The sequence below is a fragment of the Physella acuta genome, unplaced genomic scaffold (genome assembly GCF_028476545.2).
Source record: "Physella acuta isolate Inbredline_101_S28 unplaced genomic scaffold, ASM2847654v3 ptg001065l, whole genome shotgun sequence".
In the NCBI taxonomy this organism is placed as follows: domain Eukaryota; kingdom Metazoa; phylum Mollusca; class Gastropoda; family Physidae; genus Physella; species Physella acuta.
In genome coordinates, this window is record NW_026732582.1 from 204,752 (window position 1) to 276,840 (window position 72,089).

At 39.0% G+C, this 72,089-nt stretch overlaps 2 protein-coding genes across 2 annotated transcripts; both read left to right on the forward strand.

Moving 5' to 3' along the window:
- The first annotated feature begins 22,823 nt into the window (after positions 1-22,823).
- LOC131955398 (protein lin-25-like) lies at positions 22,824-23,438 on the forward strand. The gene has a single exon (XM_059319524.1). The coding sequence runs from the start codon at positions 22,824-22,826 to the stop codon at positions 23,436-23,438; it is 615 nt and encodes a 204-aa protein (XP_059175507.1).
- A 140-nt stretch (positions 23,439-23,578) lies between these two features.
- LOC131955399 (myb-like protein X) lies at positions 23,579-24,640 on the forward strand. The gene has a single exon (XM_059319525.1). The coding sequence runs from the start codon at positions 23,579-23,581 to the stop codon at positions 24,638-24,640; it is 1,062 nt and encodes a 353-aa protein (XP_059175508.1).
- Positions 24,641-72,089: the final 47,449 nt, after the last annotated feature.

The following is a 72,089-nucleotide window of genomic DNA, read 5'->3' on the forward strand; positions in this document are numbered from 1 at the left end:
CTTTAACTAATTAGGGCGGCGTTGAATTTAAAAAGTATCCGTGTATCAAAATAAGCAGTTTCATATTATATTTAAAGGTGGGAGGGGGGCGTAGAAAGCTACCTAACATAACTCACGTTGAATAAAATAGCCAATCAAAGTGGCTTAGCGAAGTGAAACAAAAGAGTAAAATGTTGAATTCATGTAATTATAAATACAGTTATAAATGAAATTATATGTAGCCTTAAAAGCAAGCATATTATCTAGATCTCTACCTAAAAAATTCTATAACATAATTTCTAACATATACAACTTCTTAATTATACTAAGCATGATTAAAGTTTTTTTTAATTATTGTTACTGCTACTCTGAAGACTAATTTAACAGAAACACGTTTTTTAGTTCATGTCAACAATATGAACGGGTCTTCTTCTTATATAAGACAAATACCAGCTTTACAGATGTAGATATAAATAAACAATCACTCAATTATCTAATTGAGGAAGGGGTTATCAAACTGACCAAGCAAAAGTATAACAACAATGAAGATAATTCGAGACTATGTGGTTGTAAGGTACAGCGCTTGAAAACATGCTCGAAATCGATTCCAAACTTAAGTAAGGACGTCCCAAAGTCCACCCAGCTGTTTAGGGTACCTGGCTTATGTTTAGAAAGTAAAAGCGAATGAGCGTAGTGCTGACCACTGGGCGGTCAAGAAAATACCTGAGCTCTACTTCAACTGACTCGCAGATCGCCAGTTCTGATAATGTAACTTTTGTGTTCTCTAGCTAATTCAAATGTAAGGAGTTTGTTCTTAGGATATCTTCGTCATACAACATGGAGTTTCTAAATAAATAGATCTACTATAGCAGCTATCCTTAACTTATTATAAAAAAATGCACGCTGCTTTACTTATTCCTTTTATGCATAACAGCGTCCTCAAAACAGAAAAAGTATGTACATACTTATGGGTACACGTAGTCTTATGTTTATATTCAGTAACAAGAGAAGCAATCCTCTTCCTTCAAAGGTTTCTAATTGTTTACAATGTGTATTACGGCCATGTTTATGGTGTCTGGAAAAAAATTGTGTTGATTCATGTTACTACGTCATATCTCTTCTTCATTTGTATTAGAGATTTTTTGTGTGCTTAATATTATATTTTTATTTTATTTTATCTTCTATTTTATTCATTTTAAAATAAAGGTTTTGTACACACGAAAATCATATGAAAAAATTCCATTATGTGTTTGCGTTCGAGAAATAATAGAGCTAGATCAAAAAAAGTAAGAACATAATTGCGAATATCTTGTTTAGATAAGGCCCACTTATTTGTAAATATATGTTCCAACAGTGCTTTTTAACTCAGCGAACTGAAAAAGCGAATTTTATGATTACCTAACATTTTACCTATAATTAATTATCATTTACCTAATGATTCTTTCAGGCTACCCTGGCCAAGATATGGGAGGCTCGCCCATTCATCCGAATGATACTAGATCGTGCATTGCCGTGTATAGAATGATATGATAGCAGCGCTATCTACATCGCGAACTATCGATCGTGTTTAAAGAAAATATTCGAGGGACACAATGTCCAACTGCTTATTGCAAGTATCTTCATGGCATCTTCGAAAAATGTCTACCGTTCACACCATTTCCACACTGACAATTGCGATTATTAATTCGTTATTTCTGGATGGATGGATGGATGTGTGTGTGTCCGCAGCTTTAAGTCGTATCTCCTCCTCAACGAAGCAATATCGAGGACTAGTTCAAAAGCAAATATGTTTAGCAAGTTTCGAGGATGATTGTGGGCCAAAAAAATTCCCGGAATTCCTTCCTGGATTTCCCGGAAAAGCCAAAAAAACTCGAAAAAATGCAGTTTTTGGCCCATATGTCGGCAACCAGACCACTTAGCGACTTGAATTTAGAACAATATTGCCGAAGAAAGTTTTCAAAAATATCCTTTCGTTCGGTCACAAAAAATTAATTAAGGAAATCGCGCTTAAATTGTCACTAGACTTTTTATTTTACTTGTTTTTCTTTAGAGTGTATTCTCCCCCCCCCCCCCCCCCTCCCCATCCCATCTAGAAAGAAGTAGACTGGAAGAAAAACATTGTCGAAGTTTCATTGATTGTTGAGAAAGTGTCTTGTATATTAGGATATTAGGTGATAAAGCAATCACACTTAAATGAATTAATTTAATTAACACTACTTGACAAAAAATAGAAGACACAATTGATCAACTGTTTGAAACTTTAGGAATAAAATTGCCAAATTAAAAAAAAAATAATGATGGTGAAGGACAAACCAACACCTAAACCGTACGATTAGGAATGAACGCGTTAAAACCGTGAACAGCGATGGACCGATTTTATCCACAAAGAGGGACAAGCGTTGACTATCTGACAGCTGATCAAAGGGAAATAACAAGAAAAATACACATTTCTACAGTAAAACTAGGTAGCATCCCTTGTTTCTGTTGAAGACACACAATATTGTTAGACGCTCAGTACACAAACAATACAATAATTTATTTTCATTTAATCTATAATGTCTAACCACCCGTCACACCTTCTCCATCATGTGTTACACGTTTGATTTATATATAGTAAAAAATTATGTTTAATCATTACATTTTACTCTCTAGTCTTCTTGATTTCATAGTAACAATGAACAATTAGCGCTTAGTAAAGTACATGGACCGTTGTGGAATGGTTTTTTTTTTTTTACCTTTTAGATAGCTCCATTGAATAACTCAATAATGACATTGAATTACCTGGCCAATTGCATTTATGTGGCAACAAAAGACATTGACTTGACGATAACAATAACTTTACAGTAACCTGACAATTATAAAAATGTACTTCTCTTGTACCTGGCTGAGACAGTGTACTTGTCTTGTACCTGACTGATACTCTACTTGTGTCTTGTACCTGGCTGAGACAGATTACTTGAGTCTTGTACCTGACTGAGACTCTACTTGTGTCCTGTACATGGCTGAGACTCTACTTGTGTCTTGTACCTGGCTGAGACTCTACTTGTGTCTTGTACCTGGCTGAGACAGAGTACTTGTGTCTTGTACCTGGCTGAGACAGAGTACTTGTCTTATACCTCTCTGAGACACTACTTGTGTCTTGTACCTGGCTGAGACAGAGTACTTGTGTCTTGTACCTGGCTGAGACAGGGTACTTGTGTCTTGTACCTGGCTGAGACAGAGTACTTGTGTCTTGTACCTGGCTGATACTCTACTTGTGTCTTGTACCTGGCTGAGACTCTACTTGTGTCTTGTACCTGGCTGAGACAGAGTACTTGTGTCTTGTACCTGGCTGAGGCTCTACTTGTGTCTTGTACCTGGCTGAGACAGAGTACTTGTGTCTTGTACCAGTCTGAGACAGAGAACTTGTGTCTTGTACCTGACTGAGACTCTACTTTTGTCTTGTACCTGGCTGAGACAGAGTACTTGTGTCTTGTACCTGGCTGAGACTCTACTTGTGTCTTGTACCTGGCTGAGACAGAGTACTTGTGTCTTGTACCTGGCTGAGGCTCTACTTGTGTCTTGTACCTGGCTGAGACAGAGTACTTGTGTCTTGTACCTGGCTGAGACTCTACTTGTCTCTTGTGCCTGGCTGAGACAGAGTACTTGTGTCTTGTACCAGTCTGAGACAGAGTACTTGTGTCTTGTACCTGACTGAGACTCTACTTTTGTCTTGTACCTGGCTGAGACAGAGTACTTGTGTCTTGTACCTGGCTGAGACAGAGTACTTGTGTCTTGTACCTGGCTGAGACAGGGTACTTGTGTCTTGTACCTGGCTGAGACAGAGTACTTGTGTCTTGTACCTGGCTGAGACTCTACTTGTGTATTGTACCTGGCTGAGACAGAGTACTTGTAACTTGTACCTGGCTTAGACAGAGTACTTGTGTCTTGTACCTGGCTGAGACAGAGTACTTGTGTCTTGTACCTGGCTGAGACAGAGTACTTGTGTCTTGTACCTGGCTGAGACAGAGTACTTGTGTCTTGTACCTGGCTGAGACAGAGTACTTGTGTCTTGTACCTGGCTGAGACAGAGTACTTGTGTCTTGTACCTGGCTGAGACAGGGTACTTGTGTCTTGTACCTGGCTGAGACAGCGGATGTCACTGAATGCAGACATTTCTGACGGGTAACTGACGAGAGTGGACAAACAAAAGCGGCTGGTCATTGTGTTGACAACAAATTCTTGTCTGAGAAAACGATGGACTCGATCAAATGGAGGGTCACATAAAAATCTTATTCTGTTTTTTTTTTGTTTTTGTATTTTTTTTTTGGTTGTTTTTGTTTTACGTTTTAATGAGATTGAACATGTCTACATAAAAAAAAAATGTGTATGCATTTATGTTGTAATATTTACTAAATACTTTTATTTATCTTACAACTTATTTTAGTTAATTTACCGTATTTCATTTATTTAGGTCTGCTCCTTTCCACTACATGAGTAACTAAAGTCAAACTTGGGTGTATTTTAATCAGGCCTTTTATTTTGTAGGGTCTACAGTACAAATCCTGTTGAACCTTGTATTTTTTGTCTCTGAAATATTGATTTAGCTGAATCTTCACATGTCTACTTAATAATTCTATTTAATGCGTAACCGTGATAATAGTCTCATATTTTAAACTTTGTTTAGTTAAACAACCATACTTGCTAATACATTTAACAAATAAAATCATTTAAAATATTGAATGTGCACAGAATTGTGAATAATAAAAGGTTTTTAAGTTTTAATTGAAAAACTTTGTGTTATGCCAATTGAATGTTTAGCGTGTGAGTTGTTTTTCTTTTTTTCCCCCACACAGCATCAACGGCGTGGTCTAGCGGTAGATACCTAGACTGCTAAGTAGAATGTTTGGAGTTCAAGTCGGTAGAACGTTCCTGGGTTCACCCAGCTCTGATGGGTACATAACTCACGTTAGGGAAAGTAAATGCGGCTGACCACACTATCCACTCATATGCAGAGGTCACAGAAACACGTTAACTCTACTTCACTTGCCCTATCGACCGTCAGGTTCGAAAATTAAACAGAGGCCGATGCCTTGTCGGACTTTTTTGTAGGTGGTTGGACTGTGCTTTTCTGTTGTTTGCCGTTACTCATCAATGCTTCCATTCTGTTAGTGAATGACAGTACCGCATGTATCACTTCTAACTTGTGGGTAAAGGGGGTTTTGTTCTCACCGCCTACACAACATTTAGCTCATCGGGTGGGTTGTCTTGTGAAAGCAAAAGGTGGGAGTCGACAGTCTATTTATCCCCACTTTTACAGTTTAACTATTAGAGTCGATTCCTCTGTATCATTCACCCTTTTCATGTTTTCAGGCAATATAATTTGACAACGTTTTATGAATCAGTAAATATCTTCTGTCAGGTTTTTCAAATAATACTATGACGTACAAAACTATACAAGATACTTAATAAAAATAATAAAGATAATTTAGCTTCATAATAACAAGTTTATCATAAAAGATAAATAAAACAGAATACAATAACCATTTATTTAATCAATGCCCGGCACACAAGTCCACTCTACTGCCAAACTCCGCAACCAACTGCCGTACACGTACACACGACCCAGTACACGCCAACTGTCAATCTCCACGTGAACACCTATCATTCCATAACACAACACAGTCAAGGGCTACAACTATGTACACATTAGCAGTACCGGTCTTTGGATAACACAATCAGGGGAGGCTACAAGTGAGGGACCCAACTTCCCTCCCCTTCACATTTCTTGTAAGAGATCCACTGTTTACAATTTAATGTGCCACTACCAAACGGATGTTCCTCCTCTCGACTAGCCCGCCCCTTCCCGTAAGCCAGGGCTACCAGTGTGTGACGTCATGTTTCTCGCTGGCCATGCATGAACTAATATTCATCTTTAAAAATCAGATTTTGTATTAGTGTTAAGCTACTGGTGGAAAACAAAACACCCGTTGGTTAAAAAAAAACATAAAACATGATTAGCTGCGAATAGAACAGGATAAAACAAATGAAACAGCAAAGAACATAATAGAAAAATATAGAATATAGTAAAGAATAGATGACAATCTCGGGACGGAGAAAGGGTGTGCAGCGGGCCATCTGTGCCAAATTTATGAATTGGGTCGATATAGAGGAATGGTTTGTCCTGAAAGAAAGTAGATAAATGGGCGGGAAATAAATGAACTGTACAGCATTTAATAAAGAGTCAATCACTCAGACTATTTTTTACCAATCTACATCAGTCCCTCTTTTTTATTTTTTATTTTTAATTTTAAAATCAAAACAAAGTAATTACAAATACTTCAATTTAAAAGAGAAACAAGAAATGGTAAAATAAAAAAATAAAAAAAAAGCAGATACGATTAGTTGTCAGTGAGACACAAATAGAAGGGATGTAATTCTGGCGTCACGGTTTTTGCAGTAATTTTAAGTTTATTTCCCTTTGAGTGTGCTGTAGACTTAAATAAAGCAATTAACATTTGATAGCTATTTATTGGTGTTTTTGGGGATAACAATTCTGAACAATAATTATTTTTAAATTACAAAATAAGATGTGGGGGAAGACGAAAAGTAAATATGATTGATAACAATATGTGACAAAATACATCAAGAGGTAACTCTAATTCCTAATTGGTCCAGTAATTAGAAACTTAATTTGAAAATTACGAAAGCAGGAAAAGTTCAAAAGGCATAAAATATTCTTTTACAGCCATTTCATTATCCCTGCTGGCCCTTGTTGTCGATATGCTTTGTTACAAACTTGTAAATAGTAAACCTCTCTCCTTGTTCTCCCCTCCTCCTCCTAGCACCGAACACTCTCATATTCAGAGTTTGATACTTCTCCTCAGACAGGATTGTCGCGTGCCATACTTTAACTTGGCCGTAGTTATACACTCCCACTATCTCACTCATGGGCAGGCCGGTCATGGCGGAGAATTGCCTCTTGAACGTTTCGAAAGGAATTCCTGCTATGGCCGTTGAGTTCAAGATTGTAACCTCTACACTTCTAGCTGGATGTATTTCCAGCGGAAATCCATCATCTTCCACTACTAGGAATATGCCATCCCTATACATTTTTAGTGAGGGAATGTTTTCTTGGGTCATCTTCACTGCGTAAACTGTCTTAGTGTCTAGTCTAGATTCTGGACCTCTAGTTCTAGTCTAGATCTAGAAATCTAGGTAAAAATAGAAAACAACAAGGTTAAAGGAGGGCGAGAATAGCCTGTCTTCTGTCAACAAATAAAAAATGTAAAACACGAACCTATGAGGACAAGTCCACGGCTTAGAAAATACAATTATTAACTAGAATCTAGTCTAGATCTGTATCTAGATCTAGAATCTAGTCTAGTTCTGGATCCAGATTCTAGATCTAGATTCTAGATTCTATTCTAGATCTATTCTTGATTCTACATCTATCTAAATCTAGAGTCTAGATCTAGATTCTAATTCTAAGTCTAGATGACTCTAGATAAATCCATAGATAGATTTAGCTCTAGATCTATCATCTAGAAAACACAATTATTTAGAATCTTATCTAGATCTAGATTCTAGATCTATTCTTGATTCTAGATCTATCTAACTATCAGTTACTATCTAGAATAAAATCTAGATTCTAGATCTAGATCTTCTAGATCTAGATTCTAATTCTAGATCTAGATTAGATCTAGATCTAGATCTAAGTCTAGTCTAGCTAGATTCTAGATAAATCCATAGATTTAGCTCTAGATCTAGATCTAGATCTATATAAACAAATTGATAAAGATAACCACACATAAAATAATCCATGAAATAAAACATCCTTTAAAAAAAGCACACACAAAAAAAGAAAAGAAAAACACGTCCGAAAAAATAAAATATAAACATTTTATTTTAAATTTTAAAACATACAATCAGCGCGCAAACTTGCTGGTAAGAACAAACAACACATCTAGAATTAGGGTGTTTGGGTGTTCTCCCCTGTTTACTGTGCTTCAATTTCAAGGCCAACTTTGGCAGCGCGTGTTGTGTCACCCATCGCGTCTGTGTCCTAGATGACGTTTATGTGTCGAGTGAATAGTTGTGGAGGGGCGGGTAGGTAAAGAAAGGGGTGGGGATGTTGACGTAACGAGGTGGCTTCAATATCCGGCAAATATTCATCCTATAGTAACTGTGGAAAGGGGGAATAATAATTCATTAGTGTGTTGTTGTTTTTTTAGTGATAGCGCTATTGGGTGGTCTCCCCTTATGTAACACTAACATTCCCGCGCTTTTCTATGTCAGGGTTGCGTCTATCTTGATATGACCCGTTTGAAAGTGTGTTGTGTGTAATGTACTCTTTGACCTTATACATTTGTTTTAGTCTGTCGTCTTTAATGGTGTTAGAAAGGCGATAAATAAAACTTAGATGGACATGTTCATTTCTTTCGGCTAGTCTGGAAATAGTCTGTCCGTCTTGCGTCTATGGTTGCATTTGTCTTATTCAGAGTTTCTTCCACCATTCCGCCCCCCCCCCCCCCACCGAAGAAAGTCTACCGCCCCCTCCCGAACGAAATGGAATTTATATAGAAGACATATACTTTTACTAGCCCCCCCCCCCCGGAAAAAGGAAAACTGGTCCTGTTTTCCTTAGATTTCTCTTCTGGCTGTCGCCTCCAGTGGCGTAGGCAGGGGGGGGGGGGTTAGGGGGTCATAACCCCCGCCATAGACCCCTCGGTATATATATAAAAAGTATGAGGGGGTGCACATCGAAAGTTTGAGGGGGTGGGGGGTGCAAATCGAAAATTTGTCCCCGGGTAAAAATTGGACCCCCCCCCCCCCCTTTTGAGACGATCCTGGCTACGCCACTGGTCGCCTCATGCCCTATAAGGTCGTGTCCTCTGTAAGTTGGTCACTATCGCTCATCCCTCCATAAGTTTAGCTGGGATGGGGTTGAGAATGGTCGCGTCCGAATAAACTGTCCGCGAAATTCTTGCCGGATCGTTAGTCTCCTAGCCTGGTGTGTATATTCGCCGCCTACCCGTGTTGTCTAAGGTTACCATGCGGGGGGAGGAGGAGGGAGTCATGTAAGTTGGGGGAAGGGGAGGGGCCTAATAATAGGCTGTCGTTCGCGAGAATCGTTTCTTTTACTTTTAATTTTTATTGCCGTATCTGTTTAAAACAAGGGGGAATAATCTATAATTATAGACAAGTGTTGTAGAGTGGTCTCCCCTTTCCAGTCGAGACGACAGCTGCTGTCTGGGCGTTGATCATTTTGTCATCGGCCGAGTGTGTCGTGTACTCGCTGACCCTGTTACTCGGTTTGTACCAATGTGCTGTCTAGGAAATTTAAAGGGCCGATTATTTGTGATGCTGAAAAGCATTCCGGCTTTTCCATCTTGCTTCATTATTTCCCGTCTTTGCCTTGGATTAAAGCGTCGCGGCCGTAATCCTACTCTTGTAGAGTTAAGAGGATAAAGTCGGGGGGGGGGGGGGGGGGGGGGCAAAAAATGTACCGCCCCCCCCCCCCCTCCGAACGAAATTTATATAGAAAATATATACTTTTAACAGTGTCCGCCCCCCCCCCCCCCCCCCCGAAGAAAGTCTACCGCCCCCCCTCCCCCCCCGAAAATTTCCAGTACCCCCCCCCCCCCCCCCCCGGAGAAAAAAGTCTGGAAGAAACACTAATAAAGGCGATATACAATGGTACCTCCGGATAGGAGTTTAATTTGTTTTCTAAACTTACTCGTATGTCAAATTGTTCGTATCTCAAAGTCAAAGCTATTGTTTCCATTTAATTAAGTTAATTGAAAAGCCTTTAATCCGTTCGAGCACCCAATTGTTTTTATAAAAGTAAAGTTTCCTTTCAAACCTGACGGTCTATGGGGCAAGTGAAGTAGAGTTCACTTGTTTCTGTGACCTCGGCATATGAAGAGATAGTGTGGTCAGCACTATGCCCAGCTATATACCCCCCCCCCTCCACCTAAAAAAAACGATTTTTAAGCGGAAGGGGATGGGGCAGTGAACGCGGCAATTTTCTAACACAATTCATAGTATCTCATGTTTATTTTTAAATATTTAAAAAAATTGTAGCTAAATCATAGTATTATTTTGTGTGTAAGCCTAAGATGAAGTAGATTTAGTCAATTTTTCTTTCAAGTAAAAAATTAAAATAACCACGTTACAAATATCAGCGCGTGTATAATATGCACGCTTGGTCAGATGTGTAGGACTAACGGTCAGCGCGACCACAAAAAATGGAAAGAGGCGGTTGTTATGGAAACACATGCAGTAGTTGAGTAAGGGGTTGTCCATAAATGACGTCACTCGAAGTGGGAGGGGGTCCGTTATTTTGTGTCGGTGTGTGATGAGGGGGAGGGGGTGTTCAGATGGTGTGACGTCACACTTTACATTTGAAAAAAAGCAATGTTAGAAAACTAATTGTAGCCGTTATTTTGCGTTTTAGAAAACTGCTTTCATAAATTTTAAAAGGAATTGATTAGAACTATGCTGACAGAGTTCAGAAAAGATTTGGGGGGAAATATCGCTGTTTTAAGAAAAATTCAAATACAATTTTGAGGGGGTGGTAGTAGGCTCAGTTGTGACGTCATTTTAGGGGTGTCTGGCTTTTTGTGACGATGTGTGACGGAGGGAGGGGGGAGGTAAAAATCGTCAAAAGAAAACGTTTTAGATGATCCCTTAAAGTAGTATAATGACGTCACGTTGAGTAACCAAATTTAACCGAACCCAAATAGTCGTTGATAGCTAGACAGCCACTAATGACAGTTAAAAGTTCAGTCTACAGCATCTTCAATTTTTAAAAAAATGACTCCCCGCAATCTTTGAAAAATAGTGGGTAAAATAAGTCTTTAAAATTGAGAGGCAGCTTATACAGCGTCCCAGCGCTATCACTCTTTCAATAAAGAACAATTTTAGACAGTTTTAGCACATTCACACGGTTAGTTTATACGCCCTACACTTGCGGACATCTTGGAAAAGTTTAACGCCCAATTTTTATTTAGGCCTAGTAATAGATGTTACCTAAAATATCAAATCACTAAGTAACATTATCAGTTAATGTACACATTGCTTGTAAATGAAAATTAATAAGTGCGTCTTAAGTGGACACGCGTGTGGAGGGGGGGGGGGGGGGTAAAAAATTCCAAATTATTATGGACGTCGTAAATGGATGACCCCAAACTGTCAAACTAAACCTGTCTGATGAGATCCCCCCCCCCCCCCCATCCCCTTTCAGAGTGTTTCAGAATTGAGTTGGGTGTTATTAACTAGATCCGATGTACTAAGTGCTTTTTGTTGACACTTCTTAATGGTGTTTCTTTTCCACGAACAGTTAAATCCGTTAATCCAGCTACTCAATTTTTTTTCTCGTATGTCAGCAATTTGCTTTCATCTAAAACATCTTGTATGTAGATCTAAGTTTATTTGGAAAAAGAACTTAGAGACAATATCAATTACTTTTTTTTCCTGGTGAATCTGAGGCAGCCATTTTCTAATGCCCTTGTGACCTTTTTTGTCAGTGTGGACAGTATCAAACTTTATCCCGATTCTCTCATATGGAGATTTTCGTATGTATCTCGAGATCTTTTAATGAGGTAACTTGTCTTAGCTTCACCATAGTAGTAGTGACCAAAGTTGGCACCCCTGCCATAACAGAGAAGTGTGAAAAAACTGATCAACAAAACATGTGATATGTACAACTAATTGCCGTACAACACGAAACAGTGACAAATTAGTCCACAGCTCATGACACAATTCTTAACAGAGAAATGAAAACATTTATCACAAGAAAAGATAACCAATAAGAGCAAGAGTTGTTTTTCTGCAATACCTTTTACGAAGAAAAAGAAACAACAAAAACAAAAAAAACAGATTTTAACATATGACATGACAAGAAAAAAATCATGAAAAAATCTAAGATAAGAAAATAATTTTTTTAAAGCACTTTATTTTTCATCTCCTACCGCTTCCCCTCTCCAATAAAGGGTTTGGACAGTTGGAGCAGGTGTCATATTTATACATACATGATATACACTTGCATACATAATACATTTTACTTACTTTAATCATAATTATTTCAACAGTTGTAGTTTATTTCATTAAAAGCGAACATATGTAGTTTGATCTCAATTGAGATATACACAAAATCTTTTAAAGAAATTATACAATAAAGGATTTTAAAACAATGGCATTGCTAAAAAAAACATCTATCTTACATTTACATTTATTTTTCTGAATTCTTTACTTTAATAAAAAAAACTAAATGTACCGATGCTAGCTATAGAATAGCTGTCATTCGCTCTGTTCATTTATACCTTCAATCTCCCCGTCCTCATGTTTTAAATACAATTTAAATTAAAACTTCAATTTTAAACTGTAACAATTACAAAACATTCTTTTCATCTACATGGACGTTTTAAAAGCAATGGGTCAAAAGAGAATGTGTAATTAATGTAATTATGTGATAGGGCGACAAAAAAGATAGTTGGAAAATGTGGAGTCCTACTTGCTGCATGAATTATTCGATTATTTCCTTTGATGATGGTGAAATGTGGTTCAAATTAGCAAAAAGGAAATATATTTTGAAATTCAGAAAGGGGGGCAGGGAGCTGACCAATAGATACATTTAAAAATTAAATGAGCTCAAAGTAAAATGCTTCGCTAGTAATGATAGATTCAGTGCATGCCCATGGAGTATGGCGATAGGAAAAGGGAGGGAGTGATAAGGGATTTTTAATTATATTCGCAGGTCGTAGCCCCTTGCTAAGTGGTCATCGGACCTGATTTTTAAAAAATTATATTCGCTTTCTATGGATTATTGTCCAGGGCTTTTGTGTTGCTTCAAGAGAAGACAACTCTCTTGCAGCGTTTGCCCTTTGTTGGATTACTGCTCTGTTGTTTCTTATTCCCCTGCTTAAACTGTTACTAACTCCCCGTTTACATAGCATTCTGTAAATGTTAGATTGTCTTATGCACTTATGTGTACATTTTATGTAAGTTGTTTAGCTATATTTTTCTTATATTTCATTGTGAATTTATCCGGTTTTTTTCTGTGTTGTTTTTAGTATTAAAGTAGTCTCTTTTGAGAATGTTTGTATTTATTGGATTACCTATCTTGGAGGTGATTGTGATTACGGATTATTTTCCGGATTTTTGTGTGGCTTTAAGAGAGACAGCTTTGCAGCTTTGTTTTCTTTGAGCTACCGAAGGGATTATATCATTTATGTGTGCAGTGCGATTATAAAAGGAAATGACAGAGTAAAAAAATCAGCCGCAGTTCCTACAACTCCAAAGCTAAAAGTTTGAGCCGGTCACAACCATCCTACAGATAAAGGGCAGAAGGATGATTAGCCCAATCTGTTTAACGGCAGGTCTATACAACCAGCTGTTCTGCCGCTTTATGGATAGCGTCATAAAGAAAGACGGAAAATTGGAAGTTATTCCAGCCTGGGGAGACGAAGGCAGGAAGAGACAGAAAAGTTGAATTTCGAATAGCAGAAATCGATTATACCTGTGGCACGTGGAAGGTACATTGGTGAAAGAAGAGACACGCCCCTGCGACAGCAAGTACCTCAAGTAGTGAAACGGTAATGCAATCATATGCAAGTAAGGTTAAAGATAGTCTAAAGAAGGATCAAGATGATGAAGATAACAACGCAAGCAAAATTCTTGTGTTATTTAACCTGGATGATTTCTTTGGATGTACTGATTAGATTTCCTGCTTATGTCAGTACTTTATTTTTTATATTAAAATGTTAACCTCGAGTAAAAGGGTTTTTACTTGAAGTCGAGGAGGAAAACCTTTCATGCAAGTACTTTGTTTCCTTTTTGTGCTGTGTGAGCATGTTTACCCCAAAGTACTGTTTTATCTTTATGTAATTACAAAAAACAATGTCGCAAGACTCCCCATTGAAAATGTCCAGAAATGGCATTTTCTTGGAGGTGGAAGACGACGAATTCCCCGTGGGTACCCATGAACCCCGCACGGTTGAAGTGACAATCTTGGACTCTAATTGTTACAACTACGGAGACATCCGCAAGTGGTATGTGTCCATAGCTTCCAACCAAATCTACAACAAGCTCCACATGACGGAGCATAGCACCAGAAGATCTCAAGGTGCTAGAACCGAAAGGTTCACTATTTTTATGATCTCTTGTATTCATGTAGACAAGAAGGGCGAAAAAAGTATTCTTCGTTGGATCCCACCTGGTTATAAGGAGAGTGACTTGGTAGATCTTCTTAAAAAATTGGTTGCCAAACCGGACACTACTCCCTACGTGAGGTTAAGTGATTTGGACAACCCGGCCAAAGTATCTTTTGTGCCAAAGGGTAAGAAGGAAGATATCCCACAACATTTAATAGCTCTTCAAATAGAAGACAGAAGGTCAATATGTTGTAACTGCGGCACCGACAGGCACATGCCACGACAGTGCGAGATTTTGTACTGTAGAGTTGTAGATGGCATAAAATTCAAAAACGGCAAATATGTAGCCATCACAAACTATGAGGAAGAAGATAAACAAAGGATGCGAGAACAAATCATGGACAAAGGTATACCGAGCCCCACATCCAAGAGGTGGACGGAGGCAATGCATACAAATTCTGTTATATTATACATTCAAAATGCCCCCCACTACGTGAACATAAGGAACAACGGCAATGTACACGTTGTTTCTATCCAGCTGGAAGGCAGACGTATCAAGTGCTGCTATTGCGGCACTGATCGTCATATGTCTAAGAGCTGTGAGAACATTTTTGTTAGAGTGGTGGAAGGGATAAAGCTTAGAGATGGAAAATACATGGCTGATGGACGGAAAAGGTAAGGGAGGACAGGAAGGAAATTATAAGAGACTGTAGCATCAGATACTATCAGAACTGGGACAATCTGTTGTTCCAGGAAGAACACGATAAGATCACAAACGAAAGAGCCCGAATTGGTAGAATGAAAAGGTCTAATGAACAAGGAGAGGAAATGGTGTTTATAAAAAGAAAGCGACCACGTGGGGAGAAGCAAAGGAATGATGAAAGACCAGAAATAAATGAAGGGAATATTATAGAAAGGTTTAAGTTCGAGTTCAAGAAACTGACAGTGCCTCTGAATTTTCATAAAACGTGTTGATTTTGATGTATTCATAATTTTTCTTGCTCTTTATTATCTACACACTTTGTATTTTATTTGAGCACTAAGTAACTCACCGAAACATTTCTTTTGTTCTTTCTTTATCAACAGGGGAAACAATCAAGTTAACTGTACGGAGTTTAGGTAGCTGGAGTTGTATACCTTTACATTTGAACTAACAAAACTAATATTAATCTAAACATTTTTGTTTTCAATGACACTAAATTGCAATCCTTGCAAACAATTTCCATGTTTTTTATTTCTACTAAGCTAATAGTTTTCCATAGGCCTTCAAGCCATGGCAAACTTTTTCTTTAAGGTTAAACTGGAGGGTCACAAAGGCCCCCACAATGAAGAACTTAATGCAAATCGAATTGTAGAGATTACTATAATTCATGGGAGATGGCTGACGACGATCAGCAACGCCGAATTCAAGAAACAATTCGCTTCGTTGGCCGGTCTCCAGGAGACTGACATCTCACATGTTTACACAAATGGCGTACCAGGAGTCTGGTACGCTGTTCTAAAGTCTGCCAAACAATACGAACGCCTGGCTGCCACTGAACTGAACTTCCAGGCCACCCTCGGCTCAGAGGCCACCCAGCGCCTTTTCAAGCTGTCGGTGACCCACCTGGACAAGAAAGATCATACAAGGGGGACCCTAAGAGGGGTACCCTACTACTATACTAGGAAAATGGTGGAAAAGGTTTTGGAGCCATTGTGTGACCCGAAACACAAACCCAAAGTTTTTAAAATTGAAAAAGAAAATGGCACTGCTTATAACCTGATATTTAAGCCCAAAGATGGGGTGAAAGGCCTCCCACACTTCTTGGAGATTGAGAACGGGGAGTACGAGCCGGTGGTCGCAATCTTGCAAATAAAGGACAGGCGAATGATTTGCCCCCAATGCCTAACAGACCGTCATTTCCCAGGATTGTGCCACCAGCTGTACTACCGTTATATGGATGGCATTAGAAAGAAAGACAACAAATATGAGGTAATTCAGGACTGGGGAGAGGAAGACAGAGAGACACAGAGGATCAGATTGGAGAAGGACAGGGGAGCGATGGATCGATGGGACGAGGAGGGAAGAGTGGCAAGAAGCACCAGCGAGTCCCGAGGTTTGAAGAGGGGAGTGGAAGGGGAGGCAGCATTGAGGACACACCTCATTATGTTAACATTAATAACAACGGCAAGCATCACCCCGTCTCAGTCCAGCTCGAGGGCAGACGCATCTTGTGCTGATATTGCGGCACTAACTGTCACATGTCCAGAAGCTGTGAAAACATCCTTGTCAGAGTGGTAGATGGCATCAAGATTAGAGAAGGGAAATTTCTGGTGGACAGTCAGTGGACAGTCAGTGGACAGAAAGAACAAGGGAGGACATAAAGGAAACCATTAGGGACTGCGGAAAAAAATATTTCCAAAATTGGGATAACCTGCTTTTCCAAGAAGAAGAGGACCGCATTGCAAGTGAAAGAGCCAGATTAAGTAGAATGAGGAAGTCAGCAGAACAGGGAGAGGAAAGAGTTATAATTAAAAGGAAAAGACCACGAGGAGGGAATAAAGTAATGGAGGACGTTTCAGGTATAGTTGAAAATAAACAATGAGGAAATAAACCCGGAAGATGCCCCTCTACCAGCGGAGGTGGAGGAGGTGGCAGCTCCGACCGACGTCACAGAAGACTCGGAATCGGAAGCAGCGATTACTATTTTGTTAAATAATAAAACAACAGTAAATCATCAGCAGGGGAAACAACCAAGTTAATACTATAACGGTTAGGGAAATGGAGTTGTATACTTTTTATGTTTTTACAGTATTTATATTATTAAAAAAACTGTAAAATACAAAAACAATAATAATAAGTACAAATGTATGCAGGACATTTGCTGGAGGGGTAGGAAGACGTGTTTCCGGTAGACAACTTCTGTCTCTCTTGAAAGGGATAGTGTTTTCTGTGATTTCGTTTTCTTTTACGGATTAATTATTTTCATCGGTGGAATGCATCCCACACATTTTTCAAGTTTACTGTAAGCTTTTTTTATTCTTTTCACTTTTGAGTTTTGATGATGGCCAGGCAGGCCCTAACACCAATCATGGAGGGTTATCTTTCTAGCGGTCGAAAACGAAACTTTCCAGGTAAGAAAGCATTATCCTAGACCCTAACAGGTTATTACAGATGCGACGGTAGTGGCGGGAATGCCACATGAGACATTCGGCAGACCTTTTGTGACATGAACCAGAGTTCCCTTGACAGAGGTCACACGAGTTTTTAACTACGGTGACGTAAAGATATGGTGCGTTACCCTTGCGTCGAACAGTTGGTATCAGAAACTACACATGGTAGAGCATAGCAAACGAAGAACGGAGGGATCGGCCATGTGTAGATTCCACATATTTCTAAAGATTCAAACGATGCATGTAGACACGAAAGGGGTAGGGCATAATCAGATGGGTTCAACCAGGCTATACCGAGGAAGAATTTTAAAACCTGACAGATCAAGGCAATGCAACAAATTTCTCCATGAAGACAGATCGCAAACTTGAAAAATTGCCATACTACCTCTCAATCAAAAACAAAGATGGGGTAATAATAGTGGCTGTTCTATTCGAAGGCAGGTGATCCGCGGCAGTGTGATAATCTGTATTGTAGGGTGGTACACAGACACATGCCTGAACAGAATAGTAGAAATTACTATTGTACAAGGCCGAAGGCTCACAACAATCAGCAATGCTGAGTTTAAAAAACAATTTGCATCCTTGGCCGGTCTACAAGAGACAGACATTGCCCATGTGTATACCAATGGCGTACCAGGGATCTGGTATGCTGTTTTGAAATCGGCTAAGCAGTATGAACGTCTGGCTGCCACAGAGCTAAGTTTCCAGGCTACCCTAGGTTCAGAGGCTACCCAGCGCCTTTTTAAGTTAGCAGTTACACACCTGGACAAAAAGGATCACACAATGGGGACCCTTAGAGGTGTACCTTATTATTACACCAAAGAAATGGTGGAGAACCTACTAGAACCCTTGTGTGACGCCTAACACAAACCAAAGGTGTTCAAGATCGATAAAGAAAACGGAACGGCGTACAATATTATAATTAAGCCTAGGGATGGAGTCAAAAACCTCCCTCACTGTATTGAAATTGAAAATGGGGAATATGAGCCGGTGATAACAATATTGCAGATCAAGGACAGGAGGATGATTTGCCCCCAGTGTCTAACGGACCGACACTTTCCGGGATTGTTTCACCAGCTCTATTACCGTTACATAGACGGAATTAGAAAGAAAGACGGAAGATATGAGGCAATTCAGGACTGGGGGGACGAGTATAAAAGAAAACAGAAAAACAAGCTGGAAAAGGACAGAGGAGCTATGGACCGATGGGAAGAGGAGGGAAGGGGTGCTAGGAGCACAAGTGAATCAAGGGGATTGAAGTGGGGAGTGGAGAAGGAAGCTACAGGTTTCTCTCACCCGTCATTCCAGCCTCGTCTGGAGGAGAAACCCGTATTCATTTTCGGCCCTACGACCATTGTGCCACCACCACCTAAGAAACATGCAATCACCAACCCAACGACCGAACAAGAACACCATCTTATGCAAGCAAAGTAAAAGAACGTTTACTTTACTCATGTGATATTGCAAAACATATGAGTCTTGGAGAGACCAAAGCCATGTACCTAACATGCTTTGGGATTGCTCCATATTTTGCCTCGCTTTTGGAGAAAAAACCCATGACCAGCCATTTGTTTTGCTGTTCGATGAGTCGTTAAACAAAGAAATTCAGAGGAAACAGCTCGACCTTCATATTAGATTGTGGGATTTAAACAAGGTTACTACTAGGTATTTTACTTCGGATTTTCTTGGATATTCTTGTTCACCTGATGGTTTTGAGACATTCACTGCAAAAGTGAATGGAAAAATTGGATTAAAAAACTTAGTGCAACTTGCAATGGATGGTGCCAATGCCAACTGGGCAATCTTCAAGCGCTTACAAGATAAGGTTGCAAATGATTTTGGTACTAAAATGACTGACATTGGTTCATGTGGCCTGCACACGTTGCACAACAATTTTAGAGCTGCCATTCACAGCACCGGTTGGGGGTTGTCACAGAAACTGTCAGGGTTACACTAATTGTTTAAAGACACGCCAGTACGAAGAGAGGACTACGAAAGAGTAACTGGCCAGACAGTCTATTCTTTGCTTTCTTGTGGCCATAGGTGGTTAGCAAATATTGCTGCTCTTGAGATTTATGACAGCATTAAGTGTTACATAGCCAAAGTGGAGAAAAAGGAAGTCAAGAACCATGCCACCAAGTCATACGATACTGTAAAGGGGTGGGTGAGAGACCCATTTGGCAGGGCAAAAATGTCATTCGTTGTTAGTGTGGCAAAACCAGTTGAAACTTGCTTTGAAAAATATCAGGTAGACAAGCCAATGTTGCCCTACATTTCTCAAGATCTGGAGAGGCTGGTGAGGAGTCTTATGTGTAGGTACATTAAGAAGGATATTTTAGACAGTGCAGCATCCATAGAAAAGCTGCTGCTTCTGGATAGGAAAATAGATTCAAATCTAAAATTGTACTCAAAAATTGATTTAGGTTTTGCCACAGAAGAAGAGCTGAAGAAGTTGAAAAAAACTGCAACACAACCATCTTCGCTAGGGCAGCACTCATTAATAGGTATATATATTACCCAAAATCTTTGTAGCCACGAGGGGAGAACAAAAGAAATGAAGAAATAAGCCCAGAAGATGTCCCTCTACCGGTGGAGGAGGAGGCATCTCTGACCATTAACAGAGATGACTGAATAAAGGGTATTCACTACCCAAAAACGGTGGAAGTTGAAATAACTGATGCCACCATAATAGCCGGAATGCCGGCAGAGTTATTTAAAAGACAGTTCATAGCTCTAACCAAGATACCTCACACTGAGGTGACCAAAGTGTACAATTATGGAGACATCCGTAAATGGTAAGTCTCCATTGAATCAAACCAAGTGTATAACAAGCTTCATACGACGGAGCATGGCACCCGCAGGTCATACGGTGCAAGAACCGACAGGTTCATCATTTTCATGCTGTCATGCATCCATGTCGACAAGAAAGGAGAGAAGGGCATTGTACGTTGGATCCCACCAGGATATAAGGAAGGGGACTCGGTGGATCTACTCAAAAAGGTGGCAAAACCAGACACCACTCCTTATGTCAGGATGAGTGAATTGGGTAATTCAGGGAAAAAGGGAAGACATCCCTCATTATTTCACCCTGACAAACAGGGAACCTTAACACCTGATAGCTCTACAAATTGAAGATATATGAAAACATAGTATTTTACGCCACACAGAAGAACACGCAACTGGCAATCCTTAGTATAGACCAGCAGAAAGCTTTCGATGGAGTAGATCAGACTTGGTTAATGCAAACAATAGATGCATACAACTTAGGGCCCTATTTTAAATCATGGATCAACATCATATACACCTTTTGATCAACAATGCAGTCACCTAAGCTATACAAATACAAGTCAGACAAGGCTGTCCGCTATCCCCACTAGTAAATATCCTTAGCATAGAACCCATGTTAGAAAGTTTCATTTCAATTTCAAGAGAGACAACTCTGTCTCTCTTGAATTGCGTTTGTTTTTTTGGATTATCTTGCTTTGGTTCGTATTGATGTATTTAAGTTACTGTTTCGTTTTCCCCTTTTTGTGATTTCTGTTGTATGTGCCGGTCTTTTTCCTTGTACAACATGCGCTCTTGGAGGGAATGAACGGAATTTATTTCGATGTACAGGAGGCTGTGTTCGAGGTAGGAACACATCCTCCCCAAACCTTGGAAGAAAACATACATGTTACCATTGTGGCTGGAATGCCCCATGCAATTTTCCGAAGGAAGTTTTCCCGTTTGGCCAATGTGCCCGAAACTGTGATTGTTAAAGTATACAACTACGGTGACGTAAAAAAATGGTTTGTAACCTTGAGATCAATTGGATTCTACAGAAAAATGAATATGATGGAGTACGGCAACCTCTAAAACTAACGACCTCAGCCTAAGTGTAGAAATGAGTGACAGCGCACAATCAAAAAGGAAAGAGGAAGACAGCCCCACAGACACAAAACAAACAGTAAAAATTCTAAAAACTACAAAACCAACATTCAACGAAAGAAATTGCAGATTTTGCACCCAGGAATTCAATGGTTGGGAAGAAACGAAGAACCACGAGGAGGAAGTGCATGCGAAACTCTTAAAGTGTTACAAGTGCAAGTATTCGTTCTACGACATACACAGTCACTTTATAAAAAACCATCCGGCAGAGACAATATACTCCTGCCACTACTGTAGCCTGCGCCTCCCTTTGGAGGGTATACAGGTACACACGGAGTGCCACCATCCGTCACCCAAATAACAGGGTGCACCATTTTGATCTGTTATCTGAGCAGCAGAAAGAAGATGTACGAAACATAAGAAATCATCATCAATAACACGTTTCAGGAGGGAAATAAAACGACAAGCAAGGTTAAAATAACACATTATAGACGTTTTGTATAAGACACATAACAACTTGTATTATATGTATATACTCTTATGCAAAAAAAAAAGTTGTGTAAGCATTCTGCTTACAAATATTAAAAAACAACGAAAAACTTGTTCAGGAAAAATCACAAAACATCTACTAAAAGTGAGTGCAAAAACTCTCAACCCCATTATTAAAAAAAAGAAAGAAAAAAAGTTTTCAAGTTTTGTTTTCTATTGGATATATATATGTTCTAAAAGCACTTTTCAGCGCTATATTGTTTATTCTATTCTCATCGTGAGGATTCTGTGGTTTGTTTATTTTTTTTCAAGAGAGACAACTCGTCTCTTTTGAATTGTGAAAGTTTTTCCTGGATTAACTCGCTTGATTTTTTTTGGATTCGTTTTTGACTTTGTTTTTCTTTGTTGGATTTTGTTTCGATCTCTCCATGGTCAATATGCACTCATGGATGGATTAAACGGAATGTGCAGGAGGATGTGTTCCAGGTAGGAACACATCCTCCAAACACACTAGAAGTGAATATTATCGATGCCACAATCGTGGTTGGTATGCCGCACGACATGTTTCGCAGGCAGCTTGCTATGCTAACAAGAGTACACGCGGCGGAAATCGCTAAAGTTTACAATTATGGTGACATTAAGCAGTGGTATGTCACCCTGCAATCTACCACATTGTACAAAAACATGAACATGAAGGATTACGGAAGTCGTCGCCTAGAAAGTTCATCATCGGCAAGATTTCAGATATTTCAAATCCAAACACTGCATGCAGATAAGAAAGGGAAGAAGGGGATCATTAGATGGATCCCAGCAGGATACAAGGAGGAGGATCTGATGACTGCCCTGAAGAAACTGTGCAAGCCCGGGACGGAGCCGTGTGTGCAGATGATAGATGAGGGCAACTCAGCTAAATTCATGCTAACACCAAAAGGCACCATCGATGAATTCCCTCACTATCTCAGGCTATGGAAAGAGGAGGCTCCGTACAACTTGAGGGAAGGAGGTCTCTGTGTTGCAACACAGACAGACATATGCCTAAGCAGTGTGTGAACCTGTACTGCCGAATCGTGGATGGGGTGCAATTGAAAGAGGGGAAATACAAAGCTTTAGAACCATGGACAGAGCATGACAGAGAGGATATGCTGAGAAACATACAGGAGAGAGGCATACGCTACTACCTGGGGGTGGGACGATAAATGGATGCTTCAGCATGAGGAGGATGAAGAAGAAAGTGAAAAACTGCAGGAAAGAAACAGGGCTAGGGAAGAAATGGAAGATGAGGGAGGAAGACGTTCGAGAAAAAGGCCAAGGAAAGAGGATGCAAACAGGCAGGAAGAAACCCCGACTCCAACTCCAGAGCAAATACCTTTGCGGGAGGAACGTTCAAACTCAAAGGCTATTGGAACGGAAAGGGACCCCCTTCCCCCAGTTGGGGAAGAAAGTAAGGAAAGCAATCCAGAAACCGACAAGTTAGATGGGAGGGAAACCGTGGAGGGGGAGGAAGACACAGAAAATGGAGGCAGGCAGGACAAGCCAGAAGAGGGGGAAATGGACACCCTGTCCCCCATGCTGAATGAGGACACAATAAGCGACATGGATGATACATCAGAAGAGGGGGAGATATCGGACTCGGATTGCACTGTAACAGCCATAGAGGATGCTTCTACAGTCAACCAAGTGCCGCACCCATACGTGACGCCAACCCGGGGTGAACCCCCAAAATTAGTAAAAAAAAAAAGAAGAAAAGCCCGGAATACAATCCCAGAACCCCGTCACCTCCAGCCCCAAAATGGAAACTATAAATGGGAAGGTTGATCATTACAACACTAAACATCAAAGGAGCGGGGGGAAAGACAGTCCCAAACTCTACACGCGGGTCAAAAAGGAAAAAAAGGTATAATCAGATGGGTACCAGCTGGTTATAAAGAAGAAGATTTGTTAACACCTTAAAGAAGATGAGTAAACCCGGGACGGAACCAAGCCTGCAATTGATAGATGAAGGGAATGCAGCTAGATTTATGATAACACCTAAGGGTACTACTGAGGAATTCCCTCATTACCTTCGATTATGGAAGGGAGAGGAGACCCACCTTTGCTACATACAGCTCGATGGAAGAAAGGCCCGATGCTGCTACTGCAACACAGATAGGCACACGCCTAAACAATGTGTAAACCTCTACTGCAGAATAGTAGACGGTATACAGTTGAGAGAGGGGGTTTATAAAGCCGTGGAACCTTGCGATGAACGGGATAGAGAGGAAATGAGAGGGGAAATACAGCAAAAAGGCATTCGTCATTTCCTGAACTGGGATGACAAATGGCTGTTCCATCCTGATGAGGAGGAAGATGAATGTGGGAAACAACAGGAAACGAACATGGCTAGGGAAGAGAGGGAGGAGGAGGATGAGGAAGGAAGGCGCTCAAGAAAAAGGCCAAGAAAAGATGGGGGAAGTAGGGGAGAAGAAACCCCGGACGTAATCCTACAACAAACACCTGTGACTGAGGAAAGGGAACCCCGGGCCCCAGTGGCGGAGGAGAATAGGCAAAACAAGGGGAAGGATGGGGAAGAAAAGGAGGGGAAAAGCACGGAAAAGGAAGTTAAACAGGCCGCTGAGAGGGAGATAGGGAACACAGAGAGGGGTGCCGAGATGGAGGAAATTCCCCCCAACTCAGTGGCAGAAGAAAGTGAAACGGAAAAACGGACAGAGGACAGGACAAATGTGGAAGAAGCTATGAGTGAGGAAAACGATTTAATTATAGATGAGATGCAAAGCGAAACAGAAGAAAGTGGTACGGGCTCCCTCTCTCAATCAAATACGAACATTTTAAGTGACCATGAAAATACTACGGACGAAGACTCAGACTGCACGGTAACGGGCATTGGGGTAGAGGCACAGGCCCCCCAAACCAACCCGAAACCGAAACCAAGCAGGGAAAAAAGGAAAAAAAAAACGCCTGAGTGCAACCCCAGAACACCGTCACCTCCACTGCCCCCACTGCCAAGCTGGAAATTTTAAATAGGAAGGCTTAACATGACAACACTAAATATTAAAGGTGCAGGGGGAAAGACAGTCCCCCTGCTACACACACTAGAATTATACAAAACTGACATATTATTACTACAAGAAACGAACTTTGCAAACACTCAACAAGCACAAGCATTTTGCAAAACATTAGACATTAATAATGCAGTACACAGTCTAGGACAAAATTGCAGAGGAACCAGCATATTAAACATCTCAAATAAATATACCCTACAAGACATGAAATCAGACGACGGAAGACTAACCAGTGCTACAATAACAGACAACATATCAACGACAACGATAATTAACATCTACGCTCCGACACGCAAACAAGAACAAAAAACTTTTTATAGAAACCTACATAGGAAAATAAACACAGACTTCAAGGACAAAGACATTATACTATCAGGCGACTTTAACATGGTTTTAGAACAAAAAGACATGACGGGACCCTCACGGACAACGAAACGAAGAATCACGGCAGACAGAGTACAGATAGAGACATTGACAGACATTATTGGCACGAAACGACTAAAAGACGCCTATACACTGACAATATACAGAGACAATGAAGTATCACACCATAATACTACACACTACAGCGCAGCTAGACTTGACAGAATCTACGTACGCGACAACATCAAAGTAGCCAATATTAAACACATTGTGCAAACACTAACGTATACAGACCACAAAGGAAATACCATGTACATCGCTGTTTATTCTCTAAATCAAAATTGATTGTATTATATTAGAATTAGTCTATATGCTAATTAGTGTAAGGATAGTGTGCAGGAGTGACAGTAGAGTGACTGTTTTCTCCGCTTATTCTCCCCCCTCCCCATTTTTTAACACCCCGCCCCGCCTTGTGATAAATGAACACAAGATTATGGGGGACAATCCATCTCATTCCTAGGAGGAAGAATTACCCTTCCCCCCCCCCCCCCTCATGTAAAATCTCCTTTGATAACAATGGCCACACCCCCGTTCTAAGGAAATATTATGTAAATTGCTGTTTATTTTCTAAATCAAATTTGATTGTAATACATTATAGTAAGGCTATATGCTAAATAGTGCAAGGACAGCGTGCAGGTGAGGAGTAAAACGACCGATTTTACGCATAATCCCCCCCCCTCTCACAACTCGCTCCACCTTGTGACAGACACAAGAACATGGGAGATAATCCACCTCATCCCTATTAAGAAGAATTGCATCCACCCCCCATGTCAAACCCTCCTTGTGAAAACAATGTTTATAATGCCCCCTTTTTTTTGGGCATATCTCGCTTATGGCGAACATTTTCTGTATTAAGTTTTTTGGTTTAGGGAATATCATGTAAAATGCTGTCATTTTATTTTCTAATTTAAAACCTGATGGTATTACATTGTAACAAGTCTACACATCAAGTGTATATATGTGTAAAAGTATTACACGGTACATTTTACTTTATTTTACTATTTATGGCTTTGACTGTTGTAAAAATGCCAATAAAGTCTTGTATAAACACACCAAGCTGAAAACAACGGAGACAAATGGTAAGAAAGGACAAACGAAGGACACAGCACAGAAGACGTGACAAAACTCGACTTTAGGCTAGACACACCTGTGAAAAGGTGAACGACAGTGACCGACATGTACTAAAGACTTACAGAGGACACGGCCTTAGAAACCATGTGGCGACCGACAGAAGACTGGTCAAAGGGAGACAACAAATAAAATACACACATTAATTAAACACTAGGAAAAGTTACATCCCTTGACGTTCAGGCAGGTAAAACATCGGAGTAGACACAACACTTCACCCAGCCCAACACTCTAAGCAAAGCAAATGAACTTTCCCCCCCCCCCCCCCCTCCGACCTTTGTTATTATTTTCATCCGTGATATTAAGCTACAGTACAAGTATAGAAATACTACGGAAGCTACATTTATGATTACCCTTTTTGTTTAAATATATATTATACATTATGTTCCTTTGGTTTGACAACCACACTTTTTTTGTTTGTTTCAAATGTAAACAAAGCTTTTAACAACCTCAAAACTTGCAGGAAATTTTGTACAATGAACTCATGTCATATTATGAAAAATTGTGTATATATATTATGTAAAATATGTTGCTGTCATTGTACTTGTTATAAAGTGGCAATAAAGACTTTAAAAAAAAAAGTATCTGTTATGGATCTACATGGATCTTAGCCTTTTGGTTGGTCAGTCCTTTTTAGGGCTGGCTGCCGGGGTCGAGAGGCGGTCAATCTACCTACTCAAACTCATCAAGCAATCAATTGCAACTCTCGCCAACAATCGCTGTGGGGTTGCGCCCACACATCCTGTCTCTCTTGAAATTTTCGGAGTATTTTCTGTGTTATTTCCCTTTTTTGTGGTACGTTTTATTTATTTTTCTTCTCGACTTACTTTATGCTCTTATGAGCAAAGATTTTCTCCCATGGCGAGTCCCTTTTACAAGGTGACTGTAACTGGCACAAAGGCCCTCACAATCTGGAGACCAACCCAGACAGAACTGTACAAATCCAAATCATACAAGGTCGCTGGTTAACAACCATGTCTAACCAAGAGTTCAAAAAACAGTTTGCTGCATTAGTGGAGGAACAAGAAGTAGAAATCCCACACGTATATACCAATGGCTCCCCAGGCGTATGGTATGCGGTCATCAAGTCCGTAAAGCTCTATAACCGTTTAGTGGCAACGGAGCTCTCCTACAAGCCAAAGATGGGGACGGAGGCCACACAACGCCTGTACAAAGTGCAAGTATCCCACCTCGACAAACAGGGACACATTAAGGGGGTTTTGAGGGGCATCCCATTTTATTACACATCACAAATGGTAGAGGAGGTACTCAAACCTTTGTGTGAAGATGACCAGCCACCAAAAATCTTTCCAATTGAAAAGGAAAATGGAACAGCGTATAACTTTGTTCTTAAATCTAAGGTTGAGGAAGAGAACCTGCCCCACTTTTTAGAGTTAGAAAGTGAAGGATACGATTCAGTTATCGCCATACTCCAACTGAAAGAAAGAAGAATGCTGTGCCCGACGTGCCTTACAGATAGGCACTACCCTGGACTTTGCCGTCAATTGTACTATCGTTTCATGGACGGCATTGTGAAAAGTGACGGTAAGTTCACAGCAATCCCTGAATGGGGAGAAGAAGAGAGAAAGAAACAAAAAGCAGAACTGGATGAGAACAGGTCCGTCATAGACAAGTGGGATGAAGAAGGAGGAAAAACGAAGGTTCCAGAATCAAGAGGGATGAAGAGGGGGAAGGACGGGAGAACCCCCGAACTACCTCAGACGACGTTCCAGCATCGACCGGAGGGAGGCCCCGGTTATGTCTTCGCACAACAGCATTTGTCCTCACCACCGCCAAAGCGACATGCAACAGACAGTGAGCAACCCACAAACAGGGACAAACTCAAGGTAACAAACGAAACCCACATTAACAACCAACCAACGGTCAGTGAGCAACCCACATATGCGGACAAACTGAAGGAACCGAAGGAAACCCACATCACCAACCAACCGCCTAGTAAGCAGAGAACGCCAGCCAAACTCGAAGGCTCGGAGTCCGGGGAGGAGGTATTCCCAGTAGACAGTAGTGACAGTGAGAGCCCATTAGGGGAATCTTCTGAAGATGAATTGATGGATCGTGAACCAAGCACAGGGAAATCAATACCAACAGTACAGTCCAGCGCATCATGTGACGTAAGTAACATTTTTAACGTTGGCTTGTTCCACAGCGCTAGTCACTCGCCCAGCGCCATATTCGTTTTTCGCATTCGTTAGTGAATCAAAGCGGTGTTTATCAAAGTTTCAAGGACTTTTTTTGTGTTCCATCTATAAATGTTGTTAAACAGCACTTTTTAGTGCTATGTGTATTTCTTTTGGATTATTTTTCTTTCTCAACGTGAGGACTTGTGTGGTTTTTTTCTCCCATTCGAGAGAGACAACTGTTTGTCTCTCTTGAAAGTTCAGAAAGGGCGAGAGAAAGCCATAAGGCAAAAGAGTACACTTTCACAGTTCAGAAGGGAAAGAAGTAGTCAATTAAGAATGTAAAAAAAAAAAAAAAAAAAAAGATATTTAAATTATTTTTCTTCAAGTTATTTCATATGGATATATATATGTTTTAAAAGCACTTTTCAGCGCTAGTTTTGTTTTATTTTGTTCTCATCGTGAGGATTCAGTGGTTTGTTCTTTTCAAGGGATTTGGGATTTTTTTTTATTTATCTGTGTTATTTCCCTTTGTGTGTTGAACTTTAACTGTGTAATTGTGTACGGTACATTTTATTTTTCTTATTTCTATAACTTATATGCTCTTATGAGCTAATGTTGATATGGCCAGTCTCTTCTATAAAAGTGACGGTCAGCGGGCACAAAGGCCCTCACAACCTAGAAGCATACACCGACAGAACGGTACAGATCCAGATCATTAATGGCCGCTGGCTAACGACATTGACAAATCAGGAATTTAAAAAACAGTTCGCTGCATTAGTAGGGGAGCAAGAGACGGAAATCCAACATGTCTACACCAATGGCTCCCCAGGAGTTTGGTATGCTGTAATCAAATCCGCCAAACTTTATAACCGACTAGTCGCAACAGAGCTGACGTACAAACCCAAGATGGGGTCAGATGCTACACAGCGCATTTACAAAGTGCAGGTGACCCACCTCGACAAAAAGGGACACAGAGGGGTCCTGAGGGGCATCCCCTTCTATTATACAACGAAAATGGTGGAGGAAGCCCTCACACCTCTATGTGAGGAGGACCAACCACCAAAGATCTTCCCCATAGAAAAAGAGAATGGGACAGCTTATAACGTGGTCTTTAAACCCAATGTTGAGGAGGAGAGCCTTCCACACTTCCTGGAGTTAGGGTGTGAAGGCTACGAGTCAGTTGTAGCCATACTATAGTTGAAAGAGCGGAGAATGCTCTGCCCGACATGCCTTACAGACAGGCATTATCCGGGCCTCTGTCGGCAAATTTATTACAGATTCGTGGACGGTGTTGTTAAAAGGGACGGAAAGTACGAAGCGATCCCTGAATGGGAGGAGGAGAGAAAAAAAAAAAAAAGCTAGATTGGAAGAAAACAGGTCAGTCTTAGACAAGTGGGATGAGGAAGGAGGAAGAACAAAAGCCACGGAATCAAGGGGGATGAAGAGGGGAAAGAATGGGGCAAACCCCAGGTCTACCACAGATGATGTTCCAGAATCGACCGGAGGGTGGCCCCGAGTTCGTCTTTGACCAAAAGCTTTTGTCCTCACTACCTACAAAGCGAGCTGCAACGAACAGCGAACAACCCACACATGCGGACAAAATCAAAGGAACCAACGAAACCCACATCGACAAACATCCAGCGGTCAGTGGAAAAATTACATATGCAGATAAACTTAAGGAAACGAAAGACTCCCATATCAACAACCAACCGCCTAATGAGAAGAGCAAGTCAACCAAACTCGATGGCTCGGAGTCCGAGGAGCAGGCTCTCCAAGTCGACACCAGTGGCAGTGACAGCTCATTAGAAGAAATCTCAGAAGATGAATTGGCGGAACGTATACCAAAAGGAGGGAGAGCAAAAGTACCACCAGTACTGTCCATCGCAGCATTTGCTGTACATTATGCACAGGCACAAGGACCAAAAACAGAAGAAACAAAAGTAATGTATGTCTCCCCTTCTTAATCAAACTCATAAATGGCTACACACACAAATATAAAGACTGATATCTCACATGTGTACAATAATGGCGTGCCAGGGATCTGGTACGCTGTTTTAAAATCAGCTAAACAGTATGAACGCCTGGCTGCCACTGAACTGAACTTCCAGGCCACCCTGGGCTCAGAGGCCACCCAGCGCCTTTTCAAGTTGTCAGTCACTCACCTAGATAAAAAGGACCATACAAGGGGGGACCCTAAGAGGAGTACCCTATTATTATACCAAAGAAATGGTTGAAAAGTTATTGGAACCATTGTGCGACCCAAAGCACAAGCCAAAAATCTTTAAAATAGACAAGGAGAACGGCACGGCCTATAATATAATAATTAAGCCCAGGGATGGGGTTAAAGGCCACCCCCACTTTCTTGAGATCGAAAACGGGGAATATGAGCCGGTGGTTGCAATCCTGCAGATAAAGGACAGGCGGATGATTTGCCCCCAGTGTCTAACAGACAGACACTTTACAGGATTGTGCCACCAGCTTTATTATCGCTACATGGACGGTATTAGAAAGAAAGAGAATAAATATGAGGCAATCCAAGACTGGGGGGGGAGGAAGACAGGAAGAGGCAGAAGAATAGGCTGGAAAAGGACAGGGGAGCTATGGATCGCTGGGACATCTTTTGGTAGCTCTAGCCCTGCCTTTTCCTTCTTAGTCTTCAATGCAATCGGACGTGTTTTCTCTGTTCTTCTTGAAATTTTCATTGGATTATAGTTTAATTTGATTACTGTGTTTTCTTTTGGACTCCTGTGCTTCAATTGACTATTGTGTTTCTGTGGATTACTGTGTGTGTGTGTATTTTTCATTTGGATGCATTTGTTTTAGTTTAATTGGTTTTTCTTGTATTATTCCCCGTGATATTCTTGTGGGATTCAAACTATGTAAGTACTTTTTAACATTTTGTAAAGGTTTCTCTAAGGAAAACATTCAGGAGGTTGATGGGGAAATGCTTTCACTTTTGAGCTTTGATGATGGCCAAGCAGGCCTTAACACCAATCATGAAGGGTTATCTTTCTAGCGGTCGAGGACGAAACTTTCCAGGTAAGAAAGCATTATCCTAGACCCTAACAGGTTATTACAGATGCGACGGTAGTGGCGGGAATGCCACATGAGACATTCGGTAGACATTTTGTGACATGAGCCAGAGTTCCCTTGACAGAGGTCACACGAGTTTTTAACTACGGTGACGTAAAGATATGGTGCGTTACCCTTGCGTCGAACAGTTGGTATCAGAAACTACACATGGTGGAGCATAGTAAACGAAGAAAGGAGGGATCGGCCATGTGTAGATTCCACATATTTCTAAAGATTCAAACGATGCATGTAGACGAGAAAGGGGTAGGGCATAGTCAGATGGGTTCAACCAGGCTATACCGAGGAAGAATTTTAAAACCTGACAGACCAAGGCAATGCAACAAATTTCTCCATGAAGACAGATCGCAAACTTGAAAATTTGCCATACTACCTCTCAATTAAAAACAAAGATGGGGCAAATTGTGGCTGTTCTATTCGAAAGCAGATGATCCGCGGCAGTGTGATAATCTGTATTGTAGGGTGGTACACAGACACATGCCAGAACAGAATAGTAGAAATTACTATTTGACAAGGCCGATGGCAATGTTAAAAGTTTTTCAAAGGAGAACACCGAACCTGTAATTCAGGAGGTGGATGGGGGTAACGCCTACAAGTTTTGCTTTACCCCTAAAGGGAAAATTGAGGACATACCCCACTATGTAAACCTAATTTATGATGGCAAATATCACCCCGCCTCGGTACAGCTCGAGGGCAGACGAATCTTGTGCTGCCACTGCGGCACGGACCGTCACATGCCCAAGAGCTGTGATAATATTTTTGTCAGAGTTGTGGACGGTGTGAAATACAGAGAGGGGAAATACCTGGTGGATAACCAGTGGACGGAATAAGATAGGGAGGAGAGAAAAGAGGCAATCAGGGAAAGTGGGATTAAATTTTATCTCAATTGGGATAACCAACTGTTCCCTGAAGAGCAGAAGAAAATTGACGATGAGAGAGCCAGAGCTATGAGGATGAGGAAGTCTGTGGGAGAGGAAAGGGTGATAATTAAAAGAAAAAGGTCAAAAGGAGCAAGTAAAGCAAGTGAAGAAGTGTCAGTGAACGTAGACGTAGAAATCAACACGGTAGAATTGAATCAAGAAGAATAGAATCCAGAAGATGCCCCTCTACCAGCAGAGGTGGGGGATGTGGCAGTTCCGCCAGATGACTCGCTAGACGACTCGGAATCAGAGCCCGAGTTGATTATTGACATCGATGCGGAAGTCGCATCACCCAAAACGCCGACGACAAAAGACACTGAAAGGGAGGCAAGCTCATACAACCAGGATGAGGACATATTGAATCTTTTAAAGGGAAAAGAAGAAAGGGATATTAACGAGAAGGGAAATGATACAGGAAAAAATCAAACAGGACAATTAGTTTCTTTAGAATCAATATGGGAAGTCTCAAACTCCTTACCATCAACATAAAAGGGGCGGGCATGAAAGCAGCCCCCCTAACCAAAACCATTAAAGCTCATCAAGTAGACATAATACTTTTACAGGAAGCAAATTTTTACTCCATACAGCAAGCCCAAACCTTTTGCAATGCATTAAATATTAAAAACGCCGCACATAGCTTAGGACACCACTGTAGGGGAACTAGCATCCTCAACATGTCAAATAAATATTCAATACAAAATACGAGGACTGACAAACAAGGTAGACTAACGACTGTCGACATTACGGACAACGACTCAACGACTACATTGATTAACTTATACGCCCCTACCCGTAGAGCAGAACAAAAAACCTTCTACCATAATTTACTTAAGCAGGTAAATACAGATTTTAAAGACAGAAACATCATCCTGGCAGGGGATTTCAACATGGTTTTGAGCATGAAAGACATAACCGGATCTTCACGCACGGTTCAAAGACGACTGACAGCCGACAAAGAACAGATCGAGACACTGACTAACATCATCCAGTCGAAGCAACTGAAAGACGCCTACACTTACACAAATGACAAAGACGGAGGCATGACTCACTATAGCACATCACAGCATAGCGCGGCCAGGCTGGACAGAATCTACGTCCACGTAGACTCCCAAATCATCCAATGCAAACACCTATCTAGCACGCTTACTTATACAGACCACAAAGGAACTCTAGTGCAGATAGATACCACACCCAACATCAAGAAAACACACGCATACTGGAAATTTAACAACACACTTTTAGACAATGAATGGTATACAGCAGAAATCAAAAGTATAATAAAAGAATACACCCTCTCGATCCCGAACAAATACATTTTAGAACACTGGGAGGATCTGAAACATGTTATAACAAAAACCACAAAGAGAATGGCCAGGCTGATAAATTTGGATAGGAAAAGGAAAGAGAAACTTTTAGAATCCGAATTAACTACACTCATTCTAAACAAAGAACCTCAGGATAAAATAGATGATACTCAAAATCAGCTAGACGAAATTCAAGAGCACAAGTATAAAGGAGCACTAGTCAGGAGCAGAGTGGACATACTGGAAGCTGAACATCCATCACATCACAGCAACATTCTAGAACAAATACAAGCGCACAGTAAACGCATAAAAAGTGTAACACAGGAAGATGGTACAGAGGCCACGGACACTGAAACAATACAGACCTGCTTCCTAGACTACTATCGAAAACTATTCGAAAAAGAAGACACCGACTATAACACACAAGACAAATACCTAACTTTCGCACGTAGACTAGACGACACAGACAGAGACAACCTGAATAACCCAATCACCAATACCGAAATAGCCAAGACAATAGACAACTTAAAATTAAACAAAGCTCCCGGACCGGACGGACTAACTAATGAATTTTACAAGGCCTTCAAAAACGACTTACTACCAATAATGCTGGCGACTTACCAAGACATTCACGACAGAGAGTACTGCGCGACTGACTTCAACAGAGCTTTTGTGACCCTTATCCCTAAACAGAACGCGGACAAAACTAAAGTGACAGGCTACAGACCCATCTCCCTTTTAAATAGCGACTATAAAATACTGACCAAAACCCTTGTTAAGAAAATAGAACCCCACATCGACAAAATCATCCACACTGACCAACAATACAGCACCCCTGGTAGAAATATACAAAATCACACACACCTAATTAGAGACATTATATACTACAGCACACAGAAAAACACCCAGGTGGCCATTTTAAGCATCGATCAACAAAAGGCATTTGATCAAGTTGATCACACCTGGATCAAAAAATGCTTAGATGCATATAATTTAGGCAGCTACCTCAAAAGCTGGATAACCACTCTATACAAAACGCACACAGTCATCTGATAATAAACAACACCCTTACAGACCCTGTCGTCATAAATAAATCAGTGAGACAAGGATGCCCAATGTCCCCGCTCCTCTACATCTTGAGTGTTGAGCCCCTTCTGGAATCAATAAGGCAAGATAACAAAGTCAAAGGATTACAATTACCAAACTCTGTACCAAAGAAAACCCTGGCTTATGCCGACGATACCATCTTTCTAGTTCAATCAGATAAAGAAATTAAAATAGTCATGGACTCCTTCACAGATTTCGGTAAAGCCAGCGGTGGGAAAATTAATACACAGAAATCCAGGATAATGGGAGTCGGCAAATGGGCTGGAAGGAAAAACTATAACATGCCCGTTATAGTGACTGATAAACTCAAACTTTATGGCGTAATATACACAGACAACCCGACGACAGAAAACAGAGACACATGGACAAATCTGACGGACAAAATCAACCACACACTAAACAAATACCAAAATTGCAACACAACAATATTCACTAGGGCAGCCATAGTCAACAGATTTGTTATCCCTAAAATAATCTATATCGCAACAAACAGTACTGTACCCAACATTTTCATCAAGAAAACAAACAAAAGCATTAGGGATTTCATTTTCAAAGGCACAATCAGAAACATTAACCATCAAACGTTAATACAAAACAAATTAAACGGAGGTATAGGTCTGCATGACATAAACACAAAAATAAACGCCTTTAGAATCAAACACCTAGACAGAATCAGACTAGAAGCACACTACCACCCTTTAGCAATTTATTACATAGGACTTAGAATAAACACGATTCTAAAGGCAAACAACACTACACCTCACTACGGGGGAGTAGATATAGAAGGCTTCTATAAAGAAGTTTTAAAACTTTTCAAGACAAACAAACACATCATAGGAGAGAAGACCAAGAAAATCTACAATACTTTAGTCGAGCGGCAACTTCAGCCCCTGCAGAATAGAATCAAATGGGCAAAAGAGTTTAACACAGTAGACATTAGTGACACATTCAAAAACCTACACAACAGAAATAACACACACAAAGAAAAAGAAATAGGATACAGGCTCATCTATAACACTACACCCATTTCCAGAAATACCAAAGCAAATACGAACAATAAAATAACTTGTCAAATGTGCAGACAAAATCTACAAGAAACAGAAAAACACATATACCTAGAATGCCCAACACTACTAAAAGTCAGACAAACCCTAGGATCAATCCTAGAAACCCCCAATATAGATGCTTTAAACAAAGCAATCACCTTAAATTACTTACAGAAATCCAACAATAAAACAGACAATGACAATAAAATCACCGCTACAGCTATTTTTAGACAGACTGTATGGACCACGAGAAACAAGAGTAAATTTGAATCAAAGACGTACAGCGACACGGACATAGATAACATATTTCGAGCAGTAGTCGCCAAAAGACTTGGTGACATAATTACAACCTAAGTATCTTCCCCCCCCCCCTCTACACTAATCTCATTCCTTTAATGTTTAGGTTTGAGTAGGGGACACAGGAAATGAATGTCAATAACCTCTTATTGATGATGTTTATAATTTTATTTTAATTATAAACTTTTTTGTCTCATGCTGGTATATACAACCAGTATTCTCTCTGAAACGGGGAAACCCACACAAGTCTTATTTGTTTTTCACTATTTCTCCAGCTACAGGGGAATTAATCAAGCCTATAGTGAGTTATTTATACTGCATGCAGTTATTTATCCTTTTCCCACTTAAATCACAACCAACAACACTAATTATAACCCCAACTAACACATTTTCAGCAATTATGGTCTCTTACTGTTGACTACAAATTGCTAAGGTTTTCTTTTGTCGCTATCTAACCTATTTTCGATAACTAACATGTTTCACTTATTTCAACTTACTTTGTTGACTACAAATTGCCAATGTTTTCTTTTGTCGCTATTTAACCTATTTTCGATAACTAACATGTTTTCTAATACTTCAACTAATTTAAACTTATTCATATCATGATATCTCGGTAAATGTTATTTAGAATAGTGACGTGGTCTTTGGAGGGGAGACAACCAAATAAATACTGTACATGTTAGGAAATTTGAGTTGCGTACCTTTATCTACAGCTCACAAAATTACCTAAATCACAAGTAAGGGAGATAACCTATTTAATACTACAGGTTCTAAGGAAATGGAGTTATTTACCTTGATATCACTCTTGTTTACTAATGATATAAAATACGTTGCAATGTTATTTAATTTCATAACTCACACTTTATTTACATGTTTTAATTAACTTCGAATTTTATTTGAATTGTTACCTTTTCAAATTTTGAATACTGTTAATAAATTGAACAAATAAAAAGTACAAACAAAAAAAAAATAATAAAAGAAGATAGAAGACTGTTTGCAGATGATAGGTACAAATGCAAGTGTGAATGGTTTTAATTATTTAAAAAAGTGTAGAATTAACAGGGTTACTTCCCCCGGCAAACTCAAGTTATTTGCATCGCTGTGACGTAATATGGGTAGAAAATACGTCACATCGCGTGCAGACATCTTTTGGTAGCTCTAGTCACGCCACTTTTCTCTAAGTTTTCATTGCATGCGGTCGCTATTTTCTCAGTGTGATTAATATGTGTATTCTTTGGATGTGTTTTTAAGTGTTTTCATTTGGATTAATTAATTTATTTTTCTATTGGATATTCTGTGTTATGTGTGTTTTCTCAATATGTAAGTACTTTATTTAATTCTGTTATATATTAAACATTTAAAAAAAAACAATGTCACAAGATTCCCCTCTACGGATGACCAGGAATGGCATCTTGCTGAGTTTAAAAAACAATTTGCATCCTTGGCCGGTCTACAAGAGACAGACATTGCCCATGTGTATACCATTGGCGTACCAGGGATCTGGTATGCTGTTTAGAAATCAGCTAAACAATATGAACGTCTGGCTGCCACAGAGCTAAGTTTCCAGGCTACCCTAGGTTCAGAGGCTACCCAACGCCTTTTTAAGTTAGCAGTTACACACCTGGACAAAAAGGATCACAAGGGGGACCCTTAGCGGTGTACCTTATTATTACACGAAAGAAATGGTGGAGAACCTACTAGAACCCTTGTGTGACGCCAAACACAAACCAAAGGTGTTCAAGATCGATAAAGAAAATGGAACGGCGTACAATATTATAATTAAGCCCAGGGATGGAGCTAAAATAATACAGGGCAGGTGGTTAACGACTATGTCTAACCAAGACTTCAGGAAGCAATTTGCAGCTCTAGCAGAAGTACAAGAGGTGGAAATACAACCGTTTGGTGGCGACGGAGCTCACCCACAAGGCAAAGATGGGGACGGAAAACACTCAACGCCTGTTCAGAGTACAGGTATCACACCTAGACAAACAGGGACACATCAGGGGGGTTTTGATGGGCATCCCCTTCTACTACACTTCACAAATGGTGGAAGAAGCACTCAAACCCTTGTGTGAAGGTGACCAGCTACCAAAAGTCTTCCCTATTGAAAAAGAGAATGGAACGGCGTACAACTTTGTACTCAAATCAAAGATTGAGAAGGAGAACCTACCATACTTTTTAGAGCTAGAAAGCGAAGGCTATGAATCAGTAACTGTCATACTTCAACTGAAGGAGAGAAGAATGCGTTGCCCGACATGCCTAACGGACAGGCATTATCCAGGTCTTTGCCGTCAAGTATACTATCGATATATGGACGGTATCGTTAAGAGAGATGGTAAATACGAAGCAATCCCTGACTGGGGGGAGGAGGAAAAGAAAAAACAGAGCGAGACTAGATGAAAACAGATCAGCACTGGATAATTGGGATGCAGAAGGAGGGAAATCTAAGACTCCTGAATCAAGAAACTTGAAGAGAGGGATGGATGGCAAGTCCCTAGGTTCTGCACCTCAGCGCTAAGATCAAAGTGATAGTTAAAGTTTTTCAAATTGGATTATTATTATTATATGTTCTACAAGCACTTTTTAGCGCTATTTTGTTTTATTGGATTTGTGTAGTTTTTTTCTCTCCGTGAGGATCCAGAGTGTGTTTTTCTTTTTCAAGGGAGACAACTGTCTCCTTTGGAATTCTGGATTTAATTGTGTTTTTTCCTTTTCATGTAACTTTAATATGTAAGTACTTTTTTCATTTCTTCAAAATGTTTACCTCGAGGAAAGACATTTTCCTAGAGGTGGATGAGGGGGACAATTTCCCCAAATCAATACACTACCCTAACACACTAGAAGTAGAAATCCTAGACGCTACGATGATAGCGGGAATGCCAACGGAGATATTCAAAAGGCAGTTCTCGGCCTTGACCAGAACACCCATCAGTGAACTCAAAGAAGTGTACAATTACGGCGATGTCAAGCGCTGGTATGTATCAGTAAGCTCAAAAAAGATCTTCAATGAACTACACATGACAGAACACGGATGTAGAAGACTACCAAGTAGTAGAACAGGTTCCTCATATTTATGATTGCAGTAACCCAGGTGGAAAAAAGTGGTGCAAAAGGGATGCTCAGGTGGATACCACCAGGCTATGAAGATAAAGATTTAGTAGAGCTGTTGAAAAAAATTGCCAAACCGAACACCACGCCTAGCGTAAAAAGAATCGCAGGGGAAAGTCTCGCAAAATTCACCCTAGTCCCCAAGGCAGCACGGGAGGAGGTTCCACACTATCTAACCCTAAGGCAACGTGAGCCTAAACATCTAATAGCCATCCAATTGGAAGGCCGTAGATCCATATGTTGTCTCTGCGGTACAGATCGCCACATGCCCCGGCAATGTGAAAATCTGTACTGCAGAGTGGTGGACGGGGTCAAGATCATTAAGGGACAATACGTCGCCCAGGATGGTCTCAGTGATGAGGACAGAGAGACCAGAAGAGAGGTTATCAGAGAAAGAGGGATACGCAGTTTTCTAAATTGGGACGCAACGCCCTTCCGCACGGAAGAGGTAACAGTTGAACATATTGAACAAAGAATTGCAGCACGGGAAAGTGAGGAGAACGAAGACATGAAAAGAGGCGCAAGAAAAAGAACTATGGATGAGAATGGAGAACCGGTGATCAAATCACAAAGGCAGAGCAAAGAAGCCGAGGACAAAGACAAAATGGATAAGGTAAAAGAAGACGGAAAAGAAACAACAGAAGGAGCAGGGAAACCGAAAGAGGGCGCAGATATAGGGAAAACACCTGGAAAGGAGACTGAGGTGAGGACAGAAATCATGGAGACAGTTGTAGAGGTGGAGAAAGCACCTCCCCTCCCAACCATACAAGAAAATTTAGAAAGTATAGGGACAGAAAACACAGAGACAGTTGTCGAGGTGGAGAATATACCACTCCCCCCAACGACAGAAGAGAACATGGATAGTAATTATATGGAACATGAAAGACAAGACAAATTTGGGGAACACCATGAAGGGAGGTGAGGAGAAAGGCAAAGAACTGTTAGAAGATATGTCAAACGACTCAGAGGAGGGTGATAGAGTTACCCCACCCCCTTTGGAGAATCCAGACAGTGATATGGACGATACATCGGAGGAGGGGGACCTAACAGACTCAGACTGCACAGTAATAGGCACAGAGGAGGCCCCTCCAGCCAGCAAGGAGCCGCACCCGTACGGAAGCGTACAGTACGGCGGTGGGCCAAGCAAAGCAAAAGAAAAAAAAGGAGGCTCGGATTACAACCCCAAAACCCCATCACCTCCAGCCCCAAAATGGAAACCCTAAATGGGAAGGTTAATCATAACAACAATAAACAAAGGAGCGGGGGGAAAGACTATAACTACAAGAAACGAATTTCGCAAACACTCAATAAGCACAAGCATTTTGCAAAACACTAGACATTGATAATGCAGTACACAGTCTAGGACAAAATTGCAGAGGAACTAGCATATTAAACATCTCAAATAAATATAACCTACAAGACATGAAATCAGACAATGACGGAAGAATAACAAGTGCTACAATACCAGACAACACATCAACGAAAACGATAATTAACATCTACGCTCCGACACGCAAACAAGAACAAAAAACTTTTTATAGAAACCTACATAGGAAAATAAACACAGACTTCAAGGACAAAGACATTATACTATCAGGCGACTTTAACATGGTTTTAGAACAAAAAGACATGACGGGACACTCACTGACAACGAAACGAAGAATCACAGCAGACAGAGAACAGATAGAGACATTGACAGACATTATTGGCACAAAACGACTAAAAGACGCCTATACACGGACAAGCTATAGGGACAATGAAGTGACACACCACAATACTACACACTACAGCGCAGCTAGACTCGACAGAATTTACGTACGCGACAACATCAAAGTAGCCAATATTAAACATATTGTAAAAAAATTAACCTATACAGATCATAAAGCCATTTTAGCAGTTAGACATTACACCCACACCAAAAGGAAAACATTCATACTGGAAATTTAACAACACTTTATTAGAACATGACATATACAGTATAGAAATTAAGAGCCTTATATACGAGTACACTTTTATGACTCCTGACGAATATATTTTAGAACACTGGGAAGACTTAAAATATAAAATAAGAGACAACGAAGAAAATCGCGAGACAGATCAATACAGACAGGAGACGAACGGAAAAACAATTAGAACGCCTATTAGAAACACTTATTTTAAACAAAGAACAACAAGATAAAATACACGACATACAAACCCAGTTAGAGAACATACAAAAACAAATATAAAGGGGCTTTAGTTAGAAGTAGAATAGACATAGTAGGGGTAGAAGAACCAACCCACCATTGCAACACACTAGAACAAATAAGTGCCCAAAATAAACAAATAAACCAAATAAAGAAAGAGGACGGAACAGAGACGACCGACGCGGACGAAATACAGACATCCTTCACAGAATATTATCAACAACTTCTTGACAAAGAAGACGCCGACAAAGACATCCAAGACAAGTTTTTAGGACACGCGACGAGACTTAAGGACGAAGACAGAGATAAACTCTCTAGCCCCATAACGGAGGACGACTTAAGGAAAACTATTGACACTTTAAAACCAAATAAAGCCCCGGACCTGACGGACTAACAAATGAATTTTACCAAGCTTTTAAAAATGACCTACTGCCTCTATTAAATGCAGCCCTAAAAGACATACATGACAGGGGTTTTAGCGCGACTGATTTTAATAGAACATATATCACCTTAATCCCCAAACCCGACACTGACAGATCTAAAGTTCAAAATTATAGACCCATATCCCTACTTAACAGCGACTATAAAATTTTGACCAAAACACTAGTCAGGAAAATAGAACCGTTCATAGAAAATATTATTCACAGAGACCAACAATACAGTATACCAGGCAGAAACATACAAAACCACACACATCTTATTAGAGACCTAATTTTATATTCCACACAGAAAGACACTCAACTGGCAATCCTCAGTATAGACCAGCAAAAAGATTTTGATAGAGTAGACCATGCATGGCTAATGAAAACAATAGATGCATACAACTTAGGACCCTATTTTAAAACATGGATTGAAATCATATACTCAAAAGCTCAAAGCCACCTTCTAATCAGCAATGCAATCACTCAAGCTATACAAATAAAAAAATCAGTTAGACAAGGCTGTCCACTATCCCCATTACTATATATTCTTAGTATAGAACCCATGTTAGAAAGTATTAGAAAGGACAGCCGGATAAAAGGATTGCCTATACCAAACATGACAGCCAAGAAAATAATTGCATACGCGGACGATACCAACTTTTTACTACAGACTGAGAAAGAGATCAAGACAGTGATAGATATCTTCTTAGAATTTGGCAAAGGCAGCGGGGGAGGGGGGGGGGGAAATTAACACAGAAAAGTCAAAAATCTTAGGCATAGGCAGATGGCGAGGAAAGAAAAAATACGACACCCAAATGACGGTAGTAGACAAACTGAAAATTTACGGAATCACTTTCACTGACACCCCAACAACAGAAGACAAAGATACATAGACGAAACTGATTGACAAAATCACACAGAAACTGGACAAATACAAAAACTACAACACAACTATCTTTGGTAGAGCAGCGCTAGTTAACAGATACATTCTACCAAAAGTAATTTTTATAGCCACAGTTAGTACAATACCAACCCACTTTATAAAACAAACAAACAAACACATTAGGGAATTCATTTTTAAAAATACTATTAGAAACATCAACCACCAAACATTAATACAAAGTAAGTTAGACGGGGGAATTGGACTACACGACTTAAAGACGAAAATTAATACATTTAGACTCAAACATTTAGACAGAATTAGAATAGAGCCACATTACCACCCACTAGAACAATACTACATAGGACAAAGAATCAACACAATATTAAAACAAACAAACACTACACCACATTACGGAGGGACAGATTTAGGCCAATTCTATAAAATCACTTTAGCGATCTTTAAAACAAACAAAAACATCATAGGAGAAAGCTCAAAGAAAATTTACAACGCTCTGGTCAAACAACAATTAGAACCTTTATACAATAGAATTAAGTGGGCCAGAGAGTACAACACCATAGACATTAGCGACACCTTTAGGAACCTGCACGGAAAACACATCACACCTAAAGAGAAAGAAATAGGGTACAGACTTATATACAATACAACACCCATTTCAACAAACACTAAGGCCAACACTAACAAAAAAATAACCTGCCAAATGTGCAGACAAAACATACAAGAAACAGAAAAACACATTTATTTAGAGTGTAAAACGATACAACTAACAAAGCAAACATTAGGTAGGGTTCTCAAGACAAAACATACAGAAATAATTAACAAAGCAATCACCCTCAACAACATAATCAAGTCAAGAAGTAGATGGACGGACGATAACGGTTTGACAGCAATAGCTATTTATAGACATACTATTTGGACAACCCGCAATAAAACAAAATACGACCGAAAAGTTTACAATGACACAGACGTAGAATCTATTTTTTTTACTGAGACAAAGACTGGGGACGAATTTTATTACCTAACAGAAATATAGCAGACGGGTTTTAGGACGTAAACGCAATTTTATTCAACACTAAACGGGACAGATTTCTAGCAGACGACGAAACCATTCTATCGGGACGAGTGACCGACTTTCAAACCCCCCCCCCCCCCCCCCCCACACACAAAAACTCGACAGGGATGACTGTCGGCCAGACTGAGGGAAAGGGGAGATTACCCATTCTTATAAAATTTATAATAAAATTATTCCCCTTTTCAAAATTTTCTTTAAGACGGGACAGAAAAACCAACTAAAGTCAACTCACAGCTCTACCTCAACCCCCCATAACCCCTCCCCACCTACAGTGGCGTAGCGAGGTCGGGTGTCACCCGGTGCGGCACTTAATGGTGTCACCCCCCCAGAGGCATAGAGACCCTTCCCAGGGATAAACTTTCAAATTTTCGATTTGCACCCCCCCCTCAAACTTTCGATTTGCACCCCCCCCTCGAGTTTTCGATTTGCACCCCCCCCCTCAAACTTTCGATTTGCACCCCCCCCCTCGAGTTTTTCTCTATATATTTTGCTATTTTTTGCCTTGGTGTCACCCCCCTAAATGGTGTCACCCGGTGCGGTCCGCACCCCCCGCCCCCCCCTCGCTACGCCCCTGCCCACCTATACTATAAAGCAGGGGCGTAGCGAGGGGGGGCGGGGTGTGCGGACCGCACCGGGTGACACCATTTAGGGGGGTGACACCAAGGCAAAAAATAGCAAAATATATAGAGAAAAACATGAGGGGGGGGGGGGGTGCAAATCGAAAACTTGAGAGGGGGGAGGGGTGCAAATCGAAAGTTTGAGGGGGGGGGGGGGTGCAAATGGAAAACTTGAAAGTTTGTCCCCGGGAAGGGTCGCAACGCCTCTGGGGGAGGGGGGGGGTGACACCATTAAGTGCCGCACCGGGTGACACCCGACCTCGCTACGCCACTGCTATAAAGTTATAAACGGTTGACGAACGAAACCTAGCGGACCTGACACACCAAGGTAGAAACTACTGAAACGTTAGGGAAGGACAAACGAAGGACATAGCACAGTGGACGTGACAAAATTCAACAGTAGGCTAGACAGACCCGTGGAAACGTGAACGACTGCGACCGACATGTACTAGTGACTTACAGAGGACATGACCTTAGGAACCACGCGGTGACTGTTAGAAGACTGGTCAAAGGGACAGAACAGATAAAATACACACATTATACACTAGGAAAAGTTACACCCCTTAGTTTCCTCCGCAATTAATCAATGCATTAGATATAATACTTCACCCAGCCAAACACCTCAACCAACACAGCCTTCCCCACACCACTTCGCTCCTATGGAGAAAATATCCTTAATTTGAGTATATTTTTCTTATTAAAATGCTTTTCAGAACAAGAAGCTTCAAAACCTACTGGAATTCCTGCTCCCTTTCCGAAATAATATATTATTGTTACCACAATGCATATTAAAACTTATCTAAATTTTGTTTACTCTTGTTACCTGATAGTAGAACTTCTCTACATCCTACATGTTGGAAATTAAAGAAAGTTCCTTTGTTTCTAACTAAAGAAATGTACATAAAATCAAGGTTTGGTTATCAATTTAAGAATCGAATCCTTCAGTGGATAACACTGGAAATATTGTGTTGTTCCCCTTTAGTTATCTTATGCGAGTTTGATTTTTTTTTTTTTTTTTTGCAATAGGATTTTCTACATAATATAGGTTGAAAGTTAAAGGAAGTTCCTTGGTTTCTTCCTAAAGAAATGTACTTATATTCAGGGTTTTGGTTTTTTTTTTTGTTATCAATCCTAGAATTAAATCCTTTTGTGGATAACACTGGAAATAATGTGTTGCTCCCCTTTAGTTATTTTTTGTGAATTTTATATTGGTTTTTGCATAATAAAAAATAAATAAATAAATAAAAAATGGAGGACTGTTGTAGGTATTAGGATTAAATGAACAGAGTGAATGATGGGTTTTTTTTCTGTATATAACACTTCATGCCTTACTCCGCTGGAATTACATGCTCTATTTCAGGAAACCCTTCACCAGAGACATTCTCTTGGAACCCCCCCCCCCCCTTCTTGTTTGATTAGGCCGACCTAAACTCCCCCCCCTAAAAATAAACCTCTTTCAGGTTGTACTTGTAACACATTGTATATATTTATGTATATTTATATGTGTATTAAGTATGAGTGGTAATAGGATAGTTGAAAATGTAAACCTACACCAGCCCTCGTGTGTCGTATGATGAACAAAGTAATAGAACAGCGGAGGCCTTAGGGACAACGTAAAGGCTCGCTGAGAAAAATTACAAAACTGAGACAAAAAAAAAAAGTATCTGTTCTTATCGGACGCTCAAGTTTTCATGTGATAAGTTTGATTTCTCTATGTGTGGATATATTTTTTTCATGATGGATTAATTGTATTACTTCTTTTGATTTCATTTGGATTTGGATGTGTTTTTTAATGTGTTTAAATTTCATGTGTTTTATTTCTATATTTATGTAAGTACTGTTTTTAATTATTAACTTTAAATTAAGCATACTTTGAGGAAAGGTATTTTCCTCGAATATGCTGAGGAGAACTTTCCTAGAGGTATCCACTACCTCAAAACGGTTGAGGTAGAAATAATGGATGCCACAATAATTGCCGGAATGCCGGCTGAGCTGTTCAAAAGACAGTTTATAGCTTTGACCAAAATACCTCATACGGAGGTGACAAAAGTTTACAACTACGGAGAAATCCGCAAGTGGTGTGTGTCCATAGCTTCGAACCAAATCTACAACAAGCTCCACATGACGGAGCATGGCACCAGAAGATCTCAAGGTGCTAGAACCGAAAGGTTCACTATTTTTATGATCTCTTGCATTCATGTAGACAAGAAGGGCGAAAAAGGTACTCTTCGTTGGATCCCACCTAGTTATAAGGAGAGTGACTTGGTAGATCTTCTTAAAAAATTGGTTGCCAAACCGGACACTACTCCCTACGTGAGGTTAAGTGATTAGGACAACTCGGCCAAAGTATCTTTTGTGCCAAAGGGTAAGAAGGAAGATATCCCACACTACATAACTCTAACTAACAGAGAGCCACAACATTTATGGTATTATAAAAAGCACTTTTCAGAGCTATTTGTTTTTCCTATTTCATTGGATTTTGTGATTTTTTTCTCTTCGTGAGGATCTACAGTGTGTTTTCCTTCAAGAGAGACAACTGTCTCTCTTGAAATTTTGGATTTATTATTTGTGTTATTTCCCTTTTTTTTCTTTGAACATTTTGTACGCTCTTATGAGCTTCTTGGACGTTACTTATGGCTAACCTTTTTTACAAGGTAAATGTGGAAGGCCACAAAGGCCCCCACAATGAACATTCAAATTCAAGTAGAATCATTGAGATTACTGTAATACAGGGAAAGTGGATGACAACTATCTCTAATGCCGAGTTCAAAAGGCAATTTGCAAGATTAGTAAACATTCATAAATCAGAAATCACTCAAGTGTACACGTATGGCTATCCTGGCCAGTGGTTCGCTCTAATCAAATCTGCGAGGATTTACGAAAGTTTTGCAGCAGCTGATTTTTTATATCAGCCCAGCGTAGGAACTGAGGCCAACCAAAGGTTATACCGAATCTCTGTAGCACACCTGCAAAACAAAGACCATGTAAGAGGTACCTTGCGGAATGTGCCCTACTACTACACGCGTGAAATGGTAGAGAAAGCGCTTAAGGAAATCAGTGACCCGGACACAGAGCCTAATTCTTTCGAGATCCTGAAAGAAAATGGCACTATGTATAATATAGTCATAAAACCAAAAGGAGGAAAGGAAAACATTCCTCACTTCCTCTCTTTCGAAGCCGAAGACCAGGAGACAGTAACAACTATCCTTCAAATAAAGGACAGGAGAATGTATTGCCCAGAATGCCTTACCGACCGCCACTACCCAGGGCTGTGTAACCAAACTTATTGCAGATTTATGGACGGCATTTTCAAGAGAGAAGGAAAGTTTGAGGCTATACCAGAATGGACAGCAGAGGACAGAAAAAGACAGAAGGCAAAACTCAGACGGGTTTTAGGAAGCAAACGAAGAAATTATTAACACCGCAATAGGACAGATTTTCTAGCAGACGACGAAACTATTCTAGCGAGACGAGCGACTGACGTTGAAACCCTCCCCTCCCCACCCCGCATAGGAAATAATTTTACAACGACAGCCAAGGACCAGAACGACGACACACCTCGACTTCAAACTATTTATAGAATGACACAGCGATAGAGCTCACAGAACCGATCCAAATTTGACGATTAGGCGACAAGAAAGAGGAGATCACTCTTAAACCTCTTTTTAAACTCAAAATTACTCCCCCTTTTTAACAATTCAAGCAGCTGGGCGACGGACCGCGCATAAAATTTCGACATGGATGACCGACCGCTAGACTATGGGAAAGGGGAGGCTACCCTTTTTGCTAAATATAAAACCAAATTATTTCCCCTTTTAAAACTTTCTTCAAGACGGGACAGAAAGACTAACTAAAAAGCACTAGCAACGCATAGCCACTCCCCACCCCACAACCCCGTCCCCCTTACACTAAAGAACTACTGACGGAACGAAGCCTAACGGACTCTGATTTACTAACTAGAAAATCACTGGGACGCGACTGATAGGAAGGACAAACCAAGGACTTAGCACAGTGGACGTGACAAAATTCAACAGTAGGCTAGACAGACCCGTGGAAAGGTGAACGACAACGGCCGACATGTACTAAGACCTACAGAGGACAGGACCTTAGGACCTTAGGGCGACAGTTAAAAGACTGGCCTAAGAGACATAACCAGGATAAACACATTTTACACTAGCTATAGTTACACCCCTTAGGTTCCTCGGCAGTTAAAACAGTGCAATAGACACAATACTCCACCCAGCCCATCATTTCAAGCAACACAGCCATCCCCCCCCCCCCATGTCAAACTTTTTCTCGGGAATTATCATGGTAAATGCTGTATATTTTCTAAATTAAAATTTGATCTTATCACATCATAATAATGAAGCATGCTAAATAAGTGTAAGGAAAGTGTATGTAAAATGCTGTTCTATTTTCTAAAACTAAAAATTGATGGTATTACATTATAACTAGTCTAAATGCTAATTAGAGTAAGAATAATGTGCAAGTGTGGCAGTAAAATGACCAATTCTCCGTTTTTGTATTTTTCTGGGATGATTATCTACAAATATATATTATGTGGATACATATGTAAAAGTATTACACGGTAAAATTCATGTATTGTATTATTCATGGTTTTGATTGTTTTAAGAATGTCAATAAAAGTCTGGTATAAGACATACCCATTGACTCTTCCCCCTACACACACACTATACACCAACAACCCCCCCCCCCCCCTTTTAAAAACTACAAACTTGAGTCTGCATGATGCCTAGCATACACAACACACTAATCTGATAACGACGGAGACGGAATGGTAAGAGAGGACAAACGAAGGACAAAGCACAGTCGACGTGACAAAATTCAACATTAGGCTAGATACACCCGTGAAAAGGTGAACGACAGTGACCGATAGGTACTAAAGACTTACAGAGGACACGACCTTAGGAACCATGTGGCGACTGATAAGACTGGTCAAAGGGAGACAACAAATAAAATATACAAATTATACACCAGGAAAGGCTACATCCCTTGACGTTCGGGCAGGTAAAGCATCGCATTAGACAACACTTCACCCAGCATAACACTCCAAGCAAAGCAATTGAACTTCTTTCCCCCCCCCCCCCTGACTCTTGTCATGACTTTATTCTTGATTTTAAGCATAAGTATATAAATACTATGGAAGCTATTTTTCTATGATTATCCTTTTTTGGAATATACTATATATACTATATATGTTATATTCTTTTGGTTTGGTAACCACAATTTATTTTATTTAAGTGTAAACAAAGATTTCAAATCCTCTAAATTTGTAGGAAACTTTGTATAATGAATGCATGCCATATGATGAAAATTATGTATATATTATGTAAAATATGTTGATGCCATTGTACTTGTTGTAAAGTCTTTTAAAAAAAAAGTAAACTCTCAGCCGTTAAAATAAATCTTGTTTTCAAAAGCACTTTTTAGAGCTATTGTGTGTATTTCTCTTCGTGAGGATTTGTGGTGTGTTAAGTTTTGTTTTCCTTTCACGAGAGACAACTCTGTCTCTCTTGAGTTGCGAAGGTTTTTTTCCTGGATTAACTCGCTTTGGTTCGCTTGGGTTCGTATTGACTTAGCTAAGTGACTTTTTCGTCTTCTTTAATTGGTTTTTTTTTCCTTAGTTGGATTTTTGTGCCGGTCTCTCTCCATGTACAGCATGCACTCATGGAGGGACTGAACGGAATGTATTTTGATGTACAGGAGGATGTGTTCCAGGTAGGAGCACATCCTCCCAACACAATAGAAGTTAACATTATTGATGCCACAATAGTGGTTGGTATGCCGCATGAAATGTTCCGAAGGCAGTTTACCATGTTGACAAAGGTGCCCATGGCTGAAATCGCAAAAGTATACAACTACGGAGACACAAAGCAATGGTATGTTACCTTGAAATCAACTACATTATACAAAAACATGAACATGAAAGATTACGGCAGTCGACGTTCAGAGGGTTCAACATCGGCAAGGTTCCAGATGTTTCTAATACAAACATTACACGCCGACAAGAAATGAACGAAAGGGATTATACGATGGATCCCAGCCGGGTACAACTACAAAGAGGAGGATCTAAAAAACACACTGAAAAAACTGAGTAAACCCGGAACGGAGCCGTGTGTTCAGATGGTAGACCAGGGCAACACGGCAAAGTTCATGTTAACACCTATAGGCACCAACACGGAATTCCCTCACTACCTTAGGCTTTGGAAAGGGGAGGCGTTTCACCTATGTTCTGTACAAATTGAAGGAGGGAGGTCTATGTGTTGCAATTGTAACACAGACAGACATATGCCAAAGCAGTGCGAGAACTTGTACTGTCGAATAGTGGATGGGGTTCAACTGAAAAGAGGGAAAATACAAACCATTAGAACCATGGGCAGAGGAGGACAGAGAGGGGATGCGGAAAAGCATATTCGAGAAGGGCATGCTCTACCACCAGGGGTGGGACGAAAAATGGGTGGTTCGAGAGGAGGGTGAGGATGGAAATGTGAAACTGCTGGGAAGAAACAAAACTAGGGAAGAGGTAGAAGATGAGGGGGAGAGACGATCACGGAAAAGGCCAAGGAAAGAAGATGTGAACAGACAGGAAAATATTCCGACTCCCGGTCTTTGATGTTGTTACCATTTAAAAAGTTTAACATTTAACTTAATTTAAGAGGTTTATTAAAAATGTAATAATGTTCCTAATTGAATTCTAGTGTACAACATTGGAAAGAACATGTTGTCCTATTTTATCCATTTTAATGGTTATGTTGGGGTTAACCTCGCCCTTCTAAAGAAACTATCTTTCGAGGGGGTAAACTTATTTTGCTGTGGGCCTTTTCAGGGCAAGAAGCTTTCAGCATACCGGAACCCCGGCGTTGACTATGTTTACATTTTAAAATTAAAAGGTCTAATAAAAATGTAATAAGTTTCCTAAATTTTCTCTAGCGGATAGCACTGGGAATTGTGGTGTCCTATCTTTAGTTAGTGTAGCACGTTTTATGTTTTGGTTTTTCTTTGTTCTTTTTTTGCAAATCAAATAAAACAATTTAACAAAAAAAAAAAAAAAAAAAAAAAAAAAGGAGGACTGTTGTAGGTACTAGGAGTAAATGAGCAGAGTAAGTGCTATCTTTTACAATGTATATAATAACCAATAACTAATGCCCTGCACATCTAAATTATATGTTCTATTTCAGGGAAACTCCTTACGCCACTGAAATCCAACCGTTTACGGAGATTTTCTATTGTATTCCCCTTTTTTTTGTTGCTCCCTCACTGATTGTTTTATAGGCCGCAAACCAACCCCCTTTTCTTTTGTTTTCAGGTTGTATTACCCCCCAAACCCCCCCCCCCCCCCCCCAATCACTAAAATACTTTCATTTGCAAGATGTACTGGTACTAAATTGTATATATTTGTATATTTATATGTACATTTAGGTATGAATGGCAATAAGATAGTTGGAAATTGTAAACTTACAACAGCCCTCGTATGTCAAATGATGAAAATGTAATAGAACAGCGGAAGTCTTAGGGACAACGCAAACACTCGCTGAGAAGGAATTACAAATTTGTGACACAAAAAAAAAAAAAAAAAAAAAAACCCACTAAAAAGACTCTAAAACCCCAGAGCAAATACCTTTGCCGGAGGAATTTTCAAGGAGGAATTTTCAAACACGGACCCCCTTTCCGCAGTTGGGGAAGAAAATAAGAACACTCCAAATACAAACAAGATAGATAGGAAGGAAACCGTGGAGGAGGTAGACACAGATACTGAAAACAGAGAGGACAAGTCAGAAGAGGGGGGAATGGACACCATGTCCCCCATGCTCAATGAGGACATAAGTGACATGGGCGACACGTCGGGAGAGGAGTTAACCGACTCGGACTGCACTGTAACGGGCATGGAGGATGCCCCTACAACAACCGGGTGCCGCACCCGTACGTGACGCCACGTGAAGAGGCGCAAAAAGGCGTCGCCTAAAAAGAAACTACGTAGAGGTACCTCCAACGGAACTGAAAAAAAGCAGAATTTGAGATTAACACCCCAAGGCATGCTCCGACAAGTTATCAAGAGATCACATTCCCAGCAAAAATAACTCTGAACAGGGAGCACTAGCTTTGTTCATGTTTTGAAAAAGTGAAAATGTAGTATTCAATGAAGTATTAAATTATTTTTTTTTTTAAATAATTTTCAAAGTATTCGTGAATTCCAAAGCACTTAGCGCTACTATTCATTTATTTACTTTGATTACTGTGTATTTTCTGTACGGATTATTTTCATTTTCAAGATATATAAATTATCATCTTGGAGATGTAATCATTGGATCACCGTTCATAAAGTGTGTTTTTTTTTTCCTGGATTTTCTTTAAGTTTTATATGTGCTGTTTTTTATTCTCTATTGGATTTCTTCCCCAAACATTCTTTAAAAACTCAAATTATTCCCCCTTGTAACACTCCAAGCAACCCGCGGACGGAACGCTCACAAAATCTCGACATGGATGACTGACAGCTAGACCACAGGAAAGGGGAGACTACCCATTTTACACAATTTAGAACAGAATAATTCCCCCTTTTCAAAATTTTCTTCAAGACGGGACAGAAAGACTAACCAAAAAGTATCAGGCTCAACTCACAACCCCATTTCACCACCAACAACCCCCCCCCCTATACTAAAAAACTGTCGACAGAGCGAAACTTAGCGGACTCAACACACCAAGCTAGAAAGCCACTGGGACGTTACCGTAGGGAAGGACAAACGATGGACATAGCACAGTGGACGTGATATTGCGTTTAAATTTAATTTATGGTTTTTCAAAAGAACTTTTTAGAGCTAATGTTTTCCTATTCCAGTGAATGTATGTTTTTTCTCTTCGTGAGGATCTGTAGTGTTTTTCCTTCAAGATAGACAACTCTGTCTCTCTTGAATTTTGGATTTTTATTTGTGTTATTTCCCTTGTATTGTACGAATTGTTTTCTGACATTTTTCTACGCTTTTATGAGCTCAAGTTTTGTCTTGTTCTGAATTTATGTTCAGGAACTTGAAATATGTCTAACCTTTTTTCCAAGGTGAATGTGGAGGGCCACAAAGACCCCCCCACAATGAGCAAGCAAACGTAAACAGAATTATTGAGATAACAGTCATACAAGGCAAATGGATGACAATCTCAAACTCTGAATTCAAAAGGCAATTAGCAGGCTTAGCGAACATACAGGAAACAGAAATTACCCAAGTATATACTTATGGTTATCCTGGTCAGTGGTTTGCACTAGTCAAGTCTTCAAGGATATACGAGTAACTGGCGGCAGCGGATTTCTCTTATCAGCCGGGCCTGGGAACTGAAGCCAATCAAAGACTATACACAATCTCAGATTCTCAGTGGCACATTTGCAAAAAAAAAAGATCATGTGAGAGGCACTTTGAGGAACGTACCGTATTATTATACAAGAGAAATGGTGGAGAAGGCACTGAAAGAAATTAGTGACCCAGATGCAGAGCCTAAGGCATTCAAAAATGAAAATGGTACGATGTACAATGTAGTGGTCAAACCAAAAGGTGGTAAGGAAAACCTGCCACACTTTCTTTCGCTTGAAGCTGAAAACCAGGAAGCAGTGACAACCATTCTGCAAATTAAGGATAGAAGAATGTTTTGCCCGGAGTGCCTAACCGATAGACATTATCCAGGCCTGCGCAACCAAATCTACTGCAGATATATGGATTGTATCATAAGGAGAAGGCACATTTGAAGCGCTGCCAGACTGGACCTCAGAGGATAGAAAAAGGCAGAAGTTAAAACTAGAGGAAAATAGAGGAGTACTAGACACATGGGACGAGGAGGGATGGAGAACCAGGGGCGTCGGTGAAGGTAGAGGAGTGAAGAGGGGGATGGACGGGGGAACCTCCGGACTCTCTCAGCCGACTTTTAAGTTGAATTCTCTATGTGTGGATATTTTTTCATTATGGTTTGATTGGATTACTTATTTTCATTTCATTTGGATGTGTTTTAATGTGTTTCAATTTCATGTGTTTGATTTCTATGTATATGTAAGTACTGTTTTAATTATTAACTTTTAATGATGCTTACCTCGAGGAAAGGTATTTTCCTCGAGTATGCAGAGGAGAATTTACCTAAGGGTATTCACTACCCAAAAACGGTGGAAGTTGAAATAACGGATGCCACAATAATAGCCGGAAAGCCGGCTGAGATATTTAAAAGACGGTTCATAGCTTTAACAAAGATACCTCACACTGAGGTGACCAAAGTGTACAATTATGGAGACATCCGCAAATGGTATGTCTCCATAGCACCCAATCAACTTTATAACAAGCTCCACATGACGGAGTTATAAGGGTTATGTCGGAGACCGTAGAGTCAGAGGTAAACTCATCACCCAATGCAACCTAGGAGACAAATTCACACACTGGATCAAGACAATATACAAACAACCACAGAGCCAAATCATAGTCAACCACACACTATCAACACACTTCAACATAGAAAGATCGGTTAGACAAGGATGCTCACTGTCGCCACTCCTCTACGTCCTGGCACTAGAGCCACTGTTAGAGAAGATTAGAGGCGACGATACCATCGACGGGACATTTGTGCCAGTATTAGGAACAAAGAAAGTCACAGCCTATGCAGACAACACGTCCTTCTACCCCACAAACACCAGATCCATCCAGAACATCATAAACACGTTCACAGATTTCGGCAAGGGAAGCGAAGCAAAAATAAACATCCACAAATCTTTAATTATGGGCCTAGGGAAATGGAAAAATGTACAGACAGAAGGAATACACGCAAAACAAGAATTAAAAATCTACGGTATTATCTTCAAAAACAACCCAACCACACCCCACACACCCACTTGGGCCAATCTGAAGGACACAGTCAAATACATGATCCAAAGATACACATACACCACACACACCATATTTGGCAGAAGTGCAGCAGTTAACACATACATCCTACCAAAATTATTATACCAAGCAACAGCATTTCAACCACCCAAGAAGCCACTCAAGGAAATAAACAAAGAAATATGGAACTTCATCTTCAAAACAACAATCAGAAACATCAAACACACAACACTAATACAGCACAAGAAGAAAGGAGGAATAGGCCTACAAGACATCCAGACAAAAATTGAAGCCATGAGGATTAAACACATCGACGATGTAGTCAGAAACCCCGCCTCCTTCCCCTTCGCGATATACTACTTAGGACTAGAACTACATGACACCCTACCCATCAACAACAACACACCCCACTACTTTGGAGATCAACCATCTACTTTCTATAAATCCACACTAGCGGCCATCCACCAAAAGAAACACCTCATAAAGATAACTAAAGAAATATACACCAACCTAATAGAGAGGTTGGCAACACCTCTAAACATCAGGATCAAGTGGGGGAAAGGAGATCCAACAACCAACTACAAAGAAACGTTCGAAAACACACACAACAAACAACTCACACCAAGACAAAGAGAAATCACATACAGGCTAATTTTCAACATGACGCCAACCTCCGCCAGAGCCACGCACAAATAGAAACAAAGGCCTTGTGCAGACTGTGCAGGAAACAAGTCTCGGAAACAGAGGAACACATATACCTCGAATGCCCGGAAATCCAACAAACCAAAACGAAACTGAAAGACATCATACAAGCCAACACAGGCGGAGAAGTCAATTTCAACAGAACCATCACCCTTAACACATTACCACGAATCCAAGACAAGACCCAAAAAACACTATGTCTCCTCACTGCTGGAGAGTGCAGATATGGTCAAGCAGAACTACTTCTACAAGGTAAAAGTTGATGGGCACAAAGGGCCTCACAACTTAGAAGATAACCAAAGCAGAATAGTTGAAGTGACAATAGTGCAAGGAAGATGGCTAACAACCATGACCAATCAAGAATTAGTATTATTATTATTATTATTATTAGTATTATTATTATTAGTATTATTATTATTATAAGAATTATTAGTATTGGTATTAGAATTATTATCAGCGATTCAGTGTCTGACCTGGTCATAGACATCCCCAACTCGCCGATCATAATGGACACGGAGAGGGAAGAAAATTTCATAAACCAAGAGAAGGAAATAATTCATGTCAAAAGAAAAATTCGAAAAGCTCAATATGAGAGATTTTGGAGCAAGGAGTATCAGGAGAGAGATTCTCGATCTTTCTCCTGTCAACAATTGTGTTTCTATTGGATGTATTTTGCTGTGTTATGTGTATTTCATTATGTAAGTACTGTATTTAATTTTGTTATGTATTAAAAATTTAAAAAACAATGTCGCAAGATTCTCCATTGAGGATGACCAGAAATGGCATCTTCTTGGAGGTAGAGGACGATGCGGTCGCTTTCTTCTTTGTCAGTGTGAATATTCTGTGATTTCTTTGGATGACTATGTGTTTTTAAGTGTTTTCATTGGATTTAATTATTTATTGTTCTGTGATTGTGTTTTCAATTGGATATTCTGGTGTGTTATGTGTGTTTCTCAATATGTAAGTACTTTATTTAATTTTGTAATATATTAAACAATTTTAAAAACAATGTCACAAGAATTGAAGAATCCCCTCTACGGATGACCAGAAATGGCATCTTCTTAGATGTAGAGGATGATGACTTCCCCGTGGGGACACATGAACCACGCACGGTGGAGGTAACCATCATTGACTCTAACGTTATCGCTGGAATGCCCCACGAGGTTTTTAAGCGACAATTCTCGGTACTAACCGGAATCCCCTTGACTGAAATCAAGGCGGTCTACAACTACGGTGATGTACGAGTGTGTTACGTAACAATTTTCTCAAAAGAAAAATTCGAAAAGCTTAATATGAGAGATTTTGGAGCAAAGAGAGGCAGAGGGGTATCAGGAGAGAGATTCTCGATCTTTCTCCTCTCTACAATTCATGTTGACAACAAAGGACATAAAGGAATAATAAAATGGATCCCCCGGAATTACCCTGCAAAAAAAGTGTTGAAAATAATTAAAAGTTTTTCCAAGGAAAATACCGAACCAGTGATTCAGGAGGTGGATGGGGGTAATGCCTATAAATTTTGCTATACCCCTAAAGGCAACATTGAGGACACACCTCATTATGTAAACATCATTAATAATGGCAAGTATCACCCCGTCTCGATCCAGCTCGAGGGCAGACGCATCTTGTGCTGCCACTGCGGCACTGACAGACACATGCCTAAGAGCTGTGACAATATCTTTGTGAGAGTGGTCGATGGTATTAAATACAGAGAGGGAAAGTACCTGGTGGACAACCAGTGGTCTGAAAAAGATAGGGAGGATAGGAAAGAAATCATCACAGACTGTGGGATCAAATTTTATCTTAATTGGGATACCCAACTGTTCCCTGAAGAACAAGAAAGAATTGACAATGAGAAAGCTAGATCTATGAGAATGAGGAAGTCTGAGGAACAGGGAGAGGAGAGGGTAATAATAAAAAGGAAGAAGCCAAGAGGAGTAAACAAAGTAAGGGAGGAAGTTACAGTCGACACAGGAAACAACACTGAAGGAAGGAAATCAAGGAAGGGGAAAATACGGAAAACATCACAAACATTATTTCACTAGATTCATTATGGGAGGCCTCACCTTCATCAGTTTAAACATAAAAGCATGCAAGACACGGACATTGCCCAGGTCTATAACAATGGTACCCCGAGCATCTGGTTCGCAAAACATTATGAGCTGATGGTGGCGACGGAGTTCACGTTCCAACAAACGTTGGGGACAGAGGGGACCCAACGCCTTTTCAAAATTGCAGTAACCCACTTGGATAAAAAGGACCACACAAGGGGTGTCACCAACGAGTCACCAAAAACAAACAAACCAAGTCAACAAAGTACACCAAATAACTCCCGAAGTTCAGAATCAGAAAACGAAGACACCCCAATCAGCGTCAACGACAGTATACAAATGTCGGGAGAACAATCTCCAAATGACTCTCTAGATGTAACTGTGGCATCTGTGCAATCTGCCCCAGTAATGAACATGCAATCATGTTTACTTCAAGGAAAGGAGTTTTCCTTGAGGTGGCAGAGGAGAACTTTCCAAAGGGGATTTACTTCCCAAAACTTAAGGGGTAGAGATAACTGATCATAGCCGGATTGCCGGCAGAGGTTTTTTAAAAAAATGTTGCATACAGAAATAAAAGTTTATAACTATGAGGACGTACGCAAGTGGTATGTCTCCACTGCGTCGATTCAAGTTTATAACAAGCTGCATGTGTCCGAGCATGGCACGCATAGGATGCAAGGAGCTAGAACTGATAGATACACATTAGTTATGCTAACATGCATGCATGTTGATAAAGGAGAGAGGGGTGTACTACGCTGGATCCCACCGGGATATTAAGAAGGGGAACTGGTGGAGCTGCTACAAAAGGTAGCCAAACCAGACGCCATCCCTTATGTAAGAATGAGCGAAACTGACAATAGCACCAAAGTATCATTCATACCCAAAGGCAAAAAAGAAGACATTCTGCACTACTTCACCCTGACAATTAGAGAACCACAGCACCTCATAGCACTGCAAATTGAAGGGAGAAAATCCATCTGCTGCAACTGTGGTACAGATCAACACATGCCTAGGCAATGTGACAATCTGAACTGAAGGGTAGTGGATGGAGTGAAAAATTGGAACGGTCAATATGTAACCATTACCAAGCAGAGAATGAGGGAGCAGATCATGGAAAGAGGAATCAGGAGGCTTCATAAGGCCATAGGGGCATCATCAAATGGCTACCACGAAATTATCCTGAAAAGAAAGTTATTGATCTTATCAAAGGTTTCACCAAGGCTAATACTGAACCCTATGTGCAACAGGTAGATGGGGGAAATGCATATTCAGCTACACCCCCGGATTGAAATGTGGAGAATGCTCCACATTATGTTAACATAAAAAATGGAAATGAGCACTTAGCCTTTGAACTTCCTTTCTTAAAACATTTATATTATTAATGTGGCTTAATTAGTTGATTTTATATGAATTTTTATAAATGACTGTAAATTGACTTTTGTCTCCTTTTTCGTACTTTGGTAAAATTGTGATTTGGCTCATTTTTATGTGAATAAATTTTCAATTTATATCTGTCTGACTATCTTGAAAAAAAATGGGTTAGCTATTTGTATTACTGGCCGCGTGTGCAAGAAATTTGAGAGTTCTAACTTAGTAGGGGTCTCAAATAGACTCTTTACTGTTCAAAAAGCAAACGCATTATCGAAATTTTAAAAATTCATAACTTTTTTAAAAATGGAGATATATCAAAATTTGGTGTTTCTGTTCTGATAAAAGCAATCTCTATCAGGTGGAAGTGTTAAATTTTAATTAATTTCATTATAAAAATTTCATTTAGAATACCTAATACAAAAGAAGAAGAAAGGAGGAAAAGGCATACAAGACATCAATCAAGACAAAAATTGAAGCCTTGAGGATAAAACGTCGGCGATGTAGTCAGAAACGCAACCTCCTACCCCTTTTGTGACATACTACTTAGGACAAGAACTACACGATACCATACCTATCAACCTCAACACACCCCACTACTTCGAGAACCATTCATCCATTTTTTTATCAATCTACACTAGCACCCATCAACCAAAAGAAACATCTCATCAACCCAAGAACAACCAAAGAAATATACAGCAGTCTAATAGAGAAGATGGCAACATCACAAAACAAGAATAAAATGGGGAAAGATAGAACCAGCAACAAACTACAAGGAAACTTTCGAAAACCTAAACCTACATGTAAAATGACATTGATGGGATATTTAAAGCAATATTAAGATGAAGACTAGGTAACGAGGCCATAACTTAAATAAAATGCCACCCAAACTGTCATAAAGGCATATGAAACAACATGTTAAGGTAGGGAAAACTAAAAGCGGACATATAAAGAATTGAATAATAGAAAAGGAAATACGTTTTAATGACTAGTCTGTTGTAGCGGGTTAAATTACCTACTGACTGAATGAAAACGAATGAGACAACTTCCACATATTTTAAATTATCCCCATTACTGTAAAAGATGACAGACCAGAGCAAATCTAGTATTTAGAACCAACAAAAATGGTACACGGTATAGCAACATGATTAAAACCAAAGACTGGGTTAAAAATTTACCACACTTCATTGAACTGCTAGAAAATAATTATGAAGTGGTCACCACTATCTTACAGATTAAGGACAGGAGGATGCTATGTCCTAACTGTCTAGCAGACAGACACTTTCCAGATCTCTGTAATCAGCTGTCATACCGGGTACATGGATGGTATCTTAAAAAGATATGGGAAGAGGAAGGAAGAAGGAAAAAAAGGAAAACTGATGGAAACAAGAGCAGGTGGAAGCTGAGGATAGGACAAAAAACACCTGAAGAAAAAAAAAATTAGAGGGGGCAGAGTGAAAGAACATGAGGCTATCAGAGCATTCATTACAAAACAATGAAGCATATAATGAAAGTGGCTCTACAAACTAAAATGATGGAAATGACAGGGCAAAGATGTAGGTGGTCCTGAAGAGACAAGCAATAACTTGCAAACCTCCCCTCATACCCCCATAGTTTAACAAGACAAAGCCATCCTGAAAGCTTAACAGAAATTTGTTGATGACTGTTCAGTATTTGTGTAACCAAGGTACACCATGCTTGGGAATAACTTGATTATGCTGGAGGCAATGTCAAGATTTTTTTTTAATGTTCAATACATTGTTGATACTCATCTTGGACTTGCAAACCTCCCCTCATACCCCCATAGTTAAACAAGACAAAGCCATCCTGAAAGCTTAACAGAAATTTGTTGATGACTGTTCAGTATTTGTGTAACCAAGGTACACCATGCTTGGGAATAACTTGATTATGCTGGAGGCAATGTCAAGATTTTTTTTTAATGTTCAATACATTGTTGATACTCATCTTGGACACATTGATATGTGGTTGTTGTATATGAATGTGCTCATTTTTTTTAAAGGCTTTTCACTCAACTTTATCTATGTGTCAGATTGCCATAGGGTGCTTTGTCCTATAAGTTGTGTAAGGTCTTTTATATTATATTTGATTGAAGTGTTATTCTTCTTATAATTTTTTGTTTCCACAAGTGTCAACCACTGTGGGTTTACCCTTTGTTGCACTGACACCATTAGTTGATAGTCCTTAGAAGTAGAATATAGTAGGGTTTTAGACAACCCGCTCCCTGTCAGGGCTTACATAAACATGGATGTCTAAAACTAAACTAAGCAAAAAATATTAAGATGGATGTTATGTTTAGCTCAGAGCTATAGTTAAACCACATTGAAAAAGAATAATCATACATCTAAAAACAATATAATGATGAATAATATTACTTTTAGATAGACATTGTGGTCCAAAAAACTAAAGACCAGTACACTAACATTCAATCAACTTAAAATTGAGAAGAGCACTCTAAAAAAAAAGGTAAGTTGGATATTTTAACAATAATATTAGCTAAACTAGTCTAAAAATAAAAACCTGTAAAATCCTTGGCTTTTCTGCTTCATATTTTTTTGAATCTGGAGAAAAAAAATTTCAAGTCAAACATTTACTCAACTCATTAAGAATAAAAACAACAGATAAATACAAATGGTAGCTGCAGCGAATTGAATTCACTTAGTATAACAGATAACATGGCTGATGTAAGAGAAATTATTAGCTCTAAATGTAAACTTGCTCATGTACTAAACTTCATTAATTTTCACTTTATAGTATTCAAATTTTCAACTTAAAAAAATTAAAAATTGTGTTGAAAACTTAAATGAAATAAATAACTGTCTCAAATTATATCTACCGATCTTGACTGATATTCATAAAAACTATGAGCTCACATCTGTTAGGAATTTGTGATCTTTACTAAGACCAGTTTTGGAGCAGAATTTTTTTATTATAAAAGTAATAACACCAACCTATGAAGGTGAGTCCACAAAATGAGTACTAGTTGGCTTGTGAAAATCCCAGCTCACATTTCTCATCAAGCAATCACCTGCAACGGTATTGATTCTTTAAATGTAAAAACTGTTGCATGTGTTTGTTTTACAATTAATCAACTAGCCTCCTACCAGAGTCAGCACAATGTATTGGACATTGAGCCATTTACACTCACAAAAAATTAATCAATTAGGTACTTGTAAACATTATAAACAAGTATTCAATGAATGAAAACAATATATTTAATAAATTGTTAACTTGCAATAAGTAAATAAAACAACTATTGTAGGTAGCTGAGGTGTTCACCTGTATACATGATTTGAATTTCACTGATGTCTACTCCACTAAACACTTTTTGAGATGCCATGGTGTCCAAGCACAGACAGTACCTTCTGCAACCACACGCAACTGCAATGTTTTTTAAAATTAAGATTTTATAGACCTATTTCAATTCAAATAGTATATAGCAACTTTTAAAAACAATTTGTGTGTGATGTTCTGTAAACAGCCAGTTTTACAACTCAAAAAGGGCTTATATTATAGTAGCCATATATCAAGTAAAACACTATACAAACTGACATAGCTTTCTACATAAGGTGGGAAATTATCAACAAAAAATCTCACCTTGTTAAGGAAAATTTCACCACAGTAAAGCAAGTGGACATTGATAGCATCATGATTCCTTTAAATCAGCACTGATTTGACAAAATTCACGTCAGAGGGAAGCACCAATTGACTCAAGTAAGTGACTGGTCCTCAAGTTATGCTTATGTCACTGTATGGAATATAAATTAGCATTCAATCATGTAGGTCTAAAGTTTAAAAACCATGTTAGGGCAAAGGGAAGATTACATTTATACATATATCAAGTAAAACACTATACAAACTGACATAGCTATCATTTTTTTTCAATAGGCCTAATTAGTCATAACAAAAACCTGCTTTCTAATAAAATTACATAAATTGAAACAGATTCTTTAGCTAGTTTTCATTAGCAAGCCATGGGTGTACTTATAGTTAAACTACCTATTTTTTAAAGAAAATTATAATATCAGAGTGGTATAAAAATCCCCCTCCCCCAATCTAGATCTAGATAGACAATTGAGTAGTCTAGATTATCTAGTCTCTAGACTACTCTTGTGACAGTGAAGAGCTTTAGACTAGTCTGGTCTATTAAAGACTAATAGGCATATTGGAAAAATCTCCCTGATTATTATATAAATATAGATTTTTGGTCTATTTTTAAACAAACAGTGGATGATTTTAGATGCTGATGTCCGATAATAGACTCTTCCATAAAATAGGTGTGTTGGATTGTTAGTAGTATTGTAATCTCGACTAATTATATGGTTAGACATTAGGGTGAGGCATATGGTTGGACTAGGGTTGGAGTTAAGGACAGAGTTAACATTGACAATGTGTGTTTAACTACCAGTGTCCAGTAACCTAACACCCCTTTTATAAAGAAGATTCTATTATTGGACACTGGTATTACAGTGGTAGAGTGAAGGTCCACAACCGGTCACACATAGCGAACTCCAGACTTTCATCGGGCGCTATTTTGTAACCGTTTAACACAGAAACAAACCCAAAGTACTATATTATTCCTCTGCCTTTCTACTCTTAATATGTATCAATCATTTTATATTCCTACGCATTGAATTTGAGATATTAATGTTTTAGTGATGTGCTACTTGCGATATTTTTTTCACCTCTTTTTTTTCCCTGCGGCCATCTGAACCGGCTTGCATAACGATCGTGTTTTATACGTTTTAATCCTAGTTTAATAAATAAAATAAATATTTTACACTTTTAAACGTGTTGTTGATTGTATTATTAATTAATAGATTGCAAAACCAAATTAAAAACATGTTAAATTAATTAACGACATTAAAAGTTGACCCAGTTATGACTCAAGGGACGCAACTATAATAATCATAACAAAGGGACGTAACAACCACTAACATGACATAACATTTGCTTAGATATGCTTGTATGTAGAGACACAAACTAGATTTAGAAGAAGTAGATGATCGAAATAATTTAAAACAGCAGAAAAAATAGAAATTATACAGATTCTAGGCTTAGCTTGAAATATAGAGCATCTAGAACTAGGCTAGTCTAGCTCAAGTCGTTAGTTACGCAGCGAGGTGAAACCACCTAAATCGTTACCCAAGCTGCGGCCACCCCTATTCACCTATCAGGTTGCTTTATTAGCCTTATCTATCGTATGTACAGTGTCCCGCACATGCTGTAGAAGCTATTTATAGTTAACCTAGTTATAAAAAGCTTTGATTGGTTGGTTTTATTCATCTCATCCGGGACCTAGTGTTTTTCATAGGGGGAACTAGAATCGCCTACGATGTCATACCTCGAAACTTTAAAATTTAAAAACTCGACTTCCAGAAGGAGAAAAACAAAAGAATTTGACCTGGATATATTTAGAAATGGACAGGTTTACAGCAGATATCGGTAGTTTCGTATAAAACATCAAAACAAATATTGTACGAAGCAATAAACAGGCGATGGCCGCATCTGGGTTTTAACCGCGCATGGAACTTTACTCTATAAAAATTCCCTACAAAATTACCTTTTTTATTTAAATAGTTGGGATGCTCTTATATCCTAATGTCATGCAAATAGGGGTTTATTTTATATCTGAAATTTAGTTGTCAATGCGTCACGATTTAGACAAATATTTGATATTATCATTGATGACTTTCAGTATCGGACAATGTAAAACGGTAGCTAATGATTCTTTAATACATACCATAGTGTATAAAAGATGAAAGACAAATCAAATCTTCATACAACTTTTTAAAAATTGCAAATTTCTACAAGTAGGCCTTTGCTTAAAAAGTCTGGAAGCGGTCGTACTGCATTTAAGATTTTAAGCTGTTTTCTTTTAATTAATAGGGGTCTACCTATTTCGACTTTACTGTCTAGTCTAGATTTAGTACTAGATCTAGATCTAGTATCTAGAATCTAGTAGTGAGTAGTGTCTATCTGGCTAGAGATCTAGATCTCTACAACAAGTCTAGAATAGTCTGGATCTAGATCTAGCAGAATTTTACAATACTAGTAAATACTAATACTAAAAATCAAATAAACTATTATAAACACATCTAGATTCTAGATCTAGATTCTAGAAATCTAGATCTAGATTTTAGATCTAGATCTAGAAGAGAGTTTACTCAGTTTACTGTTTACTAAACTAAGTAGTAAGTAAAGTTTACGTCACTTACGTAAATCACGGTAAATGTGGCAATGAAGAAAAGCTCTAGGCCTAGAAAAAGACTAGAAATCTACATCGACTTAATTTAAACTAGGCTTAGATTTCTTAGATCTAGATCTAGATCTAGATCTAGATCTAGATTCTACATGACAAATTCAGACAAATGACATTCGATATGTGCAGAGCTGTCCTTTCAATCTGCAGCGAGCCAGCAGACGAGTTGTCACGTGATAAGAGTAATCATTGGGCTTGCTAAAATGAAATTAGGCCTAATGTTTATGAAAATAAAGCAAACACAATCTTTTCGTTTTCAACAAGGAAATTATTATAAAAAAATTTAAAACATCATTTTAATTAAATTAAATAAATGATACCAACAATATTTTGCAATACATGTTATCAATTTTTTAAAACAACCAATACTCCCCATGACCGTGACATTGCAGAGAGCAGATATAAGCCCTGGGCCTAGGCTAGGCCGCTCGGCTATTTTCACAGCAAAAATAAGCAGACTGATTTATGTTTTGCTTCAAAATATTTAAATACAAAATGGTTCGGTAAACCGTCAAACAATATATCTACATAGTAAGAAGGTCCTTTGAATATTTTTATGTCTAGGGAATATAGATCTAGGTAGCACATTTGTAATCATTGGTTTTTAAAATCAGGTTTACTTTTTGACCGATACAAGGCACACTTTTTTATATTACTTTGAATTAAAAAAAAAAAAACATAAAATGAACAATTGTTCATGTGAACAAGTCAAAATTCGACAACATCGCAAAGGCAAGGAGCATACAATGCTTAAAATATGCACGAATACAATTGTAAATGGAGTAAAACATATGACAATCATTACACCTATGAGACATAATACTAATAATAACAAAGGATCCTATTATCATTAAGGGTCTGTAGCGGACCTTGAAAAAACCTTGCATCCAGAAAAACAATCCAAGGGGTCGTCCATAAATGACGTTACACTCGTAGGGGGGAGGGGGCGGGGGTCCGTAATTTTGTGACGATGTGTGATGAGGGGGGGGGTCGATGGGGTGTCGTCACACTTTTGCATATATATTTGAATCATTTTGGGAGGGGGGGGGGGGCGGTTCAACTTCATTCACCGCTGTCCGGTCACTTTAGGTCAATTATCCTACCCAGCGTATACCTAGGTGTGACATAAATGTTGTGTCCCGTTTTAGGTGGTGAAGTAGTGGGGGGGGGGGGCCCAACTCAGAGTGAACATATCGTCCGTTTTTAGATCACGGTTCTAAACATACATGTACAATTATACATATATACTGATTCAGAAATAGATTTAAGTAAGTAACAGTGGTATTATGACAGTAAAAAAATTACAGAGGGGTCCATGGGGGGTTTAAACCCCCCTACCTCCCCCCCCCCCCCCCCATGCCTACGCCATTGAGTTTAGTACCTTTAAAAATTTAATTTTAAACCCTCTAATTCTGCCTAGTTTTATAGTTGTTGATATTACACAATATATCTCATTTATCGATTGAATAATCATTTTGTTCAAAGATAAACATATTTGAAGGTTATTTTTTTCAGATTGTTACGGCTATTAGATTTTGCTTTAAATAATATTGAAACTAATGAAACGCACGCTTTTGTACTTACTCCGCTTTCATAAACTGTCTTTATGCTGTGATGTTTTAGCATTTATGATAAATTATATATTTAATTCTGCTTGTAGACAACATTTTTTTGGATAAACAAATAGTAATGAACAACTATATATAGTATGGGACGGCGTGTCCTAGCTGCAGAGAGCTAGAGTGTTACCCCGAAAGTCTCTAGTTCGAATTCGGGTTCAAGTCAATAGAATGTCTCTTAGTCCACCCAGCTCTGATGGGTACCTGACTCACGTTAGAGAACAAAAGGCGGCTGGGCATAGTGCTGACCACACACTCACTTCATATGCCGATGTCTCTGAAACAGTTGGACTCTACTTTATCTGCCCCATGTGTCTTCGGTACGAGCGTGAGAAGAAAAACAAAATATCACATAGTAGATTCGAGTAATTATTGATCTGGTTGAATTTGGCAATTTCAAATACATGTGTAGACAAATTGATATCTATTTTCACCGAGTGATTATTTCCCGTAATGCACTTCGCTCGTCTTATTAATATTCCATTATGTCAAATTATTTATTTAACAATGATTGCGTTTGTTGGTTTGGTTGTATTTTGTATATTTTGTGTGATTAATTGTTTTGTGTTAATTACTGAAGATCATAGTCCTTCAATATTATTTTATTTGAATAAGTTGTTGGACTAATTAAGATAGAAGGGCTATCCTAGTCAGCACACCTATGTTGGCCAATATTGGCTACCAGTACATCTACATCTTGGCCCAACCTTGGTAGTGAAAGTAGGCAAGATATTGGCCTTATATTGGATATAACCTGGCTACATATTGGCCCAACCTTGGTAGTGAAAGGGGGCAAGATATTGGCCTTATATTGGATATAACCTGGCTACATATTGGCCCAATATTGTCTAGATCTTGGCCCAAACTTGGTAGTGAAAGTGGGCAAGATATTGGCCTTATATTGGATATAATCTGGCTACATATTGTCCCAATATTGTCTAGATCTTGGCCCAAACTTGGTAGTGAAAGTTGGCAAGAGATTGGCCTTATAAATTATATTGGATATAACCTAGGTACATATTGGGCTTTATCTTGGCTACATCTTGAGACCACCTTGGATACATATTGGCCTGACATTTTCTCTATTTTTTTTTGGCTCAAACTATGATTTTAAACATAAGTTATAAATTAAATTAAAAAAAAAAAAAAAAAAATATAATTTATTTTACAAAATACACATTTTTATTAACAATATGCAGAAATACATTTTAGGGAAGTCAGCTAGTCAATAAAATCTTATTAAATTTATTCTATTCATTGTCGGTTAAAAAATCTTAGTTTTTGATGTACCATAAATGACACCACACTCGTAGGAAGATGTGGGGGGGGGGGGGGGGGGGGTTAATTTTATGACAATGTGAGATGAGGGGGTGGGGAGGAAGTAAAATACTCGAAACAGTGTGGCAACATTTATTACCACTACTAACAGAACAAAATGCAATATGGACCATACTTGAGTTTTTATCCACAGTAAAGTAAATTTAAAATAAACAAATAAATAATCATCATAATTAAATATCATGAAATATGCTAGATCTACATCCACAAACATTAAAGTATTAAAAGTCATAAAACAGATCAATTACATAAAAAACACAGGCTTTGGATGAGGTAATACTGTGAAAGACATACAGTGAATATAAGTTACATTATTTTATTACAAAAGCAAAGTTATTTCTATACTGGTGTAACAATAACAGCCAAAAGTAGACCCTTATAACAAGGTTTCATAAGTAGCATTCAACAATAATAAAAATAGTCTGGATTTCTAGATCTAATTTAATTGATCATTGAAAAGAAAAATCATAATGAAAAATGTGAATTATTATTATTAACTTTACATTTGATAAGTGAAGTTACAAGTACTAAGATATATTTTGTTATTCTTGTTAGGCCTAACATGTTAAGAAAGTTATTTATAGTTTAATAGTTAGATCTAGGTCTCAATTCCAATAAAAGTCTAGTAAATTAGATCTCTCTATATAGAGGCCTATTGTTAATAGTTTTAATATTTATTATTTAGGCCTACATTTTATTTTATCTCTTAGAAGTTAATATTTGGCATTTAGTTTTAGTCTTAAGAACTCGATGTAGTTACATTTTAATTTAAGCTAGGCTAGTTCAATAGAAATAATACTAAGTCAATTTAGTCAATATTGGTTACTTGTACTAATACTAAGTCAATTTAGTCAATATTGGTTACTAAAGACTTGTACTAATACCAAGTCAATTTAGTCATTATTGGTTACTCGTACTAATACTACGTCAATTGAGTCAATATTGGTTACTTGTACTAATACTACGTCAATTGAGTCAATATTGGTTACTTGTACTAATACTAAGTCAATTTAGTCAATATTGGTTACTTGTACTAATACTAAGTCAATGTAGTCAATATTGGTTACTTGTACTAATACTAAGTCAATTTAGTCAATATTGGTTGCTTGTACTAATACTAAGTCAATTTAGTCAATATTGGGTACTTGTAACTTCTAAATCTACTTCTAGACTTGCTTTTAATACTCTCCTCCTTCTTACTAAAAAAGAAAATCATAATTCATAATTATGGGTATACCAGTGGTAGATCTTGTTTTTGATTTCGACACTGTTGAGTAACTGAAATTAACTATGAGGATAATCCTAGAATCTAGTACTAGTACTTCTACTACTAGTAGTTTATATAGTGCATATCACCTCAGATTAGATTCTAAATTCTTTCAACATTTAGTCGAGGCCTAGTAATAATACTATAGGCACTAAATCTAGTAAAGAGTAACATAAATCAAAATAGGCCCATTAAAATTCATTATTCATTATGACCTATAAACTATTCAACATTTATATTTATTTTAAGTTTTTAAAGTTTTCAAAGAGGTACAATGTAGTAAACATTAATTCATTTACATTATTTTTAGAAAAAAAATTGCTTTTTGTTTTTAAAAATTCCATAAATGGAGGTGTGAGATTTACAGGGGATGGGGGCTAAAAATAATCGCAGCCTTTCTATGCAGCAGTTGCTTGTTGGGCCCTCTCTTCTTTTCCTCCCTCCTGCACAGTCACATGACTTGGCAAGCCAATCACTGGTCCCTTTTTTCAGTTCTTTAGTGGAGAATCTGAAAAAAAAAGTGAAATTAAACATCTTGCCTTGTCAATCCCTCTGTCCATCTGTCATTCACCTGATCTCTATCTTTCTGCATTTATCAGTGTAGATAGACAGACAGCTAGACCAGAGGCGTTGTGAGGGCAGGGGGTGCGGACCGCACCGGGTGACATCATTTAGAGGGGTGACACCAAGGCAAAAATTGCAAAACATAAAGAAGATAAACGCTTTTTTTGCCATTTCCATTAATGATTAATTAAATTTAAATATTCTTTTAAATACAAATTGGCAATTATTACAAGGGGGAAGGGGACACCATGAAGTAAACATGCTAACTACATAGAGAAAACAATGCTACTTCTAATAGTATTATTAACAGACTATAGATGAACATCGTTTCTATTAAGTCTGCAGTGATTAAAGTTTATACACATACATGTAGGACTATGCGTCATTTTTTAAATTATAGGCTTATGTAGTCTGATATATATATATATATATATGATTTATATATATACTTTGTTTTTAGGAGGGGGCAGTGACACCATTAAGTGCCGCACCAGGTGACATCTGACATAGTGACGCCACTAAGCTAGACATATACACACAGACACATATATTATTTATGTACATATATACGTATATATATATATAGTAATAGATATAATAATATAGATATATATATATAATTTTAAGGTTTAGGAAGCAAAGAAGAAGAAAGCCAATTTCTTTTACCAAAAACTGTCATCTTGAAGTTCCGAAGGTCACTGAATTTGATTTTTTCTTCCTTGACCTCAAAAGAATATAGTGTCGATAACTGGGGAGTGTATTAATTTTCGTACCACTCGGAAGTTTCCATCCCAGGCATTTTTACCACCATAGTTACTGAGGCAAAGAATCTGTCAAACAAAAATTGTCCAGTTTATAACAAAGTATTAAAATAAATAAATTGAAAATATTGATATAAAAACTGCATTTTATAATTTTTTTTGTTATAGTTGTTATAGCTTTGCTTACCATCCCTTGCTTTCCTGAAGTGTCACAGACAACTATCAAGGCTGACCATCTGTTCCACTGTCTCTAAAGGAAAGGTGTATGCTGAGAGTGGTGATTGTAGGGTTGAAACCAATCAATGATTAGGTACTGTCCAGGTCACAACAGTGTACCCTTCCGGAAGGATCTGAATTGTTGTTGGATTACCCTCCGCCATACTGTTCAACTTGGCCTCCAAGCAGCTGTGCATTGTTTTTCAGCATCTTCTCAAAAAACAGGAATCAGCTGATCTGAATGTAGCTGAGTGATAAACATATAATTTATATCAAATCTCTAATTACATGTTTCCCAAAACAAAAGCAAAAATGTTAACACAAAAACTATTTGTTTTAAATACACTTACAGCCAGAGAAACTATGGGATGCTGAAGCAGTGTATATGATGCAGGTGATCTTAGAATGGCTTTGGGAGCCTCAGGCAGTTGTGGTAAAAACTTATGGGTGATATTGGTGAACCTTGACCTCTGCCTCATCACATGTCTGCCCTGTATCTTTTTGATTTTGTTCAATCAGAATCATCATCATCTGGACTCCTAAATGTAAATTTTTATTTTCATTATTTATACAAACCCAACAAACTTAAATAAGGCTATACATTTCTAATATATAAG

Coding starts and splice junctions, on each gene's coding strand:
- LOC131955398 (XM_059319524.1), top strand. CDS start 22,824: ATGCTTCAGCATGAGGAGGATGAAGAAGAAAGTGAAAAACTGCAGGAA.
- LOC131955399 (XM_059319525.1), top strand. CDS start 23,579: ATGAGTAAACCCGGGACGGAACCAAGCCTGCAATTGATAGATGAAGGG.